Source organism: Colossoma macropomum, unplaced genomic scaffold, assembly GCF_904425465.1.
Source record: "Colossoma macropomum unplaced genomic scaffold, Colossoma_macropomum, whole genome shotgun sequence".
In the NCBI taxonomy this organism is placed as follows: domain Eukaryota; kingdom Metazoa; phylum Chordata; class Actinopteri; order Characiformes; family Serrasalmidae; genus Colossoma; species Colossoma macropomum.
Window position 1 is genome coordinate 42,664 of NW_023495299.1, and position 66,082 is coordinate 108,745.

General features: G+C 39.0%; 2 protein-coding genes across 2 annotated transcripts; both read left to right on the forward strand.

The window, feature by feature from the left end:
• Nucleotides 1-15,277: 15,277 nt before the first annotated feature.
• LOC118801665 (deleted in malignant brain tumors 1 protein-like) lies at nucleotides 15,278-49,252 on the forward strand. Its single transcript, XM_036562027.1, has 4 exons — nucleotides 15,278-15,335; nucleotides 28,756-29,064; nucleotides 29,183-29,485; nucleotides 48,849-49,252. The coding sequence occupies exons 1-4, from the start codon at nucleotides 15,278-15,280 to the stop codon at nucleotides 49,235-49,237; spliced, it is 1,059 nt and encodes a 352-aa protein (XP_036417920.1). The 3' UTR covers nucleotides 49,238-49,252.
• A 90-nt stretch (nucleotides 49,253-49,342) lies between these two features.
• On the forward strand, nucleotides 49,343-59,404 carry LOC118801666 (antigen WC1.1-like; the record flags this gene model as incomplete). Its single annotated transcript, XM_036562028.1, has 7 exons — nucleotides 49,343-49,412; nucleotides 50,032-50,340; nucleotides 51,480-51,821; nucleotides 53,882-54,067; nucleotides 57,773-57,928; nucleotides 58,045-58,134; nucleotides 59,342-59,404. Coding segments are annotated over exons 1-7 (1,216 nt in total), but the record flags the coding sequence as incomplete, so codon positions are not given.
• Nucleotides 59,405-66,082: the final 6,678 nt, after the last annotated feature.

Sequence of the window (66,082 nt, forward strand, 5' to 3'; positions counted from 1 at the left end):
TCTGGGGGAGTGGAGGTGAAGCTTGTTCTGCTGCTGAGTTGATGGACTGTGTGCAGGTCAGAGGGAGATGGACAGCTGTGTGGCTCTCATTCTTCTGTCCTCCACAATCACACTCACCACAGCTGGTAAGTACTCACAGCCTGTCAGCAACTAACACAAACCAGAATATCACCAAACTTCATCAAACTGTATAAGGAAAATGTTGCTGTAATAAAACATTTCGAGTTTTCAAGTTGTCTATACCAGCAATCCTAAAATTTCTCTGAAACAGAAACAGGAATAAAAAATGTTTTTGTAGCTTAATTAAATCTTTGATGTACTGTTTATTAATAAAAAGCTCAGTTTTCTAAAAGAAATCTAAATCAGTACATTGATATCAGTTTTAAAGAACATTCATGTGGGAGAGTACAGTTGTTCAAGGTCAATCTTAATTTTGAGGAGGAGAAAACACTTGTTAGCCCCGCAGTTCATAGTAAGGCAGAGCAAGGTATTGTTACACATTTCATACAAAAGGGCAAGTTAATGTGCATCTACATAAATAAAGGAAAAAGGACAGACAGAAACAGAATTTATGTAGATGATAAAGGAACTGGGCAAATGCTCATCTTCAGTGACAACCATTCCACAAGTAGGAACTTTCACTCCCTCAACTTTAAAATCCTTCACAGCATATCTGTGTAGTTCATGTTCATGCATGTTCATAATCTGCTTTGAGGGTCAGCTGTTTTGCTGCTCTGTGTTCTGCTGCCTGGCGTATCACTGCTGGACATCTGGTGCTTCACTTTTTGCTGATTGCCATTTCTCTGCTCGTCATTTTGCTGCTTGCTGTTTTGCTGCCCTTCCACATGTCAGATGGACAGTGCAATTTTCTAGTCTCATCTCTTTATCCCTAAGGGAGAAGAGTTTCTCAATGTATGCAGCCACACTGACCTAAGCACTCATGCTCCTGACTATTGATAAGTCCCTTTAGCAATCCATGATCGTCATCTATAAAATCTACAAGTTAAACAATACATTACCATCACGTTAGTGTCAGATATCTACTATAGAAACACGTGTGCAGCAATCTGGATAAATATACATTCTTCATTTTTTTTATACACACAAAGAAAACCCAGATGAATAAATAACACAAATTAATCTACACGTCAGATATAATCATTAGAAAACATCGAACTATCTTTTTTTTTTACAATAATATTTTAGAAAAAAGACTGGTTGGTGGTTCTCGCTCCTCTGGGAGAGTAGAGTTGCTTAATGTGAAGACCTGGTCCACAATGACATGGTTGCTTGTGGAACAAAGCTGTTGCAGAGTCTGGGAGCGATGGCACGGATGCTCCAGTACCTTCTGCCACACGGCAGCAGTGAAAAACTTGTACTTTTGACTTGTTGCTGGACAATCCGGTATCTGTCTAATGAAGCAGGTTTAATTTAGATGGGCTTCACAAAACCTAACAAACACAGATGCAGCTCACTCATTTTACAAGAGCAGTTAATTCTCTTTGTCAACACAGTTTTAGATAATTAATAAATGTGCTCATGCACATAAGTGTGATGTTTATGAAGAATAGCCAGTCATTTTAAACATGAGAAGGAGTCACCAAAAAAGAAAAAAAAATCATTACCTAAATATGTAGAAAGTAAAGCATTTCAAATAATACAAAGTAAAACTATCACTACTGCCAGGGTTAGATCCAACTAAGCTTAAAGTTAGCTGGGTAAGCAAGAAATGCTGTGTCAAGATATAGACCTTTGGATTGAGAATGATGAGGTTAATTTTTTTTTCTTAAATTGAAACCTATTAGAACCTCAAATAAGCATACAATCATCAGCAATATACAGTTAGCCAGTTACAAATTCATATAATATAGACAGCTTCGTAGTCAATGCTCTTGTTTGGCCTGTAATTTCATATTACATCAGCTAGCAAGATGGGGAGCCTCAAAAAATCCTGCTTAGAGCCTCAAAAGTCTGGAGCCAGCCTTGCTAGGAGGTTGAGATCCGGAGCTTTGTAAGCAGCTTCGTGACAATTTCTGTTAGAAAGTGATATTCAGTGAACTGAATTCAATCACATTGACTGTTACTCTACTTGTCATCCATGGTTCTTTCAGAAGCGACATATGGCCACCATGACAAGAACTTCTTTATCTGTTCAGGTTAAACTCTTATGTCAATCACATGAGATAGTGTTAAACCTCTAACTCTCAAACTCAAATGCCACCTAATTCACCATTATTTCTGAATCTAGTTCTTCTTCTTCCCACCACTTCTTTCAGAAGCAACGTTTGTTCACCTTTAAACATAGCAAGACTGGCCATCATGACAAGAACACTTCTTTATCTGTTCAGGTTAAACTCTTATGTCAATCACATGAGAGAGTGTTCCACCTCCAACTCTCAAATGCCACCTGACTCGCCATTATTTCTGAATCTAGTTCTTCTGCTTCCTACCACTGATTTCTTAAATTCCCTTCCTAACTTCTTATGAAACTCTTCTGGATCAGTGAATGTTTTCTACATAACTCACTGAATGCTGATCTCCTACTTTGTAACACTGCTAAATGAAGAGACAAGACCTATAAAAGCTCTTTATCTTACTTTGAGTTCACTGAGGCCCAGCCTTCAAGATTAAAATAAAAACTGACACATATTCTAGCTTTCAGAGCTCTTTCCTCTCCTACCATCCTACAATCTCTCATCATACTACAAGCATATATTGAAGAATTATGAATTATGAAACAACCCTGGTTGAGGTGTGTCAGAGTGAGAAAAATACAAAACTATGCAGTGTCAATTCTCAATTCACTATAAAGAAAGCAGTGATTACTGATAACTCATGATGAATTCATAATGTTTGTGCCCCCTAAAGTAAAGTGATGAACTAGTCACACTTTATTACTCATTAAATACTGATTCTTCATGATGAATTCATGTTTGTGCCCCTGGAAGTGATGAGCGAATCACAATTTATTACTTATTATATACTAATTCTTCATGATGAGTTCATGAGCTAATAAAATAGCAGGCGTTAATCATTATACTTACCAAAATGTCATTCTTTTGCCCTCTCAAGAACAGTGATGAAAGATAAGTACAATATGGCTCATATAAAAACATGACATTGACGAAATTCACAGGAATAAAAAAAGCATATTTTATTATCATCTTATGACTTCTACACAATACACAGAACTAGAGCGCGTGAATCTGTCACTGTAACACGGAAAATAAAGAGGAACCAACACAAACTGGTTCTGTAGATCCACAAACATCTGTAAAACGGACAGAACTGCCAGCTAATTAAAGTCACAAAGATGTTAATACTGCAGCTGTGTTTCCACATAACTCACACAAGCTGAAGATCGAGTCTGTGACTCAGCTTTACTGAAAAACTCAGAACGGAGCACAAAAGAAAGGAGAGAACACGGCGCCAGGTCAGCGCTCGGCTAAGGGCAGTTAGCGCCCTCTCGCTGTCTCGGCTCTGTCTGTTTACTACTAGGCCCTGTGAAGCACTGCCACCGCACACATAGCCCTTCACAATAAGAGTCCCTGTCCAAGGAGGAATAACAAAGCAGCATAAAATCAACATGTGATTTTAACCAGACAGAATAGACGTGCCTGACGCCACGTATTACTACTACAATCACACGACGCTCGTGAGAAACACAAACACCTTACTATTAAAACAAAAAAAAGGTTTATTGCAAATAACTAAGCACCAAACCAAATATATAAGCTACTTTATAACGAATTTAGAAATAATAGTTCCTGCCAATCCGTTCTGTTTCACCACAGATAGCAGCTGCATGTTTTACACATTAGTCTAAAAAGAGGTGAGGCACGAACATAGATACTGGCACTCACAACACTCAGACAACAATACCACGTGTAAATATTATATCTGCGATGTAAATTACGTATATAATACAGTATGCATATGCATAACTCACCTTTAAAAGTAAGAAAAATGTGAAATATTGCAAAAAGGTGAAAAGAGAAATACTGATTTTTTTTTCTTTCTTTTTTTTTTTTTTATATTTCAATTATTTTCATTTGCTTCTCTTAAATGTTGTACCAGAGATATTCACTCAAGACTCTATGGCCGCTTGACACATAGCATTTAATGCAATTACTGCCATTTACTGGCAAAGAAAAATAGCAGTAATTTCGAGCTGCGGAAACAGTTGAAGTGTTACATTGCAAAATGCTGTGTTTCCATTAATAAACATTTAGATATAGCAAAATTTTAAAAAGAATAATAGATGTATAATGGGAAACACATTTTCATTTTCTGAAGGTGGTATTTCTCAGAATAACTGTGGCATATATTAAGATAATTCACAGTTTTAATTAAATGCCTATTTTCAGTAAATAAACTAGTTTACAGTTTATTAAACATACAACAGTTTATGTTTCTGTTGTAACAGTATGACATTGCATGAATAGAATGGAACTAACAGAACTTCTGGCAGTTCACCAATGTGTACTCACATTCTTTTCGTATGCTTAATTAACACATGAATTCCTAATAAATTCAGGCACTGAATAAAGCCTTGATTACCTTCATCTTCATTCATTAGTACATGTGTCAGTAATTTAGTCTTGTGGTTGTTAATATATTACTTATACATTTGTTCCTGATTAATGACTCATTACTTTCTGATTAGTTATTCATTAGTAAATGCCTTAATTACTGCCAGTTCATGTACCCTTATTATAAAGTGTTACCATGTATTGTTTACTACCACTTGTCTATAACTAACTTTGAAAGCATTTTTAAACAACTTTTAAACAAATACATACATACATCATCTAAACCACTTATCCTTCTGGGTTGCGCTGGGGTGCTGGAGCCTATCCCAGCTGTCATTGGGCGGAAGGCAGGATACACCCTGGACAGGTCACCAGTCCATCGCAGAGCAGACAGACAGAGAGACAGACATACATGTACAATCACACACACATTCACACCTAGGGGCAATTCAGCATTTCCAATTGGCCTGACTGCATGTTTTTGGACTGTGGGAGGAAACCGGAGTACCCGGAGGAAACCTACGCAGACACGGGGAGAACAGGCAAACTCCACACAGAGAGAACCCCGATCGCCTGGCCAGGAATCGAACCCAGGCCCTTCTTGCTGTGAGGCAACAGCGCTACCCACTGCACCACCATGCTGCCCCTTTTAAGCAAATCTTTCACTTAATTATGTAACTTGTGTATAGCATTACTAGGTCATTAAACATACACATTACGCAATGTAATATCACACACAGGTCACAGACAATCCAAACTTATTGATGGTCCTCATCTGTGTTCTGGGAGAGTGGAGGTGCGTCATGGAATGACTTGGGCCACAATGTGTGATGCTGACTTTGACCAGCAGGATGCAGAGGTTGTGTGTCGAGAGTTGGGTTGTGGGCTTCCTGTGGAGGTGCTGGGAGCAGCTGCTTTTGGCAGAGGGGAGGGTCAGGTGTGGTCAGAGGAGCTTCAGTGTAGAGGCAACGAATCTCAGATTTACTTCTGTCCAACATCATCTTCACTCAAACACAACTGCAATCATGATAATGATGTGGGACTAATATGTTCTGTTTTTTTCCCATTATTTGATATTAGTAACTTGTCAATACATAAAAGCGATTCCAATGCCTGTATTGTGTTACCTGTCGTTTAAATAGACTGTTTTTATGTTTTGTTTTGTTTTTTATGTACAGGTCATACTCAGGCTCGGCTAGTGAACAGCTCTGACTCCTGTTCTGGTCGAGTGGAGCTCCAGTACCTCAGTGAGTGGGGCACAGTGTGTGAAGTAAGATGGGATATGAGAGCTGCCAGTGTCCTCTGTGGTCAGCTGAAGTGTGGGAGTGCTGTGGCTGTGTTAGGGTCAGACTGGTTTGGGGAGGGGAGTGGCCAGATCTGGGCTGATGTGTTTGACTGTCAGGGGAACGAAACACACCTGTTAAAATGTCCCATTTCATCATGGAGTCGAACTCCATGCTCTCATAAACAGGATGCTGGAGTCATCTGCAGTGGTGAGTTTGTTCAGCCATGTAAAGAGTGTGAGTGAAAATACAGTTTTTATGTAGAAAAGTGGGACATTAAAAAGTAAAGAACCTCATGAACTTTGTAAAATAATAAAAAAAAATGTATTTTTTAAACCTTTTAGTTTCCTCTCTGGAATTTCATGAGGGGCGAGTACAGTTGTCTGGAGGGATGGAGTGTGAGGGGGAGGTGGAGGTGTACTTCAAGCAGGACTGGAGGAGAGTTCTGCTGGACTCCTGGAGTGAGTCTGAGGCCTCTGTGGTCTGCAGACAGCTGGGCTGTGGCTCTGTGTTCAGCTTCTCCAGCTCCTCTTCATCCAGTTCTGAACAAAGACAAATGTGTGTGACGGGTTTTAGTTGTTTTGGGAGCGAAGCTTATTTGGGGAACTGCAGTCATGCACAACTTGTTCCATGCAAATTAAGGAAACAGCTGTCAATCACTTGCCTGAGTAAGTAAAATATTAGTAGGTCACAAGAACATTTGGCTTTGAATTGTGAAATTGTGAAAGAATAATTTATAACCTGATGCTCAGGTCATGTACCTATATACACCATGCCTTGTTATGTTTATGCATGAATGTGTCTTTCTGTGTATGCCTGGCTTTAATTTCAAAGCAAACAGCTCCATCAGGCTGGTTGGTTCTGGGGGAGACTGTGCAGGAAGGCTGGAGGTTTTCCACAGTGGCTCATGGGGGACAGTGAGTGATGACTTGTGGGATATTAAGGATGCGCAGGTGGTGTGTAGACAGCTGCAGTGTGGAGTGGCCCTCAGTGCTCTGGTACCAGCCCAGTTTGGACCTGGAACTGGACCCATATGGCTGAACGAGATGGAGTGTGAGGGGAACGAGACGTCCCTGTGGAACTGCAGATTTCAGCTGTGTAGAGAGGATGAATGTGGACACAAGGACGACGTAGGAGTCGTTTGCTCAGGTAAATTGTGATGATTATTCAACCTGCTATAATTTTCTAATGACATTTAGTCATTTAGTCTAATGACTAACTGGTATTATGAAGTTCAGTGTATCCTAGTATGTTGATTTACTGTATGTACTAAAAAATAAATACAAGTTTGTTTAATTTGTGTCTGAATATGTGTGTATTGGATATAAAATGACTCCTTTCTTGGATTTATTTTCCCACCAGAGTACAAAGAAATCAGACTCACTGATGGCTGTGAGGGGAATCTTGAAGTGTTTTACAATGGATCCTGGGGTAACATTTGTGTGAAGAGCATTGACAAAGAAACTGCAAGTTTGGTTTGTCAAGAGCTGAACTGTGGAAGTTTTGTCAGCAAATCCTGGGCCAAAGCAAGAGTTGAATCAGCTCCTAACTGGCTGGATGATCTGAAATGTAGGAAACATGACTCCACTCTGTGGCATTGTCCATCTTCCCCCTGGGGACAGAAAAAGTGTGATAATCGCAATAAGGTGGCTCGAATTGCCTGTTCAGGTAGACAGTTCCTCTCTTTAGTACAGTGCTTTTAGATGTTGCCTAGAAGTAAACGCAAAGATTTCTGCAGAGATGCTGAGAATTGACAAAAGAAGAAACTCCATTACGTAATTGTCTTAGTAGTTAAAAGAGTTACAAGAGTATTTTACCATATTTACAGGAGACAAAAATCATCTCGCACTACAAAATGATGTGAAATGCTCCGTATTTCCCCGCCGGAGACATTGCCCTAGTAAGAACACTTGACAGTCATTCTATTGTTTGATTTTTGCACAAGGCTCAGTGCACCTCATTAACTTTCTTAATGACTCCTAACATGTATCTCTTATAACAAAAATACATGTTAGTGATCTTTTTAGTGTTGTTATTTCTGTGGTCACAAACATTTTACCATATCTTATCATATGGAATGTATGCCATGTAGATCACTTGTCACTCAGGCTGAGGGGAGGAAATGGAAGCTGCTCTGGGAGGCTGGAGGTGTATCATAATGCTGAGTGGGGGTCTGTCTGTGATGATCAGTGGGACATCAGGGATTCTCAGGTGATTTGCAGGCAGCTGGGCTGTGGGCCGGCGCTGAGCGCTGATGGGAGTGCTGTCTTTGGTGCTGGTGAAGGGCCTATCTGGCTGAGCAGAGTGAAGTGTAGAGGGAATGAGATTCACCTGTGGGACTGTCCTCATTCCCTGAAGAACCACACTGACTGCTCCCACAGGCAGGACGCTGGAGTCACCTGTGCAGGTCAGAGCAGCCTGCTGATTTTGAGTTGTGGATCCAAAAACAATCCAAAAAGTTCCATTAGAAAGTACTTTAATAATATATGTAATATAACTTGATTAAAAAAACTAGCCCTGGTAAATTATTTTCTTGAATTCATTTTCCTTTTTCATCCTCATCATTTATTTTCAGCAGTATATGAAGGCATGGTTTGTATAGCATGAAGCACATCACTGGTTGTTTCTCTTCTCTTTTTTACAGACATATCAGTGTCTCCTACATCATCCAAAACAACCACCATTCCCATCACAGGTACTGTTTTTGTTCATGTATGTATGTATGTATGTATGTATGTATAATGGACTAATTATATACTAATTATATATAATTAGTCCAATTACTATGTATTTTTGTGTCCAGTTGGTCAGGCAGAGAAGAGAACAACATGTCCCCCACAAACACCATTACCAGCTATTCTGTCCATCTCTCCAGTGGCTTTACTTGTGCTGGGAACTATGCTCTTTTTGGCCTTGGTGCTTCTGGTTGTGCTGTTTTACCAAAACAAGGTGCTCTGGAGAGGTAGAGAGATTCAGAGATCATCTACAATCCACTTTCTTGTCATTCTGTGTTCATGCAGTGGTCCTCAATTCTAGTCTAGTTTTCCCTACTCTTACACATCTGTCCTGGCATGTAAGGAGCTTATTCATTAGTTAACTACTTGAATCAGGTGGGGTAAATAAGGGGAAAACACAAAAATCCTGTGTGTTTAAATATTTTTAGAACAACATATCTAAACCAAGAAGTATTGTTTCAGATGAGCATGCTCCTACCTTAGTGGCACCTTATTTCTCTCTACCTCTACTCCCAGTGCTTTCTAAGAATGGCCAAATGGTATTATATGAAGGCCTGAGGAAGAGGACTGATGTAGTGTATGAGGAGATCAACCGTAGATCTGTTAATACAAGAACGACTCAAAGAGGTAAACAATACTTTGGATTTCAGATTTAAAGCAATGACATTAGGATCCCAGATTTTCCCAGAACAATAATTTATTCAGAATGTGCAGATTTCCATGTACTGAAAAAATGTTGTGTTGAATATTAAAATGTGTCAGGCGGTTGGGCATAAATAAAATTATCTACATCAACACAATTCTTGCCCAGCAAACTTGGACAGTAATTATGTTGATTTATTTATTTTTTTTCATGTGTCACTTGACAAAATTGAATGATGGACCAAATATTTCAGTGCGTCTTTGATTTATTTGACAGGTTGTACGTAATCACAACATTCAGACTGACAGAGTGGAGTAGAGGGAGAATTAGATTAAAACATTTTGTGCAAACGCATGTGTGTTTGTGTGTCTCCTTCCACAGGAAGCTTCGTCTCTGAAGTACAGAATTCAGGATATGAGGATGTGGATGAGGGGCTGCTCTCAGGTAAGTGGTCCAGAACATTTGTGTCTTAAACCAGGGTTCCTCAACACAAGTGGGCCAGTGTTCCAATGGTAAACAATAGTAATACAAACCCTGCAATTACAGCACACAGAGGCAGCTTTGTCACACTCAACACTCAAACATAGATGTTTTGAAAATTTCCTAAAAATGAATTAGGCCAAGAAAAATGAGAGTTTTAATCAACATTTGTGGATGCAGCGCCAAACTGTTTTCATAGACAGTGTTTTTCAGATGTTTTTCAGAGCCCATCCAGTGATTTGCACCACAGATTCATGTCTGTTTTTAATGCAGTGCCATGTGAGGGCCCAAAGATCACAGCCAGCAAATAGTGTTTTTTGGGTTGTCCCTTGCATACAAAGATTCTCTGAATCTTTTAATGTTATTATGTACCATAGATGATAAGAAAGCAGAAGTTCTTTGCTATTTGACATTGCGAAACATTATTCTTGAATTGTTGCACTATTTGATTGTGCAGCCTTTCAGAGAGTGGTAAACCACTCCTCATCTTTACTTCTGAAAGATTCAGCCTCTCTGAGTTCTTTTATCCCCAATCATGTTACTGACCTGATGCCCATCAACCACCAGGTAGCATTACATACCTTTACCAGTTTTTTGTTGCCCCATCCCAACTTTTTTGGAACGTGTACACAATTTAGCAGTTAGAACTCATCTCCAAGAATGTTGTGTTAACGATGCCCTTACCCTCCCAGAATGAAGCTGTGCATATGTGGAGATCTAGATTGCTGCAGCAACTAGGCTACTTCTAATAATTTACTATTTTTAGTTACTGCTGAACAGAGACAGTTGCACTTTGTTATGTAACAATACTGTACAATTAACATTAGAATATCAAGCTTACTGACTCTGATACTCACATTTATTTCTATATTTTTATAGAGAACAAGGTGGAGATCTATGATGATGCCATGCCTGCTAAACAGAATCCACACATTACAGCAGGTTTGTTTCTCTAAAAATAGGAAATGAATTGAGAACACATTGTGAACCAGTATCATTTGTTTACAGTATCATCAATAATAAAACCACTGATATCAAAATTTGTCCACATATGTTGGTGCAGTGTACAAATCAGAGAGCTATGATGATGTCATCCCTCTTGGACAGGATTTAGGAGAAGCAGCAAGTAAGTCTACAGAGATTTTATTGAGCTGGAGACAGATTAAATGTTTTTTTTTTTTTGTTTTGCTCTTGCACATAGCATTGCTTTATATGTTATGAGATACATTTTAAACACGCTAAGTTATATTTACTTTTGTTCTTCCACTTTCAGACTATGATGATGTGGTAGAGCTTCCTGAGACAGAGGGATAGAAACAGAAGTGTTTCTTTTCTTTTCTTGTTTTTGTCACTTTTCATTTTCAAGTTTTGACTAGTTTTAACCTATATATATATATATATATATATATATATATATATATATATATATAATGTATGTGTCTGTCTGCGTATGGTTTGATCAGAGTGGTGTTGTACTAACTGTGTGAAGAGTTTTATTAAAAGGAACTCAATATTGAAAATGCTTGTTAAAGCAGCCTGATTATTATTGAAAATTGTATCCAGGTGAATGGGACACTGCTCAGTACTGAGGTAAGAGAGACCTCAGGAGGTGCAGAGAGAAATTCCCACACATAGATGTCACAAAAGCATAGGATAATTCAATAATTTCATTAACTTTAAATTTTGTTTACAGTAACAGCTAAATAAAATCGTAAAATAAGCAAATGCCAGCCATGCAAGTTATTACATTGTGGCATCTGATGCAGAAACCTTTTATTTTGTTTTATAAATAGGTCTTGATCTCATTCATCTAAATTAACAAGCACAATGCTATTTTGAATTTGAACCTTCTAATACATTTTACATTTAGAAAAAGAAAAAGATTTGAAGAGAACCACATAGCTGGCAGATTCTTGGCAGATTCAGATGCACAATTTCAAGTGGATAGTGAATTGCACAATAATGTAAGTTTGGTCATTATTCAATCCAAGGACCTGCCAAGACCATGCGAGTCTACTGAAGAGAAGAATGTAGAGAGAGAGAAAGAAAAGCAAAGGTTTTCCACCTTTTATCTTTTTAAATGCTATATAGATCTGATTGTGGGGCAACATACCTTACAGGGGAAAATACTTTTTTTGTCGGTCTATGAAAACAATAGAAGGACTGTAGTCCTTGGGGCCTGCTTGATGGTTCCACATATTTGCTCTATTACAGAACCCAGCACACTACGGTAGAGCAAAATGCAGACTGCTAGGATTTGGATAGGAAATAGGGCCCTTTATCGTCATAATCAACTATTAGCCCCTTGCTTCACAGTATTACATATTCATTTCCAGACCTCTGCATGTGGGAATAGGCAGCTGCCGGCCATAAACAGAGAGAGCAAATCAACCAACACACCAGGCTTGGGGAAGAGGCTAGATTAGAGGGGCAGTGTGAGCTTCCAAAAATGACAACAGATGGCCAAACAGGCAATCATCAAGCTGTGGAGGTGGTACAGCAGGGTGCTAACAGTCAAGGAGAAAGCAAAGCTGCAAGAGCTTCTAGAGAAGTATGAGGTCACTCCCCCCATCCCAACTTTTTTGGAATGTGTTGCTGGCATCAAATTCAAAATGGGCATATATTTTTCAAAAAACAATAAAATTTCTCAGTTTCAACATTTGATGTGTTGTCTTTGTACTATTTTCAATTAAATATAGGGTTTAAATTATTTGCACATCATTAAATTTTGCTTTTATATACATTTTGCAGAGCGTCACAATTTTTTTGGAAATGAGGTTTAAATAAATAAATACATATATAAATAAATAAAGACATTAGAAAAAAGTCAAAAATGTTTACATTGCACACATTAACTTTAATTTCATGGTAATTTCATGTCAAATTGAAATTGCTCATTGCCAGTGTGATTCACATTGTTTTCTTTCTTTATTCATTTTTTTTCCTTTGTTGCTCTTTGTAGCTGCTCACCAGTCAGGCTGCACATTCAGTATTATGCAAATGCTTATTCAGTTCAGTCTTGATTGTATAGTGTAATAAGTAAATGAACAGATCTCCAAATATCACTCTACAGAGCAGAGACGCAGGTAGGTTGTTTAAGTTGGAGGCAGATACAAACAGAGTGAGCAAATCAAAAGAAACCGCAAGCCAGGCTTTAGGAGAAGGCTAGATTAGAGGGGCAGCGGGAGCACCCAAAAACAACAGAAAGCCGATGACCAGAGAGATGAATCCCAGCAATGTTGTAGGGATCTGAAGATCTGCCTCTGTGGAAAGTTCAGATCTAATCAAATCAAATCAAATCAAATTTATTTGTATAGCGCTTTTTACAACTGATGTTGTCACAAAGCAGCTTCACAGAAATCCGTTTAGAACAAAGTTTCAACATGAAATGTAAATCCTCCAGGTGAGCAAGCCAGGGGCGACAGTGGCAAGGAAAAACTCCCTCAGAGCTGAGGAAGAAACCTTGGGAGGAACCAAGGCACACATGGGGGGTCCCATCCTCCTCTGGTCAAACTACGTACAAAATTATTATTCTACTAATATTAATAGTAGTAGTAGTAATAGTTAGGAGGTAGATCGAGCACGCCTGACTCTGATAATCAGATGTCCATGAAGGCCTTCATAACCTGGATCAAGTGGAATGGATTAGGCTTGGAGCAAATCTCTGCAGGGTTGGGCACCCCTGCAATTCAAATGTGAGTGCCAAACAGGAAAAAATGCGTGATAGGCTGGGATGAATGATGGAAAGAGTCCCAGATAGTGGAAAAAATTAGTTAAAAAAATGTTGTTTACCAAACTGAGAAGCAGAACTAAATCTAGAAAAAATGTTAAATAAAAACACTGCATAAATGTGGAAATGCTGTCACTACATTTAATTCTCGGGAACAAGTTTTCATTCCAACCAAGCAGGATCACACATGATTCCACTGGATTAGCCAGTTAGCCTCAGTCTATCATGTGTTTATCATGTGTTCTCCTGCTTTGTAGAAAATAAGATGTTCCACATTCGCCTTTTGCAGATAGGATTGGACACCCCACATTAAACGCGCTCTGCTCAGTCAAAGTATTAAGCTTTTAAAGGTCTTGTCAACAAACCATTAGTCTTTTATAAAATGAAGACTTAATATTATTCCACTCAGCACTTATGGTTTCAAACAGTTGAAAAACATTGTCAAGCTAGTTTGTCTTGTCAGACTAAATATTTTATCTAGGGTTTAAATCTATTGTCTGACCAGGCCAAAACTACATGAAGCTAAATGATGTCCTGTATCAGAACACATTTATATCGCTGTGGTAATTCTGTATCTGATGTGGTAAATATGTGATCTGCTGATAAGAATCTGTTTGGCAGCTGAAGCTGTTTATCCTTTGAAGTTTTTGATTAAGTGGAAGAACAGGAAGCTGCGCATCAGCAGGTGTGTGTAGAGGAGCAGGAGAGAGAGAGAGCTGGGGATGTGGTGAGGGGGTAGAGAGAGGTAAAGAAGAGAGTCAAGTTGTGTTTATTTATCATTGCTGGACTATTATACATTGGAACTGATTGTCAATTTTCAGGTCCATGGTGCAACACAAACAGCAGCACATTACACAGAAATGCACACAGTGTAGATCCACAACAGTGTAAAACACGAATAGAATATACAATAAATACACAGAACGATAATTCACAAAACAATTAACCTAATGGACAATATTTGTATTGAGTGAGTAGTTTATCAGTGTATGTGTGTTTGTGTATCTGTCTGAGTGAGCAGTCTATCGGTGTGTATGTGTCAGTGTGAGTAAGTTATTAGTGTGTGTGAGTAGTTCATCAATGTGTGTTTGTGTCTAAGTAGTTTGTATGTATGTGTGATTAGTTCATCTCTGTGATTGTCTCAGGGTAGTGCATCAGTGTGTATGTTTGTGTCTGAGAAGGTTGTCAGTGTGTGCAAGTGATCAGAGAGTGTAGAAAGAGTAGTTTATTGGCCTTGCGAATGTGTGTGTGTGTGAGAGTAATTTATCAATGTGTTAGTAATTTATTTGTGTGGGGGTGTGGGATGTGTGTGTGTGTGAGTAGGTTATCAGTGTGTGTGTGTGTGAGTGTGTGTGAGTGTGTGTGTGTGAGTAGGTGATCAGTGTGTGTGTGTGTGTGTGTGTATGTGAGTAGAATATCAGTGTGTGTGTGTGTGTGTGTGTGTGTGAGATGGTTATCAGTGTGTGGATCAGCTCTCTGCAGGTGCAGCATTAATGCTATATTACACTGGAGTGTTTCCTCTCTGAAGTCAGTCTCCTGTATGTTGGTGTGTTTCTCACCACACTGCTGCGAGCGTCTCTCCTCACACACACACCTCTAGAGACGGAGGTGGAGTTCTGTTCATCAGTGCTGACGCTCTTTTGATGAACATGGAGAAAGAAAAAACGCCTCCTCTGATTTGTCACTGAAAATGTTTGATGATTTCCTCTTCTCTTTCTAATAAGGTCATAGTGAGTGTGATTGGTGGCTGTGGGGAGCCTCTCTCTCTCTCTCTCTCTCTCTCTCTCTCTCTCTTTCTTCAGTCTCTCTGGGGGATCGGAGGTGAAGCTTGTTTTGCTGCTGAGTTGAATGGACTGTGTGCAGGTCAGAGGGAGATGGACAGCTGTGTGGCTCTCATTCTTCTGTCCTCCACAATCACACTCACCACAGCCGGTAAGTAGTTATATAAATAAATACAAATAAATAATTAAATCTTTAAATATCAACTCTTATTAAACACAATAACTTTTATGGTCTCAAATGTATTTTCTTAGATCATAATAATATTTTTCTAAATTATGTTCTCCATTTGGAGGTACATTATCACTGTAGTAGCACTAGAGTATTTAAAATAAGCAGCTGACCATATGAAGCCACAAACAGTTGTTACTAACTCTTTTATTTGTTTGTTTTCTTTTATCTGTCTTCACTACTTTATTTCTCTCTCTGATGTACAGATATTATAAAGCTGGCAGGTGGAGGCAGACACTGTGCTGGAAGATTTGATTATTATCGTAAAGATGGGTTTGGAACATTGTGTGATGGTTACTTAGATATGATTGCTGCTACAGTGGTGTGTAGACAGCTGGGCTGTGGAGAGGCTCTAGATGTACTGAGTGATGCTAAGTTTGGCCGAGGATTAGGGCCAATCTGGAATTATGGAAGAATATGTAATGGATTCGAGTCTTCAATCAACACATGTGGGGGAAGAGATGTGGAAACAGATAAGCGTGTCTGTGATCGTACTAAAGCTGCTGCAATGATCTGTTCAGGTAAACTGCAATAATTCTCATTTTGAAATGTAATGGATATTTTTTATTGGTTCACTTGCTGGCTCTGTCTTAGTCTATATTTTAGTTATTTATTACATCTATTTTAAACTTTTTTACTTACAGCATTTTGAAGATATACCATTTTATGGGGCCCATAATCCATGGTGATGCCCCTGATTACAGTCTGCAATAGTGTCTGCACATAAAAAGGTGCTTGACCATTCAATGACATAATAGGTGAGAATGAAGCAGAAACAAATGAGTTAGAGTTTTATACAAGAAGATTCACTCGAAAGAGGCCCTGAATATTCTGTTGTAACAACAGCAATCTGAACCAAAAAATACGCTGCATACCTTGATGTATGTGTAATCGATTGCATTACATGTGATGCTGGAAGTGATCTCCATTTTCTGCCAGACTCCAATGCAGGGGCATCCCAGCTTCTTCGAAGCTCCATATACTGAGGAGCACAGTGCATGTTGTTTCATTCAGATTGCTTCGTCCTCGCAAGAGTTATTACAGAATATTCGGGGCCTTATTTCGAATATTCGAGTGAATCTCCCTGTAGCACTATTATCACATAATTTTAGCAGAAATACATAATTATTTTAATTATTTTCTATAATGATTTGTGGAGATATGGGAATTAAACAGAAATTTTGGTGTGAGAGTTGGATATCTTGTCCCTCTGAATTAATGAATTAATTAATCAGTTAATTATTTCCTGTAATTATTTTCCTAGTTAACTGGTAGTTTCACTTATTTACTCATTAACTGTGTACTATCCGCTGCTTATTATGAACATTTTAGTGTTTAATTGCATATTAATATAAGGTTGTGTAAAACATTAGCTAACAATAGTTGACAATAGGCATCGGCTAATTAATATTAACAACCAGAAAAGTGCCAGTATTCTGTTGAATTGTGCTACTTTGACAAACTGTCCTATTGAAGCACATATTTATAGGTCAAATTCTACATAACACGGTAGGTGGGATATTTTAACACTAAATCACATGAAGTCAGCTTCTTGTTTGCCAACTTCTTGTTCAAATTTTTCCCTTCCACCTCAAATGGTGCAGCAGTTACATTCTGACCGACAAATATTGACAATCTATCACATGCTTGTCTTATTATATTAAATTTTAAGATGCCCAAATGGTTCTCTCTGGAGTGATGCCTTGGAAAATCACTTTCAGATACCTAAACACCTTGTTATTGTATTAGATGTGCAAGTGCGAAGGATTTATTTTAGTTTAATAAAAACAATAAATTCCTGTTTGTTTTATTGTGTAGAATAATATAAAGTAAACAATACTTGTTTATGTATGCATATTTTCTGCTTTACTTGTGGCAACATAAAAAGGAATTTAAGGTATCAATAACTAATTGAGTCGTAATTATAAGTTTGTATGAGGCTATAATTAGAAGGGAAAATGACCACTTTACTGCAGGGGTCACAATCATGGTCCTGGAGAAATGACAGCTGCTTTACTGGGAAGAACACAAAGTAGAAATTCATTAATATCTGTAAGTCAGTAGATTTATTAACAGGACAAACTTCTAACAGGACTTCTAAGTTTTTATGTTACATTTTTATGTAAGTAAACACACATCAGTTCATTATAAGTGTAATACACAGCAGTTAATACACAATTAATGAGCAATTAAGCTATGTAGCAATAACAAACTAAACTCAGTTAACAGTGTTATTAATTACTAAGTACTTAAGTAATAACTAATGCTTAATGAACAGTTAACTAGTGTGTGAATAATGGAAATGTAATTACTTATTATCACAACTAATTAGCGTTGTACATAACAAGCTTGCACATTTCATACATAGTACTGTTTCCTAAAAATAAATCCTTGCCCCCCGTCCCTTTTGTGATTGCTGTAGGAATGAGTTGAAGGAAAAGTAGATTACGGCTGGCCAGGTCAGCTACATTTAATGATGCCTTCATTTTAATGATTAGCATAATCTACCACAAGCACAGATTTGTTACTTTAGGCCTAACTAATGTTAGTCTGAGAACTTCACCGCAAATCTGGAGAACATTAAACCCTTTCTCCCACTTTGGGCTCAACCAAGTAACCAACCACTGTAATATATTAATAATATTAATGTTTTTTTTTTTATATAGCATTTATTATGTCACTAAAACCAGTACTTTTGTTGTTTGTCATATTATAACTATTATTATTAAAATTATGAGTGAATGTAAATCAACATATTGATATGAATAATAGTGCCTTCTGTGTTCTCTTTGTTTTCCTCATGTAAGAAGTCAGGCTGGTTGGTGGTTCTCGCTGCTCTGGGAGAGTGGAGGTGCTTCATGGAGAGACCTGGTCCACAGTGTGTGATGCTGACTTTGACCAGCAGGATGCAGAGGTTGTGTGTCGAGAGCTGGGCTGTGGGCTTCCTGTGGAGGTGCTGGGAGCAGCTGCTTTTGGCAGAGGGGAGGGTCAGGTGTGGTCAGAGGAGCTTCAGTGTAGAGGCAACGAATCTCAGATTCACTTGTGTCCAACATCATCTTCACTCAAACACAACTGCTCCCACGACAGTGATGTGGGTCTGGTGTGTGCTGGTAAGCACTGGATTTACTTTAATACATGTCTTATTTTCTCTGAGTGGTTAAACAAAATCTTGAACTCTCTATGCTAGACATTAAATTGACATTCAGTATATCTTTTTTTTATTCACACAGATGTGTTTAAATGAGGTTCTGATTCTTTGATGACTGATGTTTTAGGTAGAATATCATGTGTAAATGGCAATGTTCTGATGAGAGAGGGTAATTTAAAGGAAGAAGCCCCCCAGGGTAAGATGCCCCTGTCCCTGTCCTAATGTTTTCTTCTAATGAAATGATGGGGACAAATCTCACATGTACTGAATGCCTGCCCTCTAAATAGTCTTGTAATTTAAACTGGATGTGTTTCTAGGATTTATTCCTTCAGAAACCTTTATATGCTCAGTTGATCCAAGTTGGAAAAAAAAGTACAACACCATTCCCAAAAAAGTTGGGTTGCTGTGCAAAATGTAAATAAAAATGCAATGATTTTAAACCCTATATTTCATTAATAATGGTGCAAAGACAAAAAATCAAATGTGGAAACTGACAAATTTTATTGTTTTTTGAAAAATATATATCATACACATGCACAGTAATTTACATTGAAAAAAACTTACTATGTACTTACAGTTGCACTTACTCAGAATTTGATAAGTAAATCTTAAGGAATTCCAAGTAATTTTCTAGTATAGACTTTGCACATACATGGCAATGCACATTTAAAAAAATAATAAAAATAATAGATATGTACAGCTATGCTTACTCAGCATTTAATAGGTAAATATGATGAACTTAAAGGTAATTTTTGGGTACACACAGTGTCAGCTAAGTGTAATAGAACTTGTTCAGAATTTAATTGTAAATATGTAGTACTTACAAGTAATATTGCAAATTCAATATGTAAGTACAGAGTAACTATTGTCAGATAATTTTTTAAATGCGAGGTGTATTAAGGCTTTTAGTGATTTTGAATTTTAGTGAATTTCAAGTATACAAAAACATATGTCCATATATATATATATATATATATATATATATATATATATATATATATATATATATGTATGTATGTATCCATATGAGCAATGGGATAAAACAGCTCAGAGTCTAAGATTACACTCAGGTTTCATACTTCAAGTTGGGTATACGTAGCCATAGGCGTATCTAGCCCCTTTCCAAGCACCGAGTCCAAGCACCCCTAAAATAAGACTAAGAAGGCCTTTTATTTTATTTATTTATTTATTTTTTTTAAAAACGGAAGTTTGTCTCAAATGCTATGATCCATTTTCTCTCCTTCTCTTCCCCCGCCCTGCTCTCTTTAAAGCCGTGCAGTAACTCTGCTGAGCGTGCGTGCTCAGACAAACACACGTAGGCACACAAGTGCCAGTGGTGGTGGCTCCAGTAAGTAGCGCAGATGAGGATTTCTCATCACTTAGCACCAACACATTACAATCATTAGCAGCAGTCGTCATTTTTGCTGCACTGAATCACAGATCACTCTTTATGTTGTTCTTATTAGCTATCTGATGTTTTTTATCTAGCACACTAATGTTGCAGGTTCTCAATCAATGACCGTCCACTGTTTGAATTCAAGTGAGAGATGTGAGCTATTGTGCTGTCGGTAGGCCTATGTGTTGATATTAAAGTCAAGGTGCTAGACTGGTACTCTCTGTATGCGTTTAGAATGATAGAAGATATGATGAGAAAAAAAGGGGTGGGAGGTGGGGGGTCTGGTCTCATTGGGTGCTCAACACCCCTAAAGCTCTTATCTTAGAATTGCCCCTGTACAAAGCTAAAGAATTGAGCTTCTCATAAGGCAGCTTTCTCTGAATTTTAGTACTAAGGATCAGTATTTCAGTTTTTTCATGATTCAGTTGTAGAAAATTTTGTGACGCACTGAAAAATATCTGACACACAGCTGGTAAGCCTGGCAACAGAGTCTTGATTTTCAGAAGACATCATTTTGAACACAGTCAAATCCCTTTTTTGGAGAGAAGTAGAAACAGGGTTTTAAAACAAAACAAAGTGATAGTAATGAAAGACAAAATAGCTCGAGTAAGTTAGAGTGATTCACGGCTAAACGGTATGAGGCAGTGTGGTTTGGGAAGTTGCTTGGGAGAGAATCTAGAGAATTAACCTAAGCCTGGAGGGGAAGAACTATATGGCTGGATGTACCTATAAAAGTTCTCTTATTAAATAAATTGGCGTCAGGGCCCTGACTGCAAATTGATGGACCAGCTTACGTGGGAGTCGGGGGCTGACTTCAGGCGGGGTCGTCTCAGGACAGACTCAATAGAAGGCTGGAGCTCACACGGTGGTTCCTCTCCTAGCTGGCCGTGGATGCAGCATCTCCGTGCGGGCACGTGCCTTTCCGTCAGTGATGTGGCGGAGGCGTCTCGTGGTCGTCTGACGGTGGAGCTTGGGCGGCCTTTCAATGGTCGATCTGTTCACAGATCAGTGCGTGGCTCTGGGTGCGATGCTGGGTCTCCGTGGCCTCCGAACCGCTCCCACTCCACTGGTGAGGTTCAGGTTGCAATCAGGGTTCTGAGGCTGGTGGTACCAATTTAACTAACTACCTCTCTTTAGCAGAATCGAAAGTTATGGATATATTCTCCCAGGCCCGACAAGAACTATCCACCTTCCTTCTCTGAGGGTGGTTCAGACTTAAGGTGTGTAGACGAACAGGCAAGTTACAAACAAACAAAGGTTTCAGATCTGAAAATTTAGCATCCTAATACTTCTGACCTGTCTTTCTGACCTAGGCCGGCACAAACTTAGAAATATAGCTATCCTCTTGTTGAGAATGCAGGAATCTGAACTGAACCCCGAAATTTGCAGTGCACTCTGGTTTTGCTCGGCTGGAGGCCCTACCCTTTGGAGGCAGAGCCAGAGTGCTGATAGGTTCTCCTCACCTAAAGTTAACTAGCTACTCATTGTTTCCAACTCTGATTGGTTGTGCATAATTTTAGGAATCACTGCCTCCTTTGTTTCAGCTAGTTTAACAAAGAAAAAGAACATTTCTATATCATCAAATTGGTTTAACTTTCAAAATCAAGGAATGAACAACTAGGATATTCAGATATGTTTCTAAGAGAGAGTTTAACCCTTGTTACCTGATACACAACACATGTCAAAGAACATCATATCTGAACATGACCCATTGCATGAAAAATAAAATAAAACAATAAAAGAAAAATAAAATAAAACGACAATAAAAGAAAAGGAACAAAGGAAGAAAAGAAGAGAGAACCACATACAGGATAAATCTTGGTCAATGGTCTAAACTCATAGCAATTGAATGGTTGGGTCTGACCCTTATCAAAGTTATACTCTACGTATTTCTAGAACTTAATAGTAGAAAAAGATACAGGTAATATTTAGGTACTACACAACAACAAGATTAATACAACAAGTATTACAGATTATATAAATGTTGATAATCAAGCAGACAAAGCAAGCAGTTTCTTGGGTTCCTTATAAGCACAAGTCCTTACAGTGGTGGTGTGGTAATTTGCGGTTTCACCCCTTGAGGGTGCTGTGGGTCCATGCTTGAGATCCCTAGGGAATTTAGAAAGTTGAAAATTGCCGTCCAAAGTCGTACGAGTTCAGTTTTTGGTATGTCTAGTTTAGTTAAAAAGAGTTCTAACGAATGGTTGCAGTTTGGAGTGGACATATACCTTAGAAATGTACTTTCTGTTACTTAAAGATAAAGTTGTCCACAGGACTTTGGAGGGCCATATGGCCAATATTCCAGGGAGGTGTTGCCCCCTGGGTCGAGGGAGAGGGGTGCTGGTTCTTGGTTCAGTCATAAATTTGGCTGAGTTTGGGGGTTGGGAGTGTTAAGTGACAGATTTACACTTTCAACTCCAGACTTGCTGGAGCCAAATGGCCCTTAACTTTGGGTTGTTGATACGTTAGAAACACTCAGCCTGGGGGTAAAGTTTCAGCCAGTGTTCGCTACAGGGTCAAGATCACAAGTGGACAAAATCAATTTGTTTACAGCCTTTGCAAGCTCCTGATAATTGATCGCAAAGAAAGATGTCATTACTGATGTAGGTGGCTATAGGAAGGTTATAGGATATTTTATATATATATATATATATATATATATATATATATAGCTTGTTTCAGCTGGCTGAGCTATGCCCTGTCTTATTAGGGCTATTTTATTTTGAAAATGAATTGCAGCTTTCTCTGTGGATGGCACTAATGGCAGGCTGCATTTTCACAACAGGCCACAGAAGCAAACTTCTGTAATGGCTTAGCAGGTCAATGCTGGTTTATTTGTCTGTAATTCTTAAACTATGCTTGCAGATATCACAGTGACGTACCGTTAACTTTGAAACTTTGAAAATGAATCCGAGAAACTTCAAAACAAATGCAGCTTGGTCTGATTATTCAACGTGCAAACTCAATGAGTCTAATAATTAACAACATGTCTCTCAGATTACTGTGTGAATGAAGATAAAAAGAACTGAACGAGGAACACGACAAACTGACACACAAAACCAAAATAAAAATCTGAAGAGGTAAAGAGCAAAGCAAGAGCTCTGAATTTCTTCTTCTGTTACATTTTTTTCTTCTCCCCCTTCTGTGTGTGTGTGTTATAAGAACAAACCTTTTGTGGGCAAAGTTAAGAAGGGAAAAGGAGTTTAATGCTTGATTTCCTAATGAATATACAATCTCTTTGTCTGAGTATCTGCTCAAATTCACCATAAAATGACTTCACATACAAAGATTTCTGAGCATCGTTGCACAGCATTAAGTAAATTACATTATAAGCATGCCTTTTCATATGTAAGCATCATTACTGTTTTAATGTTTATCAAAAACTAGACTAGTGAACATACAACCTATTTATATCTGAAGTACTCTAATTTCACACAATGATTGCATAAAGCTACTTGAAACCTCTAACAATGCTACTTGTAGGAGAAAGGGAGATTTACATGATTACAAAAAAAGGAAAGAATATATATGAGAGTAAAATATGATTCAAACATGAGATTTCTAAAACTGATTAAATGAAAAGGAGTTCCAAAGTATAAAATAATAATCTCCATGAATGAAATCTAGTCAAAGTTTAAAGATCATAAAATAATTATCAAAATTTTATTATTAATTATTAACTAATTAGGGAAATTAATCGGACAATTCTGTGTGTGGAAAAAAGTTTGAGATACACATTGGTATTTAAATAGACAGACACAAAGGAACCACTCTTTCATGGTTAATCAGGAAAGGGGAGTTATTCAATTTAGCATTCGATTAAAGATTGGTGCATGCCATATAGTTTGCAAGAGAACAGTAGAATAAGCTGGGTGTTTAGGAGTCAGTCTCTGAAGGAAATTGGAAGGAAGGGAAGAGAAGGTGAAGTGAGATGGATGGCTTCCTAGAGTGTTTGCAAAGGGATTTTTTTTTTGGTCCATTAATATAGAAAACATAAGGATGTCCAAGCCTTATTTATGATAACTTTACTTAATGTGTGTCTTGAGGCCAGATCATGCAGATGAGGGCGGTTGAGAGAGACTGGAGAGGATTCTTGGGCCAAAAACTTGGTTGGTAAGATTTTGACCAGACATTCTGCCGCCTGGTGATTCGTCTTTGTATCTGAAGTTAAAAAGGTTAGCTTTGTCCTGAGAGTTCTGCTCAGTTTATGAATAAAAATAGACAAATCCGCTACGGAGGCATGACTGGATATTTTCATAGCATTGTTGTAGGTGGAGATCTGTTCTATCATAATGTACTTGCAGCTTAATTTTCCTCCATAAGTACTCTGACTTAAAACACTTTCATTTGAGCTGGTGTATTTCTGCATTCATCCATGGATTTTTATGAGTACACTTGTTTTTTCAATTTAACTAAAGTAAAAGTGTCAAGAGTTTCCTTTAATCTAGCACTAAGATCAGAGACTGGATCATTGCAGGAGGAGTCAGGGCTGTTTTCATGCACTATTATAGATATTTTAAACTTCCCAACAGTTTTTGAGTTAATGTAAAGCTTTTTCAAATGATTTTGTATGTTACTATTGAAATATTGAAAGAATACACAAAAATGATCTGATATGAAAACAAAGGAAATGAGGGACCCATTTGTGTTTAAACGTTAAACCTTAAGCCCAAGATTTAAAGTAGGTAAACATTTAGTGATTACCAGATCCAGCATGTAACCTAGCCTATGGGTAGGGCAGCCCAGATGTCAAATGAATTGCATTGCATTACTGTCTGATGGATTATCAATATGTAAGTTAAAACACGCCACTCCTCCTCACCTGTCCTGCCTTACTGTATGCATATATTTGTAGTTTTCAGCAGGAGCTTCAAGTAGAGTTGCTGTGCCACTCTCACTGAACCACATTTTCGATATAAACATAAAATTAAATGTATGCTCTATAATAAGGTTCCCAATCAGAAGTGTTTTGTTATTTAGTGACCTTGCACTGAGTAAAGCGAGATTTACTTTATTGGCTTTCTATACAACGTGTTTGAGGGGGACTGGTCTTTTGTAAGGGTACAGGAAGGCATGGTGGCCATGCATGCTTTTCTGTGACTTTTGAATTACACAGGGTTTGATTGCTCTAATGGCATTAGTGACACAAATCTTCTGAAATCTTTGCGTGTGTGTGTGTGTGTGTGTGTGTGTGTGTGTGTATGTGTGTTTTAACCATGTTAGTATTGCGTGAAATGTTTGAACTATCTTTAGTGACCAGTTTAGGCATCTTTCCCTCTTCAAGGCTAGTAGAAGATTTAGCAGAGAAAAAGGGAAATGGTAGAAATTGAGGAGCTGTGTCACACATCCCTCCGGCCCTGACTCTCTGGGGGCTTCAATTCCTAGAACCCTCTAAGTGAACACATGACTGTGACGTCACCACAAACCACCTATCAGAGATCTGCTTCACTGGATTGCTTATCCACTCACCTGTTTTCTGTGTCATATGATCTATGTTAGATAGTTTATAAGCCTGGGCTTTAGTTTTAGTCTTTGTGAGGTATTGCTTCTCGTCTAGAGCCAATGAGCGTTCTTTCTTGTGTGTTTGTATAGTGTTTGGGTTCTGACTTTGCTTCTCTGGCCTAGTTCTGTCATGTTACAACCTGATTGCTGTCGACACTTCTTACCCATTGTTTACCACAGTTACGTCAAGTCAGACCTGGTGTAGTATCTTCTTAATGTTCTTGGACAGGATGATAGACCCAAGGCGGCTTGAGTGTAATCTGTCCCTGCAGTAGAAGGCTGGTCACTCCCATAAAACACTCCAGTTGCTCATGAAGCCAGTGTCATTATTGCACCAAAATTGAAGTCAACAGTGAATCATGTGGAGCCTGCTGAACACCTTGTTTCTTCTTGGGTAAGTGGGCAGAGATCCTGAGATGATGATCCTGGTCTTGGTCATCTTCTTAATGGTGTCTAGAAATTAGCCAAAATGCTTCTTGAGGACTTTGCACAAGTGACAGCAATGTTGCCTCTAAAGCCATCTATCAGATGTCTGACGATGGAGTCAGATTATTTAACATTAATAAAACACTGCCCTGAGTCGCTGTCCAAGGTGCTGAGGCAAGCGGAGAGCTGAGGGCTTCAAACTGATTACTGAAGATTAAGTCCTGCGGAGGAGGTAGAGACCCCTTCTTTTCCCGGCCACGTTGGCATTCTCAGCCCTGGTCCAGCGCAGATGTGAAGTTGGGGGATTCCACTGTTAGCTGCAGACATAGCACTTATTTCAAGGTGTCAATGTCACTATTGGACTTGGTGGACCTGAAACTGGACTGTAAAATAAAGAGTCATTTGTACATAGTAATTACACAGCAACTAATTGTTTGCTTGTCTTATTCAGAGCATAACCAACCATAATTTTCACATAACCATAATGTTATGGATCCAATCAAGGTTAAAACACATGGTAAGTGGTGTCTATGTTGCTGTGTAAAATATGCAGGCATGAAGCAAGAAAAATAAAACACTAAGGATAAAAACAAAAATGGAAATTTATTGTATTAAAGCAGTAAACAACACTAACTTACAGAAAGAAAACATAAAAGAAACTTCTCTCTGTCCCTAACTACCACACACACACACACACACACACACACACACACACACACACACACACAGACAGTCACATCCAGGCAGCCATCATTTATAAAACACTGAAGAATCCAAAAGGACAAAAGCATACAACACAGCGGAGAAACTAATGCCCCTTTCAGACATACACAGTAACCCAGAACATTTCCAAGTATTACGAGGAGGAACTGTATGTGTGAACACAAATGTCTGAATTGGTTGTACCAGGCATTACCTCAACTTTATCTTGCCAGCCCCCGAGTATAAAGTCCAGCCCTTTTTAAACTTCACAACAGTTTCTGAGTTGATGTAATGCTTTTCCAGATAATTTTCCTGCACTTTCTTTCTTACTTCCTTATAGACTTGAATTTACAGACATGGTAGGATGCCGGCGAGCCCAAAGTTTTATTACACACTCCTATAACCTAAGACTAGCTCAACCAGTTTGCATTGAGGTCCCTGTAGGTACTAAATAATGAGCCTATGAGCAAATGAAGCCTGGGATTTTAACGGGTTAAACTTTTAGTGATTACCAGATTCGGGATGTGGCTGAGCTTGTGGGTAGGGCTGCCCATGTGTTGCCTGAAATCAAATGTCTCTAGAAGTCTAATGAACTGTATAACATTACTGTGTGATGAATTATCAATATTTAATTTAAAGTCCCCAGAGAAAAGAATTTTATCATAGTTCATAGTTGTTCTATTTTGTAATGTTTTTATTTTCAGATTTTTTTTTCATTCACTGTCTCACTACCATTGTGTGATAAAATGCAATTTACTGGGTTTGTTCAACCCAAATAAACATACTCAAAGATTTTTACAAAACGGTGTGCCAAGGAGTAGAAACATGGTAAACACTAGGTAAACACTAAGGGATTCGAGCTAGGTTAAAAGCCTACCCTAGCTGCCTGGCTTTACCATCTGGGGCTTCTGCATTTTTTGTTTTGTAACAGAAACATGGCTCAGTCACAGCATTCCAGATGTGACCTTTCAGCTAGCAGGGCTAATCACACACACCGCTCCAACAGGATAGCAGCACAATCTGGTAAAACCGGAACGAATAGTGTCACTACTTGGCGCTGGTGGAGTTTTATGATTGTAAAGACCCAGCCATTCTACCTCCCTGGAGACTTTACTACTATGCTCAGTGTCGCAGCTTCGGTATGATAGTGTTGAATGCTGAGCTAAAATGGATAAAGAACATTCTAATATAAATAGCTAGTGGTATTTTAGTGTGTACATGTGCTGCACAGAAAGAATGGCACACAGCAATGCTGCAGAGGTTTTTCAACTACTGAGTGTCACTACTGAGCTGAGAATAGTCCATCAACCAAAATTTCCAGTCAACAGCATCATGTGGATAGACATTAGTGTCTAGTAAATGAATAGTGAAGGGCTAGTGAATAATATAAACTGTGCATAAACAGAACTGTAGTCTCTAACTTTACATCTCAAGATGTGTCTAAGAGACTGGACAGTAAGTGGACACAATGCTTAAAAAATGCTTAAAAACTCCAGTAACACTGCTGTGTATGATTATACACTGATCGGTGAGGATGTTTTTGATGGCAGGAAAATATAACCCAGCGTCACTTCCTTGTCAGTGTCACAACAGTGCTGAGAATGATCCACTACCCAAATAATGCCTGCCCTGAATTGGCCCTATGTGAGTCCTAATTAATGAATGGGGTAAATAAGTGATAATGCAGGGAAACAGATGAAGAACAATATGATAAGTTGACCTGATAAAAGTGTATATACATGCCACCTCCTCTCCTCCTAAATATGAGAAATGTATTTAAATTAAAATAACATCCTATTTCCAAAATGGAAGTATGCAGATTATCAAATATTACAAATATTCTTTGGACATTTTAAAAAGTTTGGCATTATGGATGGAATCAGGGTCGGCACCCAGAATCTTCAGAGCCAAGCAAATTTTTATTTACCAAAACAGAACAGAAGTAAAAGCAAGTGAGGCACAAAAATTGCGCAATATATGGTCAGCCAGTTTACAGCACACTCCAATCAAAGGTCAGATAAAATGTTATTATGAAGGTCCTAGATAAAAAAAAATGTAAACTGCAATTTTGAGACAGATTATAAGTAACTTTACAGCATGTTCACATATTGACCTACCACAGAGAGCAAAGTCTTTTGTTTTTTTCTTTCTTTACCTCTGTTGTACAGTCAGTGTGAGGCTGGTGGATGGTGGAAGTCGCTGTGCTGGGAGAATGGAGGTTCTTCATAGAGGACAGTGGGGAACAGTGTGTGATGAAGGCTGGGATATGAGAGACGCTGCAGTGGTGTGTAGAGAGCTGCGCTGTGGAGAGGCTGTAGATGCACTGAGTGATGCTTACTTTGGACCAGGATCAGGACCAATCTGGATGGATGATGTGGACTGTAATGGATCAGAGTCTACACTGAGGAACTGTAGAGCAAGAGGATGGGGAAAACATAACTGTGATCACTCTAAAGATGTTGGAGTCATCTGTTCCGGTGTGCTGTATTTTCATATATCATTAAGGGTTGCAAACATGGTATATACTTATGCAAGCTTTGGCAGTTAAAAAAAATAAAATAAATCTAAATTACCACTTCTCTCATAATATTTCAGGAGTCAGGCTGGTTGGTGGTTCTCGCTGCTCTGGAAGAGTGGAGGTGCTTCATGGAGAGACCTGGTCCACAGTGTGTGATGCTGACTTTGATAAGCAGAATGCAGAGGTTGTGTGTCGAGAGCTGGGCTGTGGGCTTCCTGTGGAGGTGCTGGGAGCAGCTGCTTTTGGCAGAGGGGAGGGTCAGGTGTGGCCAGAGGAGCTTCAGTGTAGAGGCAACGAATCTCAGATTCACTTCTGTCCAACATCATCTTCACTCAAACACAACTGCTCCCATGACAGTGATGTGGGTCTGGTGTGTGCTGGTAAGAATTACACCTTTCATAGTTGCTCTTGTATTCCTCCAATTCACCCCATGTTTGAAATGGAAATTTATTTAGGGGTTTAATTTTCTTTCTGCATCTCTCTGGCTCTGCAGGAATATACACTAACCAGCCACTTAATTAAGTTACTACCAAATCCACTTTCCAAACAGGAGCACTTTGTAGTTCTACAATTACAAACTGTAGTCCTCCTGTTTCTTTGCATAATTTGTTAGCCCCCTTTTACCCTGTGTGTCAAGATGGGCTGGACCACCACAGGACCACCACAGGACCACCACATAGAAAGAATTATTTGGGTGGCGAATCACTCTTATCACAGTTTGTGTTGGTCATCCTCTATTCCTTCATTGTAGATCTCAGAATGCTGCTTACAGGATGTAGTTCGCTGGATATTTTTGGTCCAGCAGCGACACTGAGAAGTTTACACACTCCAGCAGCACTGCTGTATCTCATCGAGTTGTACCATCTCAATACACACTAACATCACCACCATGTCAGTGTCACTGCAGTGCTGAGAATGATCCACCACCCAAATAATACCTGCTCTGTGGTAAGAAAATAAGTGTGTAAGTAATTAAGTAAATTTTGTTTGAATAGCACATTTCAAACCAAAGTGCTTTACAATCTATGGACAAAATCCACTTAATTTAACAGTCACTGAGGATGTCTGTCTAATGTCAAATGTTCCAAAACCTTGGCACAGTTACAGCAAAGGCCCGATCTCCTTTTAGTTCAAACTGAGACCTTAAATATAAATATGCTGAAGGAGCACATTGTTTTGTACATGGTCTTGCCTCTACATACATTATGGACATGCATGTAGGTGCAAGGCCATGTAGTGCTTTAAAAACAAACAAAGCCATCTTATTTTGGATTCTGTAATAAACTGAGAGCCGGTAAAGAGATGATAAAACTAGAGTAATGTAATATCTTCTTTATACCAGTTAATAATCTGGCTGTGGTATTTTGGAGTAGATGTGAATAAACAAAATGCATTTCATTGACCTCAAGATGCAGCGCATTACAGTATTCTAATCAGGATGTAACAAAGGCATCAATGACAGTGTAAGAAATTATTTAAGTCTGGAGATTGTTCTCAGCTACAGAAACATCTTAACTTCTTTTTTTTATTTTTTAATTAATTTATAACTCATACTTGTGTTTTACTGAAAGGTAGTAGATAAACCAGATATTCCAAGAAGCTCCTGACATAATTGGTAGCACCAAAAAAAAAAATCTTCCTTTTTATTTTCATTCTGGTGTGGGAAACTGTTGGTCATCCAATTTTCATATCTTTGATACACTCATGGAGCCTTTTTCTGGAATAAATTCTACATTTTCAGATTACCAAATTTTAAGGGAAAGTACAACTGTAAATCATCCACATAGGCCTCAAAAGAAACATTACGCTGACGTATACCATGTCCTAAGGGGAGCATATGTATTGAAAACAACGCAGGCCCCAAAATAGACCCATACTCTGCATGTCATAGTAGCAGATGAAGAAAGTATTTTACAGTGTTAACTGAAAGTTGTATTTTTAATATAAGAAATAAATCACTGTGCTAAACCCTTAACTCCAGCATATTATAGGCACTCAATGAGAATCATGAGCAGCAGTGTCAAAAAGCAGCATTCAAGCCCAGCAAATCCAGGATAGAACAATCACTAGAATCAGCATTCAGTCATCAGTCACTTTTGGAAAAGCAGACTCAGTACTATGAAAAGCTCTAGAACCTGACTGAAAAATCTCGAAAAAGATGCGAGTTGTGAAGAAACAGCTTTTTTCAGAACATTTGCAAAAAATTATAGCTGAAAGCAGATGAACTACAGTATGTTGAAAACATGCAGGAAATGAACCAGTGACTAGAATCACATTTATGATAGACAAAACATCACAGCCTCAAAGATAACATCAGCAGTAGAAGTGAAACATGTCACCTGAGAAAAAAGTCAGATCATTGGGAGAAACAGGTTCTAATTTCATAAAGATTACAATATCTGACTAACTCCTCGATGCCTAACTGATGAGCAGAAGTTATGCTGAGATTTGGAAAGGAAGCTTCTCTATAAGCAGCTGAAAACAGAATTGCTGTAGAGGGCCTAAAGGTTCGAGAGAGGTGTTCTGACATTCTAATAGATAAAGGTTAAAGATCAAGAGTATGCCCATGCTTATGAAGCATTCAACATGGGTGTTATGACATGTCTAGGGATTTTACGAAAGTCATAACATGAACAAAAACAAAAGCGAGACGTTTTCAGCATTTAAACAGATCAAAGCAGGTTGTTTTCTTTTCTGCTGTTTACACATTACAGATTCTGTTTATCAACATGGAACAGATGTCAGACTGGGCAAGTGCCAAAACAACAAACATAACCAGTCTAGCTGGGAGGCCAGAAATCTAACTTACCTACAATAAAGGAAAGAAAAAAAAACACAATCTTCCCTAACTCCTTAGCTAGACCAAAAAAGGAAAACAGAAAAGAATAAGATTAAAAAATATTGGCACCCACTTTTATGCTGTAGTCAGCATGATAAACAAAAGTAATACATAAAGAAAAGGGTTCTTAAGTTTGCTGGTAGGCTGCAAAGATAAACTCAAAAGACGTGGCATGAGCTCAAACTAATACATTGCTAAAGAGAAACAACAGACAGCTCTTAACAAGCTACTAAGTTAAGTAGCATGGCTGCTTAGACATTCACCTCAACCTGCCATGGAGGTGATTACAAAGGGAGTCAGAAACAGCAGCTGAAAAAATAGCCCTTGTGCCTGCGGCACAGCCAATCACATGAATGGTATTTCGTGGAGTCGATCACACTTATTCACTCACAATGTAGGCAGGTTCCTAAAAAGTAAGGGAGAGAGAACAAACAAACAAACAAAACAATGAGGCCTTCAATATGCTGAGTGAAGTCAATGAATGATTTAAATCAATAAATGATAAAACCAATACATTTTTAAACTCACTGATCATGGGCTGATCATGACAACATATGTAAATATTAAAATCACCCAAGATCAAAATTCTTTTATTTATTACACATAGGGAAGACAAAAAGTCAGAAAATTCCTTGTTTAATTTTGGTGGTCCGTAGAAATTTTAATAATAAGTAATTCAAAGCCAGTAAACTTTTCAAAGGGAAGAGCACAACATTTGTATTTATTCCTGAAAATTAATACAACCCTTTCATTTTGTCCAGTAGTCTGCAGGGAGTTTAAACAGCTTCAGCCTATTGGACTTAATTCTGAGATTGAATTTAAATCATCAGCACTCAGCCATGTACCATTAGAAATAAAAGCGTCTAGCTCTCGAGACATAAAATGTCATTGAAGATAAGAGATTTGTTTGAAACTAATCTCACATTGCCAACTGGCACATAAACCAGCACAAGGTAAGCCAGGTTCAAAACACTATAAATCTTCACATGCTAGCTCCCTTGTCTTGCTTTCTATGACACTTCCTAAATTGCAGGTTCTAACAAATAAAAAAAAAAATGTGGGTGATAAAATCTCCACGAGTCTTATCCACATATGCTTTCAGAACCAATAGTAGTAGACCTTTAAAGTGCTCCTATATGGTCAGTGGACCTGATAAAATGGAAATTGAGTGTAGATACAAGGAGGTGTACTTAATGAAGTGTCTGGTCAGTGTAAGTGCATCTTTTTACCCCTTTTTATGTCACTCCCATTTTTCTCCCATGTACAGACAGTGTGAGGTTGGTGAATGGTAGCAGTCACTGTACTGGGAGAGTGGAGGTTCTTCATAGAGGACAGTGGGGAACAGTGTGTGATGATGGCTGGGATATGAGTGATGCTGCAGTGGTGTGTAGAGAGCTGCACTGTGGAGAAGCTGTAGATGCACTGAGCGATGCTTACTTTGGACCAGGATCAGGACCAATCTGGATGGATGATGTTGACTGTAGTGGGTCAGAGTCTACACTGAAGAGATGCCATTCAACACTATGGGGTAAACATGCCTGTAATCACTCTAAAGATGCTGGAGTTATCTGCTCAGGTAAGCTATTCAAAATCTTACTACCAAAATTAGTCAAGCCTCCTTTTTTGATCAACACAAATTTGTTCCCTTTCATCTGTCACTGAATTCATTATGAAATATTGAATAATTATGATAATATATTCATAATAATATTTATGAAATAATTATATAATATATTAATTATAATAATATATAATAATATAAATAATTCATACTAATAATTATGAAATCCAATACCTTACTATTTACAACCCTAATACCAAAAAAGTTGTTGTGTAAAATGTAAACAAATGTAAATAAAAACAGTATGCAATGATTTGCAAATCTCATAGACCCGTATTTTATTCACAATAGAACATAGAACACATATCAGATGTTGAAAGTGAGATATTTCATGAAACATATTAACTCATTTAGAACTTGATGGCAGCAGTGCATCTCAAAAAAGTTGGGACAGGGGCAACAAAAGGCTAGAAAAGTAAGTGGTACTAATCATCCAGTTTGTTATCACCGCACAGTTCAAAAGCCTGCATCTCTGATGATGTGGGGTTATATTAGTGCCTATGACGGGGCAGCTTATCTGGAAAGGCATATACAGAGGTTTTAGAACAACATATGCTCCTATCCAGGCAACGTCTCTTTCAGGGAAGGCCTTGCGTATTTCAGCAAGACAATGCTAAACCACATACTGCATCCATCACAACAGCATGAATTTGCAGAAGAAGATTGCACAAATGCTTGAGTATCACAGTTACTGAATGAGTACTTTTGACTACAATTCCCAATGCAGCTTATTAATGTTATTCTCATAGATCTTTATATTGAAACATTAGTCTTTGTGACTGAAACTCCTGTCATTCATACCTCGATAATCAACCCTCTTTCAAAGTCACTTACATTTTGTCCTCTTGCTGTACTGATTGAGAGGCTAACTGGACTTGCTCAGCCTTTTTATACAGGCCACAGGGCAAAGTAAGACTTGCACTCCCAGGGAGGCTGGTGCCTTACTGATAGGAAAGGTGATCCAGCAACTAAAAAAAGTAAAAGGTCACTGGTTCAAATCCCAGGACTGATCGAGTATACTTGATTGTGCCCTTAGGCAAGGCAGTTAACCTCCATCTGCTCTGCAGGTGATGCTGTGCTACTCCCAGACTGGGTGTAAGTTTTTCTTGTGGGATCAATATAGTTCATATCATAATTGTATCATACATACATACATACGACTAATGTTTCTCCATACATTTATTTTGGGTTTTCTTTCTATTTCTCATCTGTCTGTCCACTGGTTAGCCAAAACATTATGACCACTCATCTTGTAAGAACAGCACATGTTAAGGTTTGGCATATGTTAACAAGCACACTGTCGGTTCTCGTTGTTGGTGTGTGGGATGCAGGAGAATTGAACAGTTGTAAAAACTTTGACAACTTTAACAAAGGCCAAATCATTATGGCCAGATGACTGAATCAGAGCATCTAAAAAAATGGCAAGGCTTGTGGGGAGCTCCTGGTGAGCAGTAGTGAGTACCTACCAACAGTAGTCCAAGGAGGGCCAAACCACTAACTGGCAACAAGGTGTTGGGTGCCCAGTACTCATGATGCATGAGGGCAGCAAAAGCTTTCATGTCTGGTCTGACCTGACAGAAGTGCTACTGTGGTCTAATTTTTTTTAATCATGGTTATGGAAGAAATGTGTCACAACACATAGTACATCGCCCCCTGCTGCATATGGCGCTGTGTAGCTGCAGCCTGGTCAGAGTGCCCATGCTAACTTCTGTCCACCATTGAAATTGCCTCCAAGGGACATGCAAAGATTGGAACTGGACTTAGGAGCAATGGAAGAAGGTCATGCACCAGGTACCTGCCTTCATGGCAATGGTGCTCCCTGCCACTCTGCATGTATTGTTCAGGAATGGTTTGAGGAAAATGAGGAGTTCAGGGTATTTCCCTGGCCTTGAAATTCTCCAGATCTCAGTCTGATTATGCATCTATTGAATGTAATTGAACAAGAAGTTCGATCAGCAGCAGCTGCACCTCACAACCTACAGGACTTACATGATCTGTTGGTAATGTCTTGGTGCCAGATAACACAGGATCCATTCTTCATATTAGGCAGGGGGTCATAATGCCTTGGCTAATAGGTATATATGTGCCAGCGTTTGTTGTGAAAGTTTTTTACTTAAGGTTCATCCATCAAATAATTTTATGTCAACATTTTTTTATTAATTAATAATTGTTAATCATCACTGTGAAATGTTCTCTTTTCTCTCTTTATAATGTTTTAGGAGTCAGGCTGGCTGATGGTTCTCGCTGTTCTGGGAGAGTGGAGGTGCTTCATGGAGAGACCTGGTCCACAGTGTGTGATGCTGACTTTAACCAGCAGGATGCAGAGGTTACATGTAGAGAGCTGGGCTGTGGGCTTCCTGTGGAGGTGCTGGGACCAGCTGCTTTTGGCAGAGGGGAGGGTCAGGTGTGGTCAGAGGAGCTTCAGTGTAGAGGCAACGAATCTCAGATTCACTTCTGTCCAACATCATCTTTAGTCAAACACAACTGCTCCCATGGCAGTGATGTGGGACTGGTGTGTGCTGGTAAGAGCTGCATTTATAGGTCATCTGAGTTTTTGCTGCAGTAAGGAAAATTAAAGAAATTAACAAATATAATCTTTATTTTTACTTTGTATGATTGATCTTTTCTACAACCCATTTCTTTTGCACTTTTCATTTGCGTCATCATAGCATTGAGGAGCTAAGTTTTTTTATTTTTTTGTCTGGTGCTGTCTCTCTCTTGCTCTCTCTCTCACTGTCCCTGTTGTACAGACAGTGTGAGGTTGGTGAATGGTAGCAGTCGCTGTGCTGGGAGAGTGGAGATTCTTCATAGAGGACAGTGGGGAACAGTGTGTGATGATGGCTGGGATATGAGAGATGCTGCAGTGGTGTGTAGAGAGCTGCGCTGTGGAGAGGCTGTAGATGCACTGAGTGATGCTCATTTTGGACCAGGATCAGGACCGATCTGGATGGATGATGTGAACTGCAGGGGATCAGAGTCTACACTGAAGACCTGTTCATCATCAAAATTGAGCAAACATAATTGTGATCATTTCAAAGATGCTGGAGTCATCTGCTCAGGTAAACTGTGTTCAACTTCAGAAAGATTAAAATCTTCACATTTTTTTTTCTTTATGTTTGGTACAGAAAAGCATTGTTGTATTTTTTGCAGTGAAGAGAGCAATGATAGATATAGATTTTGAAGCAATGGCATACAAGTGGAAGCAGGAAAAGACACTGTCACACTGCCCTCCTCCAAAGGGTCCCCCAACCTGATGAAGTCCTTTACACATGTGAATGCAATGAGTGTCACTGTCCTGTAGGCTTAACTTAGATTCATCTATCCCTAAGGAAACTCAGTGTTACTCTTTCCAGGCACCGCAGCAGGTTCTGAGCCGATGGTATTCTCTCTGCTCTGAGTATTAAGAGAGCTTGGTGGTCCAGGTGAACAATTACTGTGCACTGCTCTCCCCAACTCACACCCAATAAATTGCTAAATAGTTCTTACCCACTAGCAGCAGGTGTCATATGCCCTCTTTAACATAGTTAGGAACCTGGTTCTTCCACTGAAGTTGTTGACTTTGCCACCACAGTCAGTAACAAATCCTAGCATAGATTTGTTAGCAGTTGCCTAGCAGCTTGACAATAGTATGTTCCTCTAGTGCCATTAGAAGAGACCCCCTCATACTGCTAGGCTGTCCCATTGGCAATGTAGGTCTTCATAGCCAGTGTGTGAGCCACTGTAGCTGACCTCTCTGGCCTCTTTGTCTGGATGTGCTGCGTGCCCTTGTTAAGCCACCTGCTGCAATATGGATTGACTCTCTATGCACTTAGCAGAGGACAGCTCCAATGGAGAAACTGCAATAGAGGATGCTGCTTGTCTGCAGGTGGTGGTGGAGCTGTGCACATCTTCACTGGAGTTGCTCTGTGTCTTCTGTCTCTGGCACTAGTGTGTTGCCCAGCTGAGGTATGTGAGGAGCTTCCAGGTGATGGAGGCAGCGGTATGGGCACTCTTGTCTTTGCTGGACTTGTGCTTCTGGTGCCTTTGACACTAGCCTGACCTCCAGCAGAGGTGTAAGGGGTGTCCACAGATTGGAGAAGGGTAGAAGTTGAAGGCCCTGGGAGTGGGTCAGAAGAGGTGGGAGAGATGCCATGTTACAAAGTGCTGGATGAATCTGCTTTACTGCAAGAAAAGATAGGACAACATGACCAAATGTATAAAATAGGCAACATGACAACAAATTACAAATTACAAATTGTTATGCTAAATAAGGTTATATATTTCATGCTAAAAGTACACACACACACACACACACACACATTTTCCAAGCCGCTTATCCCTCTGCTTAACCTTTTACACTGCATGGTAAATTACATGGTAAAATATTTCTAAGAAATTTGAGTTGATGTGTTGAACTGTGTTTTAAGAATATTCAATACTATCAAATAATCAACTTTAGATTGCCCCAGGGTCAGCGCTGTCTTATCTTGAGCACGCATGTCTTGCCAGTAGCCACTGCACTGGTCCAGGTGGTTGAACCACTGTGAGCCAGACATGGTGTCAAGGGCCTCATCAGTCTCTGAGGTCTGGGGGTTAGAAATTGTTTTAGTGACCACATTGAGCCACCTGTTGTCAACACCACAAGCTGCCACCCTTCTTCTTGATCACGACCAATGCTGTTGCCTACAGGCTGCTGGAGGGCTCAGTAATACCAGCTGCCATGATTACATGTATCCTTTATCCGCTTGCTGTTGCTTTGCCAGTATAAACCTGTGGGGTTGTTGCTTGATAAGCATTGTGTTGCCAGTGTCAATGCAATGTTGGGTCAGTGTGACTGGAGTCTTCACTGCATGCTGTGAAGATATCCTGAAGGGCACGCAGCTGCTCTTGCAACTTTTACCGCTCCCTGGTAATGAATCCCTCACTGCTCTATGGGCACAAATCTGACATGGCCTTTCTGGTTTCCTGCTGGTTCTCATCACTCTTTACAGATTCTCAGTGCTCTTCTTAGAGTGACTTCTCATTTAGGGCAGTGCCAAAATGCTTTTTTTTTTTTTTGCTATTGCTGTTTTATGAGATTTCCTCATCTGCCATGTGGATCTTCCCCCCCAGTAGCTTAATCTTCACTTAATCTAGATGAAGCAAACTCTCACCCAGGCTGACCACTGCTTTGGCCAAGGTAAAAAGGTCCATCCCCACAATGCATGAATCGCAAATAGGGCATAGCCAGAGCTTGTGTTTATTGGGGCAACTACCCACCTCAAATCTTATTTTCTTTCCTCTCATCGGCATGCTTTCAACAGTAATCAACATAGGTTCTGCACTGAACTCCATCCAATCTTCTGATGTAATCTTGTTGATACTTGGCAACAAGCCAGCCCAAATGGAGATGATGGAGCCCATGTCCAAACAACAATCCCCACCTTCTCCTCCTTTTTATTGATAGTGACTCAGCAATATAAGACATTGAACCCCTCTCAAAAATGCCACTGAAGGGCCATCTTTATTGCTGGCAGGTGTTGACGATCCTCAGAGAGCACCTGCAGTATCTCCCCCTTCACCAGTGATAGTCCCAAGTGCACTTGTCTGACCACAAGTAGAAGTCAGTCATCAATTAAAACTGTACCTCCAAGGGGGTCTGGCCATTGTATGCCAGACATTTCCCTCTAGAAGGTCTGTGGGATGAATGTTATTGTTGCCATCTCTGAGTAGTGAGTGTGTGTGTGTGTGCGCATGCATGTGCTGGCTCAACTGTACCTTCTGCACTCCAAAACTCTCTTTTGTTACCAGTGAAGAAGACAGTCTGTCATATAAATGGGATTTTACTCTCTCTCTCTCTGTTTACAAAATGACAGTGGCAAAAGTGCAGCGCAGAATGAATTCTCAGTCTCTCTTGCACACACATACCACTATCCTCAGAGCATTTGCTTCAAAGCACAATATAAAATAAGTAATTTAATATAATATTATATATAGAATATTATATCTAATATATAAAATAGACTAAATATATAGTGTAAAAGTTATATGTATATTATTTTTCATATGACAAATAATGTAAATAGCAAATATATTATACTATAAATCACAGTTTCATCATCACCATCATCATCATCATCATCATCATCATCATCATCATCGTTAACCCCTTAGTCCAGATAGGGTCGTGGTAGCAGTTAGGAAAGCAGAGAATCCCAGACGACCCTGTCCCCTGCAACTTCCTCCAGCTCATTCCCGGGGACCTCAAGCCGCTCCCAGGCCAACTTGGAGATATAATCCTCCAGCGGGTCCTGGGACGACCCCGGGGTCTTGTCCTGGTAGGCTGTGCCTGGTACACCTCCACCGGGAGGCATCCAGGGGGCATCCGGATCAGATGCCCGAACCACCTCAGCTGGCTCCTTTCAATGTGGAGGAGTAGCTGCTCTACTCCAAGCTCCTCCCGGATGGCCGAGCTCCTCACCCTATCAAATAGAGTGTAGCCCGCCACCCTGTGAAGAAAGCTCATTTCCGCCGCTTGTATTCGCGATCTCATTCTTTCGGTCATTACCCACAGCTCAAGACCATAGGTGAGGGTCGGGATGTAGACCAACCAGTAAACAGACTCTTTACCACTACAGTCCGGTACAGCGACCGCATTACTGCTGCCTCCTGTCCCAGCCTGCGGTCGATCTCACAGTTTCAAGTTTCTTAAATAAAATCTTGCACAATCCATTGTTCACATGAAAGAAATTTACCAACATGACAAATCTGTATTTGTTATCAAAACTAAAATTCACAACACAGAATAAAGGCTAAAAAAATAAACATCTATATACAAAATCTATATAATGGCTTGTGAAAGGTTATTGTACATGTTTACAAAATGAAAGTGACAAATGAGACAGAATGAAGTCTCATCATCATTTAACAAAGAAAAGCTGCACATGATAAAACACTCCCATCTGCGCAACAGTGAATAAAAAACTGAAGTTATTTTACTTATAGTAGTGATATCCATCTTAACCAAGCAGTTAAATGCATAATAATAATAATAATAATAATAACAACAACAACATTAAAACTATCTCCTCGTTTCTACACTCATTGTTCATTGTATTAGCTCAGCTTACCATATAGGTGCCCTTTGTAGTTCTACAGTTACAGACTGTAGTTCATCTGTTTCTCTGCATGCTTTGTTAGCCCCCTTTTACCCTGTTCTTTAATGGTCAGGACCTCTACAGTATCACTACAGCATGCATATTATTTGGGTGGTGGATAATTCTCAGGACTGCGGTAACACTGACGTGGTGGTGGTGTGTTAGTGTGTGTTGTGCTGGTATGAGTGGATCAGACACAGCAGTGCTGCTGGAGTTTTTAAACACTGTGTCCACTCACTGTCCACTCTATTAGCCACTTCTGCCTTGTTGGTCTACCTTGTAGATGTAAAGTCAGAGACGATAGCTCATCTGTTGCTATCCACCCAAATAATACCTGCTCTGTGGGGGTCCTGTAGAAGATAAGGTTAAAGGGGGCTAACAAAGTACATGGAGAAACAGATGGACTACAGTACCATGAAAAAGTATTTGCCACTCACCCAATTTTTCCTATTTTTGCTAATTTGTCACATTTAAATGTTTCGGCTCATCCAACTAATTTTAATATATAATAAAGACAACACAAGTAAACACAAAATGCAGCTTTTAAATGATCGTTCCACTTGCAGATAAAGATTTATTTAAAACCTACATCACCCATGTGAAAAGTAATTGCCCCTTAAACATATTAACTGGTTGTGCCACCCTTGTCAGTAACAACTGCAATGAAACCTTTGCAATAATTTGCAATGAGACTTTTACATCATAGTTAAGGAATTTTGGCTCACTCTTTTTTAAAAGATTGTTATATGCGGATTTCTCTTGCAGTGAAGGGAGAGAGCCTGAGAGAGAGAGAGAGTACACTGAGAATAACCACACAGCAGCAGCAACAACTACAAAGAAGCTGGTTCACAGCAAGCATTTCATCTTTGTCTTGTCATTCTGTTTATGTTGATGCTGGCTGTAAAGCCACAACCCTTCTAGAAGAAACTGCATTACAACAACTGCTCTGTTGCAGGCTTCTGCTTCCATGTCCTTCCTGTCATATTTCACATACTGGGAATGTTACACCATGTCTTTGGCAGGTTTAAGATAAGGGTTGGGTTGTCCTAGGCTAAAGCATACTGCCACAATGGGTGTAAAATGTTTAGGGACCATTCATGTCTCCTCTTCAATGGCTTGATGCATCAAAGTAGTTGTTTTGGCACAGACCATGTCAGTATTCTTAGTAAAATCATCATGAAGAACAAATTTACAGAGCAAGTGGAAACCTTTTTTTGTTGTTTTTGGTGTTGGAATGTTTAGAAAGCAAAATAATCGGAGACGAGGTTGCACTTTTATGGGTCCTCTAGGTACATCTTTTGACTACAGGTGGAGATTCAAATACTGCCACACTGATAAAGAAGAGTTAAGGCAGCTGTTGCTAAACAGTGATTAGAAGGCTGGGAAAATAAAGCATGGCTTGTTGGAAAACTTTATAGTATAGGCATTGACTTTTTAGTTGGGCACAGCAAGATTTTATCCGTTCTCATGGATATGAGGTGCTCATACACGAAGATATCCTCTAAACGAGTCAACTGGCACTGTGCTGTGGTGTATAGTAAGTGTGGCCATCTAAGCAAGCTATCATTTGCTTATCCAAAACACTACATCCCCAGATAACACAGAACTGGTTCAGTTTTAGCTTCCTGTCACTCCGACATCAGTCACTCGACTTGTACTCAGTCAGACATGAGTTTTATCATCTACATTTGGTTAGGCAGAGCAAAAGTCAGGGTCAAACTTGTGCCTGATTTTAAACACCACAGAACAGGTTTAATTTGCCATTCTGTCGATTCAACTGGAATTGCTCAACTTCACCTCCTCAGACTAGAATCATGATGATCTAATTTTGTGTTGATGCTTCAATTGGCCAGAATCAAGAATGTTTTGTGGTGATCAGAGCTGATATCGTACCTGTTAGATGGTTTTGACATTTATTGAACGATGCTTACATATTATGCACAGCATTCACTTATTTGCTGCTCACATAAGCAAACAGAAATTTTGAATGTTAGGCCTTATGTCATGATTAGGGAGGCAGTAACTTCCCCAGTAATATATAAAAGATGATATATAATACAAAATCTTTGCAATAAACTTTTCAAAATTCTCCTTGTTTCTTCACTCCACCAACTTAGTACTGTGAAGCTGCCTCTTTGTCACCACTAGTGTATTGGCAATCTTAAACTGGACCAGCATCTGTTGCAGAGGCTCAGGCACTGTACAACATCATGGTCACGTTCCTCAATAGCATAAAGATAGTGATCAACTTCACCCACTTTCCCAGCAATTCCAGTATTGGCACCAACATAGTAATGATGGTAAATAATGACTGACGTGTGGTTGTATCTCAGTGAAGTACACTCCTCCTAATAATCATCAAGCTAAAGGGTGTGCAGACCAATAAAAATAGGGTAACGGTTAGGGTTAGCAATGCTGGCATCTGGCAGTGCTGAGGTCCAAGGAATACACATTAACAAACTGAACTGGAAGAGCTGGCACCTCAGCTATACAGTCACACTATGACCGGGAAGCTGTACTGCTATTGGAAAAGTAGCAGGGGAAGGAGTAATTAAATTATTTTACATGTTATCTTAAAGAAGTTCTTCTGTTCAACATTATTTAATACATTAAATATGATGAAATAATGATGTCCTCCTCTAAAAGTAGTATAATTATTCACATCTGTGTACCATTAAACATCCTTAAACAATCTTTTCTCACAATATTATATCAGGAGTCAGGCTGGTTGGTGGTTCTCGCTGCTCTGGGAGAGTGGAGGTGCTTCATGGAGAGACCTGGTCCACAGTGTGTGATGCTGACTTTGACCAGCAAGATGCAGAGGTTGTGTGTCGAGAGCTGGGCTGTGGGCTTCCTGTGGAGGTTCTGGGAGCAGCTGCTTTTGGCAGAGGGGAGGGTCAGGTGTGGTCAAAGGAGCTTCAGTGTAGAGGCAATGAATCTCAAATGTACTTCTGTCCAACATCATCACTCAAACACAACTGCTCCCATGACAGTGATGTGGGTCTGATGTGTGCAGGTAAGTGATTTTATTTATTTATGTATGTACTTGGTTAGTTTGTTTGTTAGTTTGTCAGTTAGTTATTAGTAGAAAATCACATTTTAACAAAGGAATATTTTATGTTCTAATCAAGTTGTATGATGTTTTCTGATTTGGTCTTGTCAGCTGTCACCTTCATTCTTTCTTTCATTTTACTCTCTCCATCTATGGTACAGACAGTGTGAGGTTGGTGGGTGGAGGCAGTCGCTGTGCTGGGAGAATAGAGGTTCTCCATAGAGGACAGTGGGGAACAGTGTGTTCTAATCCCTGGAATGTATTTGGTGGTTCAGTGATATGTAGACAGTTGGACTGTGGGGAGCCACTGAAAACGGATTTTGCTGTACCAGGATCTGGACCGATCTGGATGAGTCATGTTGACTGCAGTGGATCAGAGTCTACACTGAAACACTGTGGATCACTGGTATGGGGGAAACATAGCTGTACTCATCGTATAGATGTGGAACTTATTTGTTCAGGTATGTCTAAATCAGTGTTAATATAAACATTTTCTAATTAGAGAAAAGCTACACAGAAAGCTCAATTCTTATAACAATATAATCAGTCTATAACAACTATTATTGTTATACACTGATTTTTTAGACTTTGAGACACATTTACTTAAAAATTAGGATCTAACTACTCACCGTGTGGCCATCATGAAGAGAGATGCTGTCTCACTTCCTGCTCAAAAATACAAGGGAATGTTTGTCTTCAAAAAAAAAGGAATCAACAATAAATGATGATAATAATATTATAAACTGTCCAGTCCGTGTATATACACAGAACTGTTTAGGTTTTAGGCACTTCACAAAATTAGATTTGAAGTATTATCAAAAGCATCAAAAAAGGTTTACCAAAAGCACATTAGCATAAAGATGATTCTTAAATGGAAGAATCAGCATCACAAACACTCTCTCTACCAGTTAAGATGATCCTAAAACTAAGTTGCCTTTAGGAAACTGGGCCATAGCCAGTAAGTGTTAATTTGCTCAAAAAACAAATAAACTAGCTTTTTCTTGTACTTTTTCTTGTAAATGTTTTTCTTTTTTCACTTATTCCAATGATTTATGATAATTTTATAAGCAAAACCCACTAACTGCCAATAAAATGCTTTTAAACAATGTGTTTATGTGCCAAAGATGTCTGCACAGTACTGTTTGCTAATAGTTTTGAATTACAAACCCAATTCCAAAATCTTTGGGACAGTGGGTAAATTTTGGAAACTGTCTTTTATAGATATTCTCCTGACAGCAGCACAAAGAAGACAGAGATATTTAATATTTAATCTTTTCAATTTTATTGATTTTTGTAACTATACGCTCCTTCCAAATTTAATACCTGCAGCACATTCCAAAAAAGTTGGGACAGTGGCAATGCATAACTGGGATATTTATGGAATGATCAAAAATGCCACTCATGTGTAACGGGTTTTGCAATTTAAATGTTATTATTGCTAGAACCTTATGAAAATGAAATAAGTGACAAGAAAACCTAGGTGCATAGTGGTCTAAAATCACTACTTTAAATGGTTATTTCGGTAACTTCAGACATTTATCCCACACATTCCTAACGTCTGACAAAGAAAGGATGAATACACTTTAAGTAACTGAGTATACAAATACAAGCATCATGACTCGTGAAATTAGATAAAGTTGATAGTCGAGCATGCATATCAATGAGTTTTCCTGGGATCCTTTGTGAGTAACAGTCCTTAGATGGTGGCGTGGTAATCCTCGTTTTCACCCCTTGAGGGTGCTGTGGGTCCATGCTTGAGATCCCTAGGGAATTTAGAAAGTTGGAATTTTGCCGTCCAAAGTCGTACAAATTCCGTTTTGGTATGTCTAGTTTAGTTAAAAAGAGTTCTAACGAATGGTTGTAGTTTGGAGGGGACAAACACCTTAGAAATGTACTTTCTGTTACTTAAGATAAAAAGTTTGTCCACAGGATTTTGGAGAGCCGTGCAGCTGCATTCCAGTGAAGCCGTAAATCGACTGATTTTGGGAGTTGGGGGTGATAAGTGACAGATTTACACCTCCAGCTCCAGACTCGCTGGAGCCAAAAGGCTTTTAGCTTTTGGTTGTTGATGAGTTTAAGTAAACATTCAACTTGAGGTCATGTTTCGGCCAGTGTTCGTTTCAGCCAGTGTTCGCTACACATGTAACTTTATAGGTAAACAAGTGAATAGTAAACAGGTGATGCTATCATAATTGAATATGAAAAGAGCAACCTTGAAAGACTGCATCAGCAAATAGTCCAATGGTTTAAGCTTTTCTCAATGCATGATTGCAAGAAATTTAGGGATTTCACCATCTACAGCCCATAATACTATTAAAAGTTTTAGAGAAATCTCTGTGCATAAAGAGAAAGGCCGAAAACCAACACTGAATGCTCGTGACCTTTGATGTCCTGTGGTCTGATGAGTCATACTTTCAATTTGATTTTGGAAATAATGAACATCATGTTCTCTGGGACAAAGAGGAAAACACCCATCCTGACTGTTACCAATGTAAAGTTCAAAAGCCACCGTCTGTCATGCTATGTGGGTGTGTTAGTGCCAATGGCATGGCCGTTCAGACCTGTCTCCCTTTGAAAACGTGTGATACATAATGAAGCACAATATTCGACAATGAAAACTCCGGACTATTGAGCAGCTGAAGTGTTATATGGGAAAACATTTCACTTTCAAAACTCCAGCAATTGGTCTCTCCAGTTCCCAAATTATTTATATGATTTTTACTTCATATTATCATATTTGTTTGTTTAATTTGTTGTTAATTTGTTGTTAAATGCCATTTCTTCTGGTTGTATATGTTTTTATTTAATATTGCCCAAAGCCATGAATGTTAGCATAAAATATTGTGCTTACAGCAAATGGTAAGACAGTGTTGCTGGACTTAATATGGGCCCTCTTGATGTCTCACAAGAATTAAAAATTCAAGCTCTAAATCGTGCCTAACTGAAACACGCCTGTATTGCACAAACTTACCAAAAATAAATCAGATGTTTGCATTTGCAGAGGTTTGTAAGTGCAATTTCTGTAGTATCTCTTTACCACATGTAATTTAATTCTGCATACGGCCTTTAATTGTGGAGCACATATTGTAACAACTACTGCGTGTGCAAGCATAGAGCTGCAATTTGAACCATGGTGTGGTTGAGTCACTGCCATCACTATGTGATCTACAATAGTAGCCCAGATGACATTATCCTTTACCTGCCTCTTCCCTGTTCTCTTCATGCTCCTGCCACCCCTTACTATATCACCACTCATTCAGACTGCTTACATGTTTGTGCAAATATAACCCTAGTTCTACGTAGTATATCCCATGCACGGATTTCCGCAATGAAATGCTTCGTCAATGTGAATGTGAAATGTACATAGCTGACTGAAAATATGTGAGATTGGCATTACATAGTTGAATAAGGACTGTGTGTATGTAGTGACGTGTTTTTAATGTTTTGTGAAATGTGCTTTATCATGTCATTACTAGTTGCATTAATGTAGGCTTTTGAGGCAGTATATTGACACTGAATTTATACTTTCGGGAAGCACAATTGACCAAAACTAACATTTAAACCCCATTTTTGAACAGCCATGAAAATAAACGTCTGCCTCATTCCTTGTCAAACAGACTGACAACATGAAACCTAAACTTTAAAATGTTATCAAAATATGGATCAAATGGGAATTACAATGTATAACTAGTGCAAAGAACGCTTCTATCTAAAGAAGTTTGCCATTGCATAGCTTGTTGTTTTGTGCATTAAGTTAGTGCCTATTTAGAATCTTGATATCTACTATAATACAAAACATTTTTGTAAACATTTCACTTTTGTATGTGTTGTGCACAGTTTTAATGTGATTACATCCCACGCAGGTCACAGAAAGTCCAGACTTACTGCTGGTCCTCATTCATGCTCTGGGAGAGTGGAGGTGCTTCATGGAGAGACCTGGTCCACAGTATGTGATGCTGGCTTTGACCTGCAGGATGCAGAGGTTGTGTGTCGAGAGCTGGGCTGTGGGCTTCCTGTGGAGGTGCTGGGAGCAGCTGCTTTTGGCAGAGGGGAGGGTCAGGTGTGGTCAGAGGAGCTTCAGTGTAGAGGCAACGAATCTCAGATTTCCTTCTGTCCAACATCATCTTCACTCAAATATAACTGCTCCCATGACAGGGACACTGGACTAATATGTTCTGGTTAAGTATATTATTTCAGCTTTCCAGTATTTGATATTAATCAGGGCTGTACAAGGGTTGTGTGGTCCTCATTCATTCTAGGAGAGTGTAGGTGCTTCACCAGTGTCACAAAAGCTAGGATAAATAAATCATGTGTAAATATAAACAATAGTCACACATATGCCACAGACCCTATTTGTGTACATGTGTGGACATTTTCAAATTTTTGTTGGGTCCAAGGGCTTGTGGAAGTTGTAGTCAGTTATTCATAGTAATTTATTTGTGAGCTGCTTTAACTGCATCAGTGGAGTTTTAATGTTTATGGTAGTTAAAGATCAAGAGGTAATGCAAACAAAACAAAACAAATATATGTTTTTGTAAACCAAAGGCTTCATGATGTGCATGTTTGTCAGACAAAAAATATCTCTGCAATATATCTGGAGCTGGGGCAGCTTTTGCAAGTCCTACTGCCTTTTCTTCAGTTTATATAATATAATTAGTCTGTTTCTTAAGAATACACTGATTAAATAGTAAAACATGAATATTTGAATAACAGTGAGCCTTATCTTTAAATAGTTAACTATTTTGAAATTTGTGACTCCAGCCAAGCATGCATTACTGCTGGTGTAGGATTATTCACAAATAGTGATGGAGAATATATGCTGCTTAAGTGCTAATGTGTACATTTCACAAAGTGAACATTAAAATACAAACTTTTTACAGGATGCTTCTGTTTATTCACAGTTAAAATGACCATTTGATTCAGACTTGTTACTATTTACACTTTATTGAAGCAGTTCATGTACTAGAAACATTTTGAAAGTATTTTCAATACTTGTGACTTTTATAGCACTATACCTACATGCCCAGAATTTTTGGGTGCAGCCCTGTTAATTGTTTATATTTTACCACATTTGACATGATTATCTGCTGTCTTAATAAACTCTTTCTGTGTTCAGGTCACACTCAGGCTCGGCTGGTGAACGGCTCTGACTCCTGTTCTGGTCGAGTGGAGCTCCAGTACGTCAGTGAATGGGGCACAGTGTGTGATGTAAGATGGGATATGAGAGCTGCCAGTGTCCTCTGTGGTCAGCTGAAGTGTGGGAGTGCTGTGGCTGTGTTGGGGTCAGACTGGTTTGGGGAGGGGAGTGGCCGGATCTGGGCTGATGTGTTTGATTGTCAGGGGAACGAAACACACCTGTCAAAATGTCCCATTTCATCATGGAGTCGAACTGCATGCTCTCATAAACAGGATGCAGGAGTCATCTGCAGTGGTGAGTTTGTTCAGCCATGTAAAGAGTGTAAGTGGAAATACAGAGTTTTTTTATGTAGAAAAGTGGGACATTAAAAAGTAAAGAACCTCATGAATATTGTAAAATAAAAAAATATATTTTTTAACCTTTTAGATTCCTCTCTGGCATTTCATGAGGGGCGAGTGCGGTTGTCTGGAGGGATGGAGTGTGAGGGGGAGGTGGAGGTGTACTTCATGCAGGACTGGAGGAGAGTTCTGCTGGACTCCTGGAGTGAGTCTGAGGCCTCTGTGGTCTGCAGACAGCTGGGCTGTGGCTCTGTGATCAGCTTCTCCAGCTCCTCTTCATCCAGTCCTGATCACAGACACATATGTTTGATGGGTTTCAATTGTTCTGGGACTGAAGCTCATCTGGGGAACTGCAGCAGCGCACAAGCAGTCAACTGCAGCTCCAGAGAACAACTCTCAGTCACCTGCTCTGGTCAGTGTTTTGAAATTATTTTGGAACACCTTAATATAAACAGTACAACTTAAGATAAAAATAAACATGTGTATATGTGTAAATCCTGGATTTTCTATTTAAACCTGAAAATAAAAAGAGAAAATGTTTGAATTTCAGAATGCAAGTAAGATGAACCAGAAATATTTAAGATTCTGCACTATTTCTACAGAACATGTAGAAGAACATAAAATATACCTGCCTATAGGCTATTATTTACATTTAAGCAAGGATATTGACCATTTTAAGGCCTTTGTACAAAAAGGTCAGTTTTTTTAGTCTTGTCATTTCTTGGATGCACATATTCAGATGATCAAGTGGATTTTATCTAGTCATCAGAGGCTTTTGCTCAAACTTATGGAGTTCAGCCAGCTCAAATGCATGTGTGTTTTAGCTCACAGCTCCATCAGGCTGGTTGGTTCTGGGGGAGACTGTGCAGGAAGGCTGGAGGTTTTCCACAGCGGCTCATGGGGGACAGTGAGTGATGAATTGTGGGATATTAAGGATGCGCAGGTGGTGTGTAGACAGCTGCAGTGTGGAGTGGCCCTCAGTGCTCTGGTACCAGCCCGGTTTGGAACTGGACCCATATGGCTGAATGAGGTGGAGTGTGAGGGGAACGAGACGTCACTGTGGAACTGCAGATTTCAGCTGTGTGGAGTGGATGAATGTGGACACAAAGATGATGTAGGAGTCATGTGCTCAGGTAACATGAAGACTGACATTCACATAGGCAGTGTACAAACATGTAGCTTATCACTACTGTCATGAGAAAACACGAATCTCTGAAGCAGTACAGGAGAAAAAAAAACAAACAAAAAAAACATGCTGAACATTTGTTAATGAAAATTATAAAACAGATAGTTCCAGTCCTAAAATATAGCCATCAGCCTAAACAACTCCATCGTTAATGTCACAGGCTTGAATTAACGGTATGATTCACTGTAAAACAGTGGTATAAAAGTGTAAAAAATGTCGTGTCAAACCCAGACTGAATCTCAAAAGGCTCTGTATTCATTAAATAGTGTGCTAACTATGAAAGTTTAGAAATTTTAGCCTCTACAGCCAAATAGTGCCCCATTTATCAAGTATGGATGTGGCTGAGTCCCAAATGAGTATTTCTTAGCTATATTTTGCACAACTGGGGCTCAGGAGCCAGTATTTAAATTACTATGTAGTGCACTTTGTAGGGAGCAGGAAGCCATTTGAGATTCAGCCCCAGCACGAGAAGAGGATGCTGCTGGACTGGTGCCATATAAGACTGGTGGTAATCTGGTGACCAGAAAGTACTTATTAAGCATTCTAAAGCTGTCTTATCATATGTTCATTGTTATATGACAAAATCTTCTCAAGATTTTTTCAAATGACCGCAGTATACAGCGATGGGTGAACGTTCTCCTCATTGCATAGAAGTGCATAGTTGCTTGGCAATGATACCGTAGTTGCCAGAATACATGTTTATGTTGATTATTATCAGTAATAAATAATTTTCTGAAAAGTCATGTTATAATATTTTATGTTGGCCGCCATTTTATAAAAGCAAAAAGGCACTTGAGGCTCTGCGTTACTGCGATTTTATCATGGGAAAGGAGTTTTAGGAGAAAAGAACACCCTTCCCCGTTATAAAATCGCAGTAACCCACGACCTCTCGTGGCTTATTGCTTTATAAACAGCCTGCTCACATGGTGTAAAATGACATTAAGGAAATTGATTAATGTGCATTATATAGATTTGTTTTTGAATGGATCAATTAAAATTGTGTTTTCTTGAATTTGAATTTTGAATATGAAATGTATCACTATGTTGATTCTGAAGACTTAACAGAAAGCGTCCTTCTCTCACCAGAGTTTAAAGAGATCAGACTCACTGAGGGCTGTGAGGGGAATCTGGAAGTGTTCTATAATGGAACCTGGGGTAATGTGTGTACAAATGATATGGATGAAGAAACAGTGAGTCTGATCTGTCGGGAGCTGACCTGTGGAAGATCTGGCAGTTTGAGCCAAACCAAAGCAAGAGTGGAATCAGCTCCTAACTGGCTGGATAATCTGAAATGTAGAAAACATGACTCCACTCTGTGGCAGTGTCCATCTTCACCCTGGGGACAGAACAATTGTTATAATCAGGATGAGGTGGCTCACATTACCTGCTCAGGTAGGCAGTTTCTCTCTGTAGTTGAGATTACCATTGGTAGAATTATTTCCATCTGAATGTAAACAAAAATATTACAGCAGAAGTGAAAATAAGAATTGTGAAATAAATCTGGTAGGTAATCTGTATGATTTTGTGGTCTTAAAGTTACATTTGAGAGCAAAACAGTTAATTGGAAATTATGTTTTCTGTATTAACAGGAGAGAAGAAACATTCTTTGCTGCAAAACCATCTGAAATGCTCCTCATTTCCTAACCAGAGTCAATGCTCAAGTAAGGACACTTAACCACAAAGTTCAGAGTTTGAAAAATGAAAGTGTGATGAGAACAAGTGTTCCTGCATTCTAAGACTCAGTGCAGTTACATCCATAAATATTTGAATGCCAACAAAGTTATTGTTGTATATTGAAATTAACATTAATTAAATAAAAAAGTAAAAAATAAACAAAGTGCATTCTCACCTTTAAGTAGAATGTATTTATATCCAAACCCAATGAACAGTGTAAGAATTATACCCTTTTCATATGCAGCTCCCCCCCAAACTATTTTTAGGGACTCAACAGTAATTGGACAGTTGACTGCTCAGCTGTTCCATGGCCAGGTGTGTGTGTCATTTCCTAAAGCAGAGATGATTTCAAGTGTTGCATTTGTGTGTCACAACAATTGGCCAGGTCAAGAACACCCTCTGGGAGGCAGGTGTGCCAGTGTAAGCAATCAAGTGAAGACTTGAATGGAAAGCAAATGCCAAAGGTTTACCACACACTGTCAAAAATAAAGGTACTAAACTGTCACTGGGGCAGTACCCCTCTTGTCAAGGGTACATCTCAGTTTCTTTAGTCAAGGAACATAATTGGACCATAATCCATTGAAAATGTATTTTCTAAGTTGTATTGACTCCACACACCTCATCTTGTCTCCAGGCTTTTTATTGTGTTGTTCTGTACATTAGGTAAAACATTAGGTAGTGAAAAGATAATATGATAAAATATGTACTTTTCATCATTCATTATTTATGGTAAGCAGCTGGACCATTAAACCACTGTTGTACCTTTGAGGAAACATTTACATCGTTTATACCTTGATGAACAAAAAATGTACCTGCACAGAACCTTTATTTCTAACAGTGCAATATATAAGCTACTGGTAAGCCTCGAAAAGGAAGACCAGATTAGAGGTCTCTAAAATAAATAAATAAATAAATAAATAAATAAATAAAGCATCTTATGGGCAGATGGGAAGAGATTAGTATGGAGAAGGGAGAAAACTGCTTATGATCCAAAGCATATTATCTCATCTGTAAAGGCATGTATGACTGCCCTTGGAACTGATTTGTTTGTATTTATTGATCACTGCTCACAGATGCAGCAGGATGCATTCTGGAGGGTATAATCCTATACTTTCTGCTCAGATTCAGCCAAATGCTTCAAAACTTATTGGACAGCGCTTCACAGTGCGAATGAACAGTGACCCCAAGCATACTGCAAAAAGCAACCGAAGACTTTTTTTTTTTAAACAAAGAAGTGTAAAGCTCTAAAGTCGCCAAGTCAGCTAATTGACTTCAATCCAGTCAAGCAAGCATTTCACCTACTGGAGGCAGAACTAAAGATACGACACTCCAAGAACACATAGGACAGCTGCAATTAAGGCCTGGCAGAGTGTCCCACGGAAGAAATTCAGCATCTGGTGATGTCTATGGTTTGAGATTTCAAAGTTGAGAGTTGCTTTTCAATTACTTTTGAGCCTCAAAAAATATGAGCTGTGTGTAAAAATGGTTGTAATTCCTACATAGTACACCCAATTTCAGCTAAATACCCTCAAATTAAAGCTGAAAGTCTGTCAAATTATTATTTAATTAATTTATTTCAGCTCAAACATGCTGTGATAGACAGCTAAAATAATAATAACATTGCTGATGTTCAAATATTTATGGATCTGACTGTCCATTTTTTTCATTTTTCAACCTTGTTTTTCACCTAAACTTTAATTTTGTGATTGTTGACCCCAAATGCCCCCCCCCAAATCTATATGTTGTTGTGAGTTTTGAAAATTCATTTTAATTAATCAGTGTTAATTACTGATATCTTCATATGTGTGATGTAGATCACCTGCCTCTCAGGCTGAGAGGAGGAGAGGGAATCTGCTCTGGGAGGCTGGAGGTGTATCACAATGCCGAGTGGGGCTCCGTCTGTGATAATCAGTGGGACATCAGAGATGCTCAGGTGGTCTGCAGGCAGCTCGGCTGTGGGCCAGCGCTGAGTGCTGATGGGAGTGCTGTCTTTGGTGCTGGTGAAGGGCCTATCTGGCTGAACAGAGTGAAGTGTAGAGGGAATGAGATTCACCTGTGGGACTGTCCTCATTCCCTGAAGAACCACACTGACTGCTCCCACAGTCAGGACGCTGGAGTCACCTGTGCAGGTCAGAGGAGTCTGGTAAATTTCAGTATTATTGATCAAATCAACCTTTTTTCTCCTTAAGTTTATTATGAATAGAAAATAATTTTCAAAGAATGTTAAAAAGCCTGGAAATAGTTAATTAATGAATTAATTAAAATGATTAAAACAGACAAAACATATACTAACTGTTTCTAATTACTATGTAGTTACATTTTAACAATGCATACAACAATAATGTAACTTTTGTCATGTGTTCTTGTTTGATTACATTACCATATCATGACACAAGCATACTACTGTAGCTAGATAAATGTTAGTAAAGCATCCAGTGTAAGTACTCTCATAGTGTAGTTCTCAGAAAAACAGCAGTTCTCCCTATTATGCATGTGCAATTACATAAAAAACAAAAATGTACTGTTACAACTATCAAGACACCCTTGTGTAATTAAATAAGTAAACATTGCATTTTTTACACTTTTTCACATTTACACAAGCTGCAATCTGTAACGGTGAATACAGCATTATTGGTTACATTGTTGTGTATATTGGTAATATGTAAATTCACAGAAATTAGAGACACAAAAAGTTTGTTGGCATAAAAGCCAATGAGTTTTAATCTGTTTTTGAAGAGCGTTGCAGTTTTTAGATGAGTGTTGGTATTTCCACACTGAAGGTGCACAATGAAAGAATGTAAACCAGGGGTGCTCAGTCCTGGTCCTGGAGATCTGCCTGCAGAGTTCACATTCAACATACCTGGGGCATCTAATAGTCAGATGCCCCTGAAAGCCTTCATTACTCGAATCAGATGTGATAAATTAGACTTGGAGCTAAACTCTGCAGGGTGGTAGATCTCTAGGACTAGGATTGGGCACCTCTGGTGTAAACTTTCTGAGTGATGTCCTTAAAAATCTCCTCTGAGGTTATTAAAAGATCCTGTGGAACAACGATGGACTTGAAAGTTGGAGTGAAAATTTTTAAAGCAGTCGAGAAGGAGGCCAAAGAGGAAAAAATATAAAAAAAAACTGCACATTTTTTGATTAGTGGTTCATTTCATACACTTAGAGTATTAGAAGGTTTTGAAAGAGTGGGCAAGAGCTTATTTACATTTACATGTACATCATTTAGCAGACACTCTTATCCAGAGCGACTTACAAAAAGTGCTTTGTCTATCCAGAGAAAGTATCTTCGCTAGTTACCAACAGGTTAGAGAGAAAGCCAGTCCTGAGCTCAGATACTGCTAGAATCAGAAAGTCATTGACACATAGTGAAAAAGGAACAGATTTAGTCACAGAGCAGTGCAATACAATACAATACATAAGTGCTTTACAGTACATTACAATCAATACTTAATTCAGTGCTCATTTAAGTGCTGTATAAACAGATGTGTCTTCAGTCTGTGTTTGAAGACAGCGAGAGACTCTGCTGTACGGACAGCCAGTGGGAGTTCGCTCCACCACCTGGGTGCCAGCACAGAGAACAGTCTTGATGCTTGCCTTCCGCGCGCCTTGAAGGATGGCGGGTCAAGCCGAGCTGTACTCGAAGCTCGAAGGGCTCGTGGTACAATTCGAGATTTGACCATTGCCATCAAGTAGGGAGGGGCAGGTCCATTTTTGGCTTTGTAGGCAAGCATAAGGGTTTTAACTCTGATGCGTGCAGCTACAGGAAGCCAGTGAAGGGAGCGCAGCAGTGGAGTGATGTGGCTGAACTTTGGGAGATTGAAGATGAGTCGTGCTGCTGCATTCTGGATGAGTTGCAGAGGCCTGATGGCCTGCATTGGAAGACCAGCCAAGAGCGAGTTGCAGTAGTCAAGCCTTGAGATGACAAGAGACTGCACTAGCACCTGGGTGGCCTCTTGAGAGAGAAAGGGTTGGATCCTCCGGATGTTAAACAGGAGAAATCTGCATGACTGAGTTAGGTTTGCAATGTGAGTCGAGAACTATAACTGGCCATCCAGAACCACACCAAGACTTCTTGCCTCTACAGATGGGACAATCAGAGAGTTCTCGAATGAGATGGCAAGATCATGATGAGGACCTGTAGTTGCAGGGATGAATAGCAGCTCAGTCTTGCTAGGATTGAGCTTCAGGTGGTGAGCTGCCATCCATGAAGAGATGTCAGACAGACATGATGAGATCCGACTGGAAACCTGTGTGTCAGAGGGTGAGAAAGAAAGCATTAGTTGAGTGTCATCAGCATAACAGTGATAAGAGAAGCCATGAGATGATATTACATTGCCAAGAGAGCTAGTGTAAAGAGAAAAGAGAAGAGGACCTAGCACCGAGCCTTGTGGGACACCAGTGGAGGGCCTGCATGGAGAGGATGTGGACCCTCTCCATGTTACCTGATAAGAGCGATCCTCCAGATAGGAGCTTATATAATAATTAGCTGAAGTGACCATTCTAACAAAGCGTTCTGAGCAACATACAGCTGATGTTGCTTTTGAAAGTACTGGGCAAGATAATATGAAGAAGGATAAATCAATGTGTAATACAAGTTAAGAACTGTAGGTAAGTGTATTTGCCAATATTTTTTGCTATTAAATTAAGGAAATGCAGAGTCAGACCTGGATAATTCTATAGGTATTATGAAAGTGTACCTAGGGGCCTGAGGCACCAGAGGGCTTGAGCCACTGTAAAAGTGAGACCTGATGCGTCAAGTACGTTGTAACTATCTTGTTCCAATACATCGTCGCTTGTATCACTTCTAACGTGTTTATGAGCTGTGTATCTAGTGACTAATTACAAACAGGAAATGTAGCTTTATTTATTACCATGATAGTTTTAATGTTCTTTTATGTTTGCTTGGTTATCTTTGTGTTTCTTAACATGAAAAGCAGAAGTGAGGGCAACATACAGGCTGAGTTCAGCTCAGTCATAGTTTAGCTATGGACAGGCTGGAGATTTCGGGTCTTTTGGGGCTGCAGGCCCATCGTAACGAGAGGACGACCATCCAGAAAATAGCACAGCAGCTACCCTAATCAGCTGGTGCAGCATGTCCTTCTAGGCTGCAAGACAACAGGACCACTGAAACTGCAATCATTTCCAATCTGTAAAAAGCGTCTCTCTGTCCGTGGCATAAAGGGTCTCTGGCCAGAGTGGCTGAAGAGAGATTAACTCTCATACCAGACTAGTTTGCCTATGAGTGCCCATGATGGTGGCCACACCCATTTTTCCCTCCACTTCTACTGCTACAACCCAACCAAACAATCAGATTTAAAGCTCAGAGTTTCTTGTTTCTGGTGTTGCAATCTGGACTAGTGGTACTCTGATGGGTATCACTATATTTATATGCCTCCATGGTACCAACCTCTTATCACATTTTAGTTTTAAAAGAAAAAATATTGACTCTGTTTTGATCAATACTCAAGATTACTGTTTTTAGGATAAATACTTTAAAGCTCTCTCTCTCTCTCTGAGTAATAGAAAGTGAATTTAATTTTTTTTTTTTTCCAGACTTATCTGTATCCACCACTGTTACATCCAGAGTAACTACCATTACCATCACAGGTACTGTTTTTATTCATTTTTCTTTTTCATTTCTTTTACATTTTCTAAGTGTAATATTTCATGGAGTTTCTATTCTGTATTTTCATTTCCAGCTGGTCAAACAGAGAATGAAGCAGTTACTCCTCCACAAACTCCACCAGCTGTTCCATCCATCTATCCAGTGTCTCTCCTGGTTCTGGGAGTGCTGCTCTTCCTAGCTTTAGTTCTTCTGGTTGTGCTGTTTTACCAGAACAGAGTGCTCAGGAGAGGTAGAGAGATTCAGAGATCATCTACAATCCACTTTCTGTACATTCTCTAATCATTAGTCCTTCAATCTGTCATCAGTCTGCTACTGAACTGCTCCATGTTTCTTTCTGTCTCACAGTGCTCTCTAAGAGGAAGCATAAGACTCTGACTGAGGCAATATACGAAGAGATTGATCACAGAATCATCGCTAAGAGAATGACTAAAAGGGGTAACTGATGTAAAGTATTGTAATGGAAGCAATCCTGAGGTCCCCATGATTAGAGATTTTTTCTTTTTTATTTATCCTTAAAAAATGCTGGAGTGTAATCACTGTGGTTGTTAGAATTCCTGGCTAACATTGGCCAGGAATATTTTGAGCTAGTTGCAACAGGCTGGGACAATTTTATATAACAATTGCCAATCATGTATAAGGTTAAGAGCTTCCTAAAGTTCCTAAATAGATAACATAAATAAACACCCTTGTCAGTACAATTAGTTGATAATATGCAATTAAAACTAATTGATCCTGAAAACATTATAGATTTCCTAATGACATTTCCTTCATCAAAAGAAATGTGAATGGAACAATGTACCACAATATATTAGAGGAGAATTTAGTCTCACTGACCAAGAAAGGTGAGAAGGTGAACTTTTCAACAAGACATACAGCCAGAATTAGGCAAGGCTGGTTTCTAAAATCTGAGAGGCTAGGCTGTACTTGCACATGGCTCGCACACTTGCTTTGCTCTCTTTCAAATTTGATGTGGCAAGATTCATACACAGCAGTTAACTTACTTTAACTTACTTTATTTGCTGTTAATTAGTAGTTTTCAGAAGTAAGTGACTGGACACACACACACACACACACACAGAGAGAGAGAGAGAGAGGGGGAGAGAGAGAGAGAGAGAGAGAGAGAGAGAGAGAGAGTGTGTAATGGCATTCATTCATTATGCACCTGTCAAACTGCACAGCAAGTAATAATCCTGTACTTTATTTCTTCTCCTTTAGCCAAGCAGCTAAACTGTTTCACACAACAGCTTTTCAGCTTTTTTCATAAGAAAAAGAGAAACAGAGAAAGTAGAGGGAGTTACAATGTGGCAGAAGTGGGAGAGGGAGAGTGTGTTCATGACTGTGTTTTTGTGTGAAAGATCAGATAGTGAGTGTGTGTTTGTGTGTGTGTGTGTGTGTGTGTGTGTGTGTGTGTGTGTGTGTGTGTGAGTGTGTGTGTGCTTCTGCATCATCCAGACAGATGCAGGAGGGGAAGAGAGGAGATAGATAAGTTTGTGTGATTGTGTGTTTGTGTTTGTGAGCCTGTGTCTCTAATGCTGCCCTCTACTGACTAAACAAATATTACATATTTTCTTACGGTAATTAATGGGAGCTTTTGGGTGCTCTCATTTGACATTGTCTGACATTCTGAATGTATTTCTAACAGGAAGTATCCTCTCTGAAGAACAGCATTCAGGAAATGAGGATGTGGATGAGGAGCTTCTCTCAGGTAAGAGGACCAGAACATGTATGTGTTAAACTCCATTCAACTGAGAAATGTTAGAAATGTAATTGTAAAAATGCTCAAATAATGAAATTAATTATTTAGCCAGAACACAGCTTCATTTCTTCTGTAGATATTGTTGATTTCTTTTCTGTAGCCGATTAAATCCAACACTCTTACATTAGTGTCTTCAATATTGTTAAAAAAATATTGTTTAGGCAGATGACATCTATGCATACATTTTAAAATATTAATTATTATTCTACAAATATTAGTTATTACTCTAGAAATTAGCATCTGCAGGTGCATCAGGCTGATGGAGAGATGTAGAAAATAATCTCCTTTCTCTTCCAGCAAAGGCTGTGAATGAGGAAAAGGCTGCATATTATGATGATGTCTCCACCAGTGGCCTGAAAAGTGGGTGCCTTTATAGAGATCACTTCATTCAAAGACTTTATGAAAAGATTAATGAACTCTTTGTAAAACACATTTTGTATTTGATTTAGATGAGGTGGAACAAGAAGACACTCCAGAGAACTATGATGATATCATTTCTGCTGGACAGACAACGCCTAGAGAAACAAGTGTGTTCCTGTTGTGTAATTTTTGCATTGAGAAATCACTCGTCTGTACTGCAGCAAAGCAGCTTTGGTTTGGATTGTGTGGAATAAAGAAATGTCAGTATAATGACTAATAGAGTAGGATTTACACATAGAGAAAATGATCAAAAAGGATAAATCAAAAAGGATTAATCTCTCTCTGCTCCTACAAAACAGCAATTTGAGACATCTGCTAAGTCACATATACACAATTAGGCATTTAACCCTCTTCTCCATGCATGTCCTAACATATGGTGTTAACAGTGAGTTGCAGTGGAAGCTACTCCTTCTCTTCTCTGTATGGTGGCTTTTGCGCAGTGGTTTGGATCTAGATTACTTCAATTTACCATTATTTACTGTATACAGAACTCAGACACTGTTAGAGTTCATCATCGTGTGACAAAACTGTAAAAGTAAGATAAAAAAATCTTAATGACATTTATACTACCATTTATTTACACATTTTTACAGAGAACAAGGTGGAGATTTATGATGACGCCATTCCTGCTGGAGAGAATCTACACATTACAACAGGTTTGTTTTTTTATAAATGGAAAATTCATGTGAACATATCGTGAACCAGCATCAGTTCAATAATAAAACCATATTTACTGCTCACCGTTATCATCATTTTTCCACATATGTTTGTGCAGTGTACACACCAGAGAACTATGATGATGTCATCACTCCTGGACAGGATTTTGGAGATTCAGTCTCCTTGAGGTGGAAACAGATTAAATGAGTATTTTTTGCTCTTGCACAAGTCCTTGCAGAGTGCTGTTAGTTAAACATGGATTTGCAACACTGTAAAGTTACGTACATGAAAGATTGTATTGCAGTGATAGTGATGATGTACATATGGAGTGATATCATGCCTGTGTTTAAGATATTTGTCACTTATTCAACAACGTTTACTTTCAGGCTATGATGATGTGGTAGAGGTGTCTGAGAAAGAGGGACAGATCATCTGACAAAGACCCAAATAATCCATCTACTCAGGAAATGAAATTTGAGCTTTTTAAACTCAGCAAAGGTTAAACAACACCAGATGTGTTGATGTTCTTTTTAAAGACAAAATTCTAGGTTATTTGTGACTGTGCTTGTTATTTTTTAATGATGAAAATTACAATGTTCTCTTTAACTAATTGTTTTCTAAACCACTTTGCTTTCTTCTTCAAAAAAAGTAAAAATACATTAAAATTATAAAGAAAAAAAATGCTTACATTACATACATTGACTATAATTTAACAGTCTGAGAAACTGAAATTGTTCATTGCCAGTGTTCTTTACATTTTTTTTTTTTTGCTTTATTCATTTGCTTTGTTGTTCTTTGTATCTGCTCACCAGTCAGGCTACAAATTATGGGTTATGCAAATGATTAATCAGTTCAGTCCTGATTGTATTATGTAATAAGTAAATGAACAGATCTCCACATATCACTCCACTCTACAGAGCATGGATGCAGGAAAGTGGTTTCAGGTGCTGAAATTTTAGCAGCATGTATGTGATAAATATTATGTTATGCTAAATAATGTTTTTTTTTCTTCATTTGAGTTATGTGGAGGGAGATGACAAGATACAGCTGTACTTAAACCATAAAACCAGCACCACAATCACAGCTGATGCTCACCCTGCTGTCTCTGCAAATGAGCTGAGCACTGACCATTCAGAATGTTGATTAGAGGAGGAAAGCAGCTTGTGTTACAGCCATAGTCAAACTACATATCAACATCCACTGAGAGAGTGGGAGATAATTACATTAGTTGCAAATCGTTTAAGATTTTAAAACAATATTATTTCACTTTGCTTGCTTATACTTTAGGGGCACAAACTGTGTACTTTTTTTTTCATTTTTAAACATTTACTTTTTTTCTCCTGAAATGTGGAAGCGCTGGAGCTCACTCGGCGCTCCTACTTCCCACAAGTAACGTGACACCTAACATTAGCAAAAACCTGTCACTTTATGAGAGCTGCTGTTTATTAGAATAAGATTTTATACATGTTTATATATGACATTATGTCAGCTGTCATATCAGGCTTAAAGTGTCAAGAAAATTTAAAACTAAACATGTCATTTAATTTGAAGAAAATTATTTTTATTCTAAATTAATACAGAACCTCAGGTTTTCCCACAAGTCGCAATAGTAGATACCAAATTAAACAAATGAGACAAAAATATTAGACTTGGTCATTTATTTATTGAGGAAAATATTACATATCTGTGAGTGGCAAAAGTATGTGAACCTTTGCTTTTAGTATCTGATGTGACTCCCTTGTGCAGCAATAAGTGCAACTAAATGTTTCCAGTAACTGGCGATTACTCCTGCACGTCGGCTCTGTGGAATTTTAGCCCATTCCTCCACACAAAACAGGTGATGTTGGTGGGTTTTGTGCCATGAACTGCTGCTTCAGGTCCTTCCACAACATTTCTAAAGGATTAAGATCAGGACTTTGACTTGACCATGCAGATGACCTGATATTTTCCTTTAGAATTTGCTGGTATAATTCAGAGTTCATTGTTTCATCAATGATGGCATGCTGTCCTGGCTCAGATGCAGCAAAACAGGCCCAAACCATGATACTGTTTCACAGATAGGATAAGGTTTTTATGTTTGAATTCAGTGTTTTCCTTTTTCCAAACATAACTCATTTCCAAACATTCTCATTTAAACCAAAAAGATCTACTTTATTCTCATCTGTCCACAAAATATTGTTCCAATAGCCCTCTGGCTTGTCCTTGTGATCTTTAGCAAACTGAAGATGGGCAGAAATGTTCTTTTTGGAGAGCAGCAGCTTTCTCCTTGCAACCCTGCCATGCACACCATTGTTGTTCAGTGTTCTCCTGATGGTGGACTCATAAACATTAACATTAGGCACTATGAAACAGGCCTTTGGTTGCTTAGACGTTACCCTGGGTTTCTTTGTGTCCTCCCAGACTTTTACACGTCTTGCTCTTGGTGTGATCTTTGTTGGTCAACCACTCCTGGTAAGAATAACCGTGGTCTTGAATTTCCTCCATGTGTGCACAATCTATCTGACTGTAGATTGGAGGAGTCTAAACTCTTTAGAGATGGTTTTGTAACCTTTTCCAGCCAGATGAGCATCAACAACTCTTCTTCTGAGAACAAATCTCCTTTATTCGTGCCATGATACACTTCCACAAACATGTTGTGAAGATCAGACTGTGACAGATTCTTGTTCTTTAAATAAAACAGGGTGGTCACTTGCACCTGATTGCCACCCCAATGACTGAAAACACCTGACTCTAATTTCACCTTCAAATTATATGCTAATCCTAAAGGTTCACATACTTTTGCCACTCACAGATTGAATGATTGGATAATTTTCCTTAATAAATGACAAAGTCTAATATTTTTACTTTATCATTTGTTTAATTTGGTTCTCTTTATCTACTATTAGGACTTGTGAAAATCTGATGATGTTTTAGGTCAAATTTATGCAGAAACAGGAAATTGTACAACCCCGTTTCCAAAAAAGTTGGGACGCTGTGCAAAATGTAAAAAATAACAACATACAATGATGGGACAAAGTTGGGACAGGGCAACAAAAGGCTGGCGAAGTTGTGTAATGCTAAAAGAAAACAACTGGTGGAACATCTTACAACTAATTAGGATAACTGGCAACAAAATTGTGATTGGATGCTGACAATGAAGAGAGGTCATTAAGTAGTGCTACATTGGAACAGGAAAAGTGACAAGGCTCAAAATCTCTGATAGCCTGACCGTGACCTCTGACCAACACTGCTGGGTAGGGAGACAAATCCAGAAAGCATGATAGTAATTGTCCGTTAAAACTGGGCAATGTAGACATACATCACTGTGGCTAAATCCCATACAGTGTAGTTTCTAGGCTGTAATGTAGGTTCTGTGAAGGGTTTTATATTGTATTAACTGGGGTTTGGACTTCAAAGCAAACCAGGCTTTAAGAGAAAGCTAGATTAGAGGGGCAGCATGAGCTCCCAAAAATTACAACAGAAAGCCGATGACCAGAGATGTGGTGATCGAGCTGTTGAGGTGGAACAGCATGAAGACCAGGGCAAAAGCAAAGCTGGCAGAGATGTTAGAGAAGCACCTGGTCATTGTGTGGTGAGAAATAAGAATAGCAAATACACTGGTCTGGTCCAGCACCAGCAACAGTAAAGCTGGGGCTCCATTGGTGCCCACTGGCCTAGCCATGGGGTAGACCTGCTGTCCAGCTCAAAAAGGATGGTGTTACGTGCCGGTGTAGCACATGTTTTTTTCTTGTTTTGTTTTGTTTGTTCTTTTCTTTCTTGTTCTGTTTTTTTGCCTCCTTTATCTACCTTTTACCAGGAGGAGGGCAGGCCTTGGCAAACAAAGGAGGCTGCTTCTCCATGACTTGAAGAGATTCCATTACGCCACGTGGGAGATGAGCTGCCTTTAGTTGAGAGAGGTGTGATGGTAGTGGGTCTAAGTTACCCTGTATGTGTGATGCAAGATTATAGAGTTTTTATTAGCATAGCCTGAACGGCGTTTTAAAGACTTTATGTATGCTAAGCTTAAGATTTGTTTACAAATTGCATAACTTATTGCAGTTGTAATTTGTGATCTTCCTACACTCATAGCATCACATCTACACCATATGCTGCTGTCTCTTTTTCCCTAGATATAAACATTCAAAGGGGTTTGTAACAGATGGACAGCAGAAAGCAGTTCTCTGTGGATTACAAACAGCTTGATTAAGCTTAATGCACATCAATGTCTTTTTATGCTCATCTTTTTTATTCATCTTTAGTTTACTGCCACTAAGTCCCAAAAATAAACAAAAAACAAACAAACAAAAAAACACCAGGCCCTCTCACCATGCTCAATTCCTGGTCACAAGGGAAAAAATAAACACCAGAAGTGTTCAATTTTATTAACAAAGGGCTGGTGCAGCTGCAGGTTTTCATCCCAACTGAGTAAGATCACAGATGATTCTACTTGTTTAATCAGTTAGTCTCAATCTTTAAACAATTGATCGTGTGATCTCCTGCTTTGTTGTAAATAAAACGTTCATCCACATCAACCTTTTGCAGGTAAGATTAGACACCCCACTTTAAACAAATAACAAATGACATCTCAATGATGTAGTCATTTTGAGAAAATTTGAATTCTTTTCCACTCAAAATTCCCAAAAATCAACAACCTCCTTAAAAATACCCCTCAGAGCACAGAGCACACCCACTGCATCCCCAAACCAAGTAATGACTTAAATCAGTGTTTCTCAGTCCTGGTCCTGGTCCAACTAATCAGCTTATTAACAGCCCATCATTGAGTTAAACTGGTTGTGCTAAAGCTGAAAAAGGACTAAAACATGCAGGGCAACATGTCTTGGGCAAGACTTGAGAAGCCCTGCTTTAAATGACTCATACATCTCTACAAAACTCTGTTCTGTCCTCCACTAGAGTCTCCTTCTTCCTTTAATCTCCTTTTTTTAAAACGTGGTCCTTCTCTCTCCTCTGCATCTACAGTGAAATACACTTTACTGTAATAACACAAAGCTGAAGTCTGTCCTGTATCACAGCATATTTATATCACTGTGGTAATTCTGTATCTGATGTGGTAAATATGTGATCTGCTGATAAGAATCTGTTTGGCAGCTGAAGCTGTTTATCCTTTGAAGTTTTTGGTTTAAGGGGGGGAACAGGAAGCTGCGTAATAGCAGGTGTGTGTAGAGGAGCAGGAGAGAGAGAGAGCTGGGGATGTGGTGAGGAGGTAGAGAGGAAAGTCAAGTTGAGTGGTCTTTATTTATGATTGATCTACTTTTATATATTGGAACAAATGTCAGCCTTCAGGTCCATTTTGCAACACAAACAGCAGCACATTACTCAGAACTACACACAGTGCAGATACACAGCGGGGCAGTGTGAAAAAAGGGCAGAATAAATACACCAGATAATAAACATACAGAACAATAAATACACCAGATAATAAACATACAGAACAATAAATACACCAGACAATAAACATACAGAACAATAAATACACCAGATAATAAACATACAGAACAATAAATACACCAGATAATAAACATACAGAACAATAAATACACCAGATAATAAACA

Coding starts and splice junctions, on each gene's coding strand:
- LOC118801665 (XM_036562027.1), top strand. CDS start 15,278: ATGGACAGCTGTGTGGCTCTCATTCTTCTGTCCTCCACAATCACACTC. Junction 15,336..28,755: donor AATCACACTCACCACAGCCG/GTAAGTAGTTAT, acceptor TCTGTTGTACAG/TCAGTGTGAGGCTGGTGGAT. Junction 29,486..48,848: donor TGTGGGTCTGGTGTGTGCTG/GTAAGAATTACA, acceptor TTCTGTGTTCAG/GTCACACTCAGGCTCGGCTG.